Source organism: Monodon monoceros, unplaced genomic scaffold (genome assembly GCF_005190385.1).
Source record: "Monodon monoceros isolate NGI ecotype Baffin Bay Population unplaced genomic scaffold, NGI_Narwhal_1 Super_Scaffold_6, whole genome shotgun sequence".
In the NCBI taxonomy this organism is placed as follows: Eukaryota; Metazoa; Chordata; class Mammalia; order Artiodactyla; family Monodontidae; genus Monodon; species Monodon monoceros.
The window spans coordinates 36,386,830-36,438,809 of NW_021703783.1; the positions used below are offsets into that span (position 1 = coordinate 36,386,830).

Genomic DNA, 51,980 nt, shown 5'->3' on the forward strand with positions numbered 1-51,980 from the left:
TGTGTGTGTGTGTGTGTGTGTGTGTGTGTGTGTGTGTGTGTGTGTGTATTCCACATACCCAGGAGACACTGCATCTGCCCTTGAGTAATCAGTGCTCTGAAACCGTGGCTCCAGCTCAGTCGTGACCACTTTCCCTCAGGCCCAGAGCCCTCTCCTTGGCTCCCTCGCCTGCACCCCTGTTGGGGCTTCCAGTCTGCACTTGCCAGCCCACACCACTCCCCCGCCTCTCCCTGGGGCTCACTGCCCGCACTACCTCCTCCCAACATCTCCAGCCTTCCCCGGACCCTCATCTCAGGGGCTCCCATCTTCCCTGGGCCCTTGCTCAGGACTCAAACTCTGCACCCACTTTGCCCTTTTGGAGACTTAGGCAGGGGCAGCTGCAGTAGCCCGAGGGAGGGTTCCGTGTGGATCCAGAGCCCTGGCCAAGGAGAGGGCAAGGCTGTGAGTAACCAGGCAAGCAGGCCATGCAGAGAAGGCCCTTCCTAGCATCAGAGCAGACCCCAATCCTGCCCCCAAATCCCGCTCGGGAAGTGCTGGGGCCAGAGGAAGCTGAACACTCCAAAGACCCGGCACCAGACCCACTGCCCATTTCCTCCCTCCAGAGAGGACACAGCGAAAGGCCAGGGGAGGCTGCAGAGATGGGGTCTGTAGAGGGAAACAGAAAAGAGAGGTGACATCTGCAGGTCTGACTGAGAGAGAAGGCCGCAGGCCACTCCCTCCCCTCCTGGGATCAGTCCTCGGCTCCAGGATGGAGAGGCGGCCTCAGACTTCCCACCCAGGCCTCAGGAAGTCCTTCCTGCTCCTGCCTCGGAGCCCCCTCAACTAGGAGCTTTACCTCCAGAGAAATGGAGAGGCAGCGGACTCCCCTTAAACCTGCTGCAGGGTGGGCATGGAGCCCACCTCAGCATTCCCCCTCTTCTTCCACAGAGGACCGGATCCTGATTTAATCTCCAGTCTCCCCCAGGCCTCAGCTGACGGTGCCGGCTGGGGTCCTGGGTGCCAGGCGAAGCAGCCACTGCTGTGCCCCTGCCGGGTTCTTCTCCTCCCACAGAGCCCGGCTTGTGTCAGCTCCTCCTGCAGGGCCCCATTTCTCTACCACACGCCCCGCACTCACCACAACTACAATTAGAAATCCAGGCCGCATGCTTAGCACAGCCAGGGCTGTGGGCACAGAGGCCCTCAGGAGAGGCTTCTTCTTATTTATTTATTTATTTTATTTTATTTTTGGCTGCATTGGGTCTTTGTTGCTGAGCACAGGCTTTTCTCTAGTTGTGGCGAGCGGGGGCTACTCTTCCTTGTTGGTGCGCGGGCTTCTCGTTGTGGTGGCTTCTCTTGTTGTGGAGCACAGGCCCTAGGCACACGGGCTTCAGTAGCTGCAACATGAAGGCTCAGTAGTTGTAGCTCGCGGCTCTAGAGCTCAGGCTCAGTAGTTGTGGCGCACGGGCTTAGTTGCTCCGTGGCATGTGGGATCATCCCGGACCAGGGCTTGAACCCGTGTCCCCTGCATTGGCAGGAGAATTCTTCACCACTGCGCCACCAGGGAAGACCCAGGAGAGGCCTCTTGAGTGGAATAGGTAAACTCATCTCCCCCTCTCCTGCCATGGGTCCTTCTACCTTCCTCATGGGTCCCCCAGGTCTGCCTCTCCTTCTGTTACCTTTCCAACCGGTTCTTGGCCCATGTCTGTTCCTCGCACTGCCTCAGTCTGTCTCTAGCCCATCCTCTCCCTCCTCCAGGGAGTGCCCTCAGATTCACACCTCAAACCTCTCTAGGGTGCTATTCATGGGTCCCGAGCGCGGGACTAAGCACAGGTGTCAAGCTTTTGGGGGGATCTGTGTGTACTGATCAAGCCTCCGTGGTGACTTTCTCATTCAATAAATCCAGTCCCTAAACTCAAATCTGAAGGACAAATATGTACTAATCCCTGTGCCGGGCTTTGTCCTTTAGGGAGAGTTGATGCCCTCCCCTCCTGGCCTCAGCCTTTGTATTCGCTCACTCCCCACAGCCCCAGGCTCCGGTGCATGCAGAGGTTAACTCCTGGCTTTATCCCTCTCTGTCTCTTTCTCCCTCTCTCTCCCCTCACCCAACAACAACCCCACAGCGAAAGGGAAAGGAAAAGAGCGAGCGCATTGGAGGACGCACCTGTGATTGGGGGTTCAGGTCAGCAGATGGAAGTCACCAGAGGACAAGGAGAGGCGAGCAGGCCTAGGCCCCGGGCCCCTCCTTGTTGCCCTTCCAAAGGCCGCGGCGGCTGTGATTGCTAACGCGCGTACAGGCTCACACATTCTCCCTCTCCACACTTAGCTGTCTCTGACGCTCATCTAGCTCTGGAGCTCAAAGACCTGTTGCCCCCGCTCAGCATCCTGTCCTCTGCGTGGACCTCCAGGTTGTCAGTGGGCGGGCAGGGGGAGTGGGGTCTCAGTGAGAAGCCAGACTGTGGATGGTTTCACTCTAGCCGTAAAAGGTGAAGATGTCCCCTTCTAGGGGCAGAAGGCAGCCACGGCCCTAGGGAGCAGTGCTGGGGGAGGGGTGGCCAAGGTGACCCCCTGGATCTGAGTCCTCAACTCGGGATTACTTCCTGCAGTCTGGGCAGCTGCGCTGCTCATGATGGGGCCAGCTCTTCCCTGCAATGAGCCACCTGCTCTTCCTCTCTAGAATGGTCCTTTCAGCTCTGTGGTCTATAAGCCTGACCTCAAGAGGAAGACGAAGCTGCAGGGGGACCAGCTGAGGCGGGCTGGGCCCAGGGGATCCACCTCCGTGTCAGGCACGGCCTGGGGCTGCCTTAACCAGGGTCCATAGCCTTGAACTCCACAAGGGCTGGAGGTGAGCAAAGGGACCACGTAAGTTCTGGGGAAAATCTTGCAAATAAGATTTTTAGCCCAACCTTGCAGGGCTCGGTCTCAAGACACAAGGGTGGAGAAGGCTGCCCCCTAGAGCCAGGATCAAAGAATTCTTTATGGACAGCCAGCCATTCTTGCCTTTATTTATTGCACAGATATTTATTGAGTTCCTACCTAAGCCCCTGGCATTAGACTAGGTACTGGGGATACAGAAGTGATCAAGGAAGACAATAGGGTGACTAACCATCAGAGTTTTCCCTAGACTCAGGGGTTTCCTGGAATGTTGGACGTGTGTTGGTAAAGCCAGGACAGTCCTAGGCAAACTGAGAGGAGCTGGTCCCTAAAAGGTAAAGCCCCTGCCCTCATGGAGGTTATATTCCAATGGGATGGCAAGGGTGGAGCTGGCAAGGATAAACAAATACGCAAGACAATTTCACATAGTGCTATCACTTATCGCAAGATGTAAGACAGAGTAGGGGACTGTACTTTAGAGAGGAAGGACAGGATTGCCTTTCTGAGGAAGTAACATGTGACCTGAGGCTTGAATGACGAGCAAGCCTTATGAATCTTATGAGCACTCAGAGGAGAGCTTTCCAGATACAAAGTTACCAAGACCCCGGGGCAGGAACAAGCTTGGCACATTCAAGAAACAGAAAGAAGGCCCGTGTGCCTGGAGTGAAATGGGCAGAGGTGAGACTAGTTGGAGTTGGCAACTGATTTGTTTACCCCAATTGCCATGGAATCTACTGGAGGGATTTAAGCAGGGGACTGCCATGTTCTGGTTGTTATTTTTAAAAGACTATTCCAGCTGCTGGCTGGAGAGTGGATTGGAGGGGAAAGAACGAGCAGAGGAGGACCACGTAGGGAGCTGCTACAAGTGGGGAGGTGGTGATGATGGTGCCTGGACGAAGCAGTGTCTCGGGGAGAAAGGACAGGGCGGACCCAACCGTACTTGCTAATGAATTGCACATAGGGGGTAAAGGAAGGAGAGGACCAAGTGGTGCCTAGGTTTGGGGCTGGAGCTACAGTAAACAAGGATATACCCCAAAGGACATCAGAGGTCCCTCTGTGTGGGGATTAAGAAGCAGGGAGGAGGAAGCCCTCACACGTCCAAGAAACTCAATGAACTGTCATACAGCTCGGTAGGGGTATCCTCGATGTAGCATTGTGGGAGGAGATCTATGTCTGGAATGTGCCTGCTTTGGGGGAATGAGAAAGAAATGTCTTAGGAGATAAGATGTCTGTGGGTGGGAGTTAGGAGTCTGTCTTAATACTGGTGGGGCCCAATTTAAAAGTGACTTCGGAGGGATTGGTAGTTCAGACAGGTTATCCGTATAAGAGACGTTTTCATGACCTGAAATGGAATGAGGGATGGTGTGTTAGGGTAATGAGGTTAGCTGTAATGACCCCGAAATCTCAGTGGCTTAGCACGAAGAAAAGGGTGTATTTTTCATTCATATTACAGTCCGATGCAGGTTTGGGGAATGGAGTGGGTAGTTCTGTTCATTCATTCATTCAAGGGTCCCAGGCTCTTTCCATCATGTGGCGCAGCTGTCTTCAACATGTGGCCTCTAAAATCATCACCGAATGGGAAGAGGGAATGAGGGCTGCATGGGAGATTGTATGGGTCCAGCCTGGAAATGGTACACATTGCTTCTGCTTTGATTCCATTGCTCAGAACTCACTCTCATGGCATCAGTTTAACTGCAAGGAAGCTGGGAAGTGTTCAAAGTTCCTATTTAGTAGGTCATGCGCCAGAAGAAGGATGCTAATGGTGGACACTGGTGGTCTTGTCACAGGCAGGGAGAATGGCTATCTCTCTTGGGGATGGGGGGGGTGGGCAGCGGTGTCTGTCTTGGGTTGGGATGGGAGTGCACTCTCTGAAAGCACCTTGGAAAGGAAGCTGACGTGGGGAGAAGAGCATGCGTGGTGCATACCAGTGTGCTTTGCAGCTTCATAACCCTCCCATGCTTTCCCTTCTCGTGGCCTTTCTCCAGATAAGATCTTAATGATCCCACATCTCACCACAGAAATAGCCTTGTGAACGCTTTCTCTTCTACAATTTTCTTTTCCCATCACATCCAACTTGGATACCAAATAATCTTCTTGAGGCATGGTTTATGTCATGCTAGCCCTGTTTAATAATAACAATAACAACAATTTCAACAACAGTGATAATAATTTGTCAAATTACTGTGTTGAGTGCTCTAACTGCAGTATCTCAATATCTCTCGATTGCTATGACAAGCCAATGATGTATCATCATTCCCACTACACAGATGGAGCGACAGGGGTTCCGAGAAGTTCCTGTGCTGTCAAATATGGTAGCCCCTAGCCACGTGTGGCTATTTAAATTAAAATCAATTAAAAATTCGGTTCTTCAGTCATACTAGGCACATATCAAATACCCAACAGCCACACGTGACTAGTAGCTGCCATTCTGAAGAGGGCAGATATAGAATATTTTCTTCTTGGCAGAAAGTTCTCCTGACTTAGGGGAAAACTGCCCAGGTCGCACAGTAAGTGGTGATCCCATCTGAACATAGAATCCTTCAACAGCTCCGTATTGCTTCCACATGTAAGAAAAAGTGTCAGCCTGCTGGTAACCTACATCCTGGGCCCAAGCTACTGTTACATAATTATCTCTCGTTATTTTCTTGCACAACCTCACTCTCCAGTGTAACGAGTTTGTTAACTCCTCTCCAATACTCCTGACATGTGCACTCATAATAAATATTTTTGCTCTCCTCCTTTCTGTCTGCCCAGCTAATTAATTGCTACCTGACCTTAAGGTTCAAATAGCTTAAATATTTCTTGAATCAGTCCCCTCTTCCCCATTCTCACTGCCTCAGCCTGAACCACCTTTCAGGCTCTCCTCATGTGGCAACCTTTCTGGTGCTACTAACCATACTTGCCGACATTTATTAAGCACCTGCTACATACTTGCCACTCTTCTAAGCACTGCCTCTTCATCGTAACACGTTGAAGTAGACATCACAGCTGTGCCCTGGCCCCATTTTACAGACGGAGTACCTAAAGCACAGGGAGGTGAAGAATTTGTCCGAATGACCTCTCTGCTTTCTAGTCCTTTCGAAGGAAGTTCACCCTCACACTATTACCCTGGCCACATTTCTAAAACACAGAACTGTTACTTCCCTCCCCTGGCTTCCCAGAGACAGGGGAAAGCCTTTTCAGCAGAGCAAGCAAGGCCCTTGATGTTCAGAACATTTCCAACCTCAAAATCCATCACTCCACCCACAGACCACAAACTATTTACAGTTTCCCGAACCTGCCATGTTATTTCTTCCTTCTGGGCTGTCACACAGGCTGCTCCCACTGCGTGGAGGACTGTTATCCCTGCCAGCCAGCTCTGGAACCATCCGTGGCAGTGTACTCTGGACCACAGGGCTCGCTCCCTCCTCTGAACAGCCAGCACTAACTCTCTCCATCAGTGGCTCCCAAAGGAGGGCTGGATGCCAAGCTCACCTCATTAAAATCACTTCTCATTAAAAATATATATATACTCCCAAGATTCGAATTTACTGTCAGGGGTGGAGTCTGGGGGTCTTTTTTTTTTTAAAAAAAATGAAGCTCCCTAGACTATTCTGAAGTGAGGCAAATGTGGTTTACATTGCTCGCTTGGCAATTAATCATGTCCTGCCTAGATTTCTTGTGTATGATCCCCTTTATTGTTATTTGATTCTTACCTTCATTCACTCACATTCATCTATTCGACAAATGTTTACTAAAGGGCTACTATGTGCTGTGAACTCTTCTATGTGTTGGTGTGAATGAAAGAGGCACAGTCGCTATTCACGGAGATTACATTCCAGAGAGATGTGATAGCAGAATAATGGCCCCCCGAGATGTCAATGTCCTGATCCCCGGAATTTGTGAATACGTTACTTTACATGGCAAAAAGGATTTTGCTGATGTGATTAAGTTAAGCATCTTGAGATGGGGAAATTATTCTGGATTATCCAGTTTCTTAATCATAAGGGTCCTTATAAGGGAAAAGAAGGAGGCAGCAGAGTTGGCAGGAGAAAAGGAGATGATGTAATGACAGAAGCAGAGGTCCGAGGGGTGTGTTTGCTTTGAAGATGAAGGAAGACCTTCAGGAGTCAAGGGATGTGGGCAGCTCTAGAAGCTGGAAAAGGCAAAGAAACAGATTTTCCCCCCGAGCCTCCGAAAGGAAGGCAGCCCTGCCATCCCCTAGACTTTAGCCCTCTGAGTTCCTTTTTTGGGCACCTACCTACAGAACTGTAGGATAATAAATGGGTGTTGTTTGAAGCCACTAGATCTGTGGTACTCTGTTACAGCAGTGAAAAGAAATAAATACGAGGTATATTGGCTACTTATTTTGTGCCAGTATGTGACGGGCCTCCCCAACTAGATTATAAGTGTTTGAGGGCTCCGTGTGTTGTGGTTTTTGATTTTCCCTGCCGGCTCCCAGCGTGGCACTGGGCCCACGGAGGGAGTTCAGTATACACCTGCTATAGATTCCAGCCTCTATCTGATGGGAGTGATGTTTGGTAGATTTGGGGTGGGAGGATGAGGCTTGCGGAGATTAAAGGAGAAGGGAGCTGTCCTTGAGGGTGAGGTGTTTGACGTCAGAAGACGGGGCAGATGTTCCGTGAGAAGAATCTGAGAATCGCTTAATCCCTGAGGAGGGAACCTGATGGATAGATAGGGGCGGAAGGAATCATACTCACTGTGTACTTTCATCTATCTTAATTTTTATATCTTGATTTTTAACGAGAAATTTACATCTTAAATTTTAAAGGAGAACGTGATAAATTTTAAAAGTAATCACGGCAGCTGGCTTGTACACCCGTACATTTCCGGGCCCCGCCAGGGACCAAATATCCTGTAGCTCAGAGGACGAACCCCGGAACCTGCCTTTTTAGGCGGCATCCCCAAATGATCAGGGGGCCCGAGGACTCAAGGCCAAGCCCAGGACGCGCCCTCCACTGTGGTTCCGGGCGCGGGCGGCCTCCGGCCGCGGAGGGCGCTGTGCCGGCGGCGCAGGGGGCGGGCCGGGGGCGGAGCGCGGGCGGCCGGCGGCTGCGGCTCGGCCCCCGGCTCCCGGCTCCCGGCTCCTGCTCCGGGCCCTGCACCTGTGACCGTCGGCCAAGCTCGCCTTCTGCGCCCGGCGCCCGCAGCCCCATGGCCCCGTCCCGCCTGCAGCTCGGCCTCCGCGCCGCCTACTCCGGCCTCAGCTCCGTGGCCGGCTTCTCCATCTTCCTCGTCTGGACGGTGGTCTACAGACAGCCGGGGACCGCGGCCATGGGGGGGCTCGCAGGTACCCCGGGGCGCGCGGGGGTCGCTGGGTCCCGGCTCCGGCCGCGCGGACGCGGGCGCGCGGCTGCGGGGAGGAGCCGGCGGCTGCTCCGCAGGCTCCTCGCGGGCGGCGCTTTCCGGGGGAGCGGGTGGGGTGTTTACCCAAAACTGGCGTTGGGCAGAGCAGGCCCCGCGCGGGCCCGGGCTCCTGGACATCCTCGGGGGGCCTCAGGGACTCAATGCCCGCCCGAGGCGCCGACGTCCCGTATGTGCCATTTGCACCAGCCCCGGCGCCCCCGGGTTAGCCCGTCCGCCCTCCACCCTGGGCCCAGTGACAGCGTCCTCCCTGCACGCCCGCTGCTCTCGCCACCTCCTTCGCGCAGCCAGGTGTGAAGACCCGGCGGTCTTCACACACACACACTTGTGCTGGGGGATCCGTGCCCCTTCCCTGGGGACTGGGTGAGGGCAGAGAAGAAGTAAGTGGAAAGGAGGGCTGGGGGTTCCCGGGGAAGCCCATGTGCCTCCTAACAGGGTGGAGTCCACCGCCAACGGAGTCGCCCTCGGAGTCCTCAGCGGAGCCCCGGAGGACCGCGCTAGGGATCTGATGGAAACGACTTTTTTTCCCACCACGGTGGTGTCTCTTTGCCACTCTTCTGCTGTGGCTCCTGGGCCAAGGTCGGCTAAGCCCCGCCGACCGCCCTTTCTGTGCCTCAAGGAGGCCAGAGGAGGCTTGTCAGTGCGCTGGTGGAGGTCCGGTGCTTACCGGTGCTCTGTACTCGCTGTGCACCTTTGGGCATGTTGTTAACCTCTCTGTGTTGTAGAATTGGTGTGAAGACGAAGCATATCATTTCTACTTGCTAACTTTTTTTTTTAATGCTTCCTATGTGTCAGACACTGTTAAGCAAACTGCTTCCATCATCTCATTTAATCCTTACATTAGTCCTAGGAAGTAGGCATTATTATTGGGTCCATTTTACAGGTTTGGCTTAAACTGAGGCTTACTGTAAATAAATAGCTTACCTAGGGTTACACAGCTACATGAAATTACACGTGTGGGGAAAGCACTTTGGGAAAAAATACATGTAAGGTTCATAGTTCTGCACAGGGTGATCTGACTCCATAATTAAACTCCTCTGCCACAGGAGCCCTAAATGGACTAACTAAAAATAACGAGATTTGCTCATGGCCCCAAAGCTTGCTGAGTGCCACACCTGGGTCAAGAAGGGATGGGAGGTGGGGCTTCTGCCCTGTAAGAGGGGTGTAGGTAACCACGGCCTAAGCAATGCCAGGCAGAGCACTTGGGTTCTCCGAGGAAGGGCACGTGGTTGCCTGGCTGGGCTGCTCTCATGCCTGCCTAGATGCCCCACCTGTGGTTCCTCCCGGGGGGGGGGGGGGCCAGCCTGCCCACCTCTGCTCAGTTATCTGCAGACGCCTGGCTCCCTTCCCCGCTGCACCCCACCGCCCACCACGTTCCTCATGATTCTCTGGTCTTTGCAGTGTTTTCCTATTTCCTGTCGGCCTGCTGCTTTCCCCTCAGGAAGAGTCAGGTGTGACTCTTCAGGCGAGGCCCAGGGGTTGCCCCGATGAGACTTGAGATGAGGGGACTGGTTGGGGGTGAGGAGGGAGGGCTGCCCCTGGGATCAGAGCTGGGTGTGTTGGAGTCTGGCCTGGTGGAGTGAGCCCCACCGAGCTGTGTGACCGTGGGCACATCGATGCCTCCTGGGCCTCAGTTTCCTCATCCGTAAGGAATGGAAGGAGATTCCGCTGACAGGGGTGTTGTGTGAGACCCCATTCAGGTCTGGAGTGCTACAGCTGTATGTCCTCTCCCCGAATCATCCATCTTTCAGCTGCCCGTCGGGGGGCAGCTCCAGGGAGTCCCAGGGTTTCCCTCTGACCTGAGCCCTGCCCTCTCTCCCTCCCTGCAGATTTCCCTTGGCCTCTGAGGCAGGCCAGCTGTGGAGCCGCCCACAGCAAGAGGTGCTAGGGCAGCGGCCAGCTAGAGCGGGGTCCTGGCACCTCCCTGACAGCCATCGCAGAACCAAAGCCGCCTGGTGACGGTGGTGGTGGTGGCAGTGTGGCAGGTGGGGGAGGGTTGCCAGGGCGTCACACCCTCTGCACCCTGAATGGGTGCTGAGAGGGTCTGCAGCCAGTCAGCCTCTTCCTCTTTTGGGGATGAAGCATGTGCAGATTTGTGAGTACCCCGCTTCTGACTTGGCATTTTCCAGAAACTGCTGAGTCACCAGAGGGCAGCCCCAGCGTGCTCCTTCCCCTGTGTGCAAGGTGGGGCTGCTGGGGGCTGTTGATTTCCTGGGGACCTGGGAGAAACGTTCATGGGTAGAGACCCAGTCTCTCCCATCCCGGTGTGCGTCTGGGAAGAACTGGCTTGGAGGAGAGGCGGAAGAAATAGTTTTGCTGTGGGAACGCTTGGGAAAAAGACTTGCTCTAGTCTAGTAGACCGAGGAAAGAATAAGAATAGAAAAGTTGCCAGGAGTCTAACCAGCTCTGTGTTCTTCCCCATGAGCTGAGAAAGGACAGGGGTGAAGGGGAGGGGTGGAGGCAGAGAGTAGGGCCTGGGTCCAGTGGCTCACTTGTCTGTTTCCCTGTGAGCTCCGCTGGGCTCCTGGCCCCTCACCTCCAACCCAGCCGCTGGGCGTACTTTCACTGACCATCTTTGTGCCTTCCTTGTCCTGGGCCTGTCAGCTCTGAGCCCCGAGCCACGGAGCAGAGCCCTGCTCCTTGAAGCAGGTGGGGTGGAGCGAGGGGTGAGGTCTGGTGTGGACATGCATCCGGGTGGGCCTGGGAAACCGTCTGTTCTGCCCTGAGTTATGCAGACCAGGCTTCCTGGAGTCCAGAGTGTCCCAGGGAAGTGAGCAGGGCTGAGGTGTGGGAGGGACCGGCGGGGGGGGGGGGGGGGGGGGCTTGTGCTCCTTCACTGACCCCATGGATGGAGTTGGGGGAGATCCCTCTTCTAAGGACAGAGGCGGGAGCCAGGGCCGGTGGGGACGGGCCTGCTTCCAGATGTGGCCTGTGTTTATCTGGAGGCCAGGGCTGTGTGCAGGGCAAGTGATAGGTGGGGCAGGATGTGCCTGCTTATTAACAGAGAGCTGGGGCCTGGCACACCCAAAATGGTCATCTTCCTCTTCTGGTCAGCCCTTTTTGGTACATGGATGTATGTGTGTGGGGGGGTGTTCTGGGGGCACCACTGGAGCGTGGCCAGTGGCCTAAGAGAGGGCATCCCACAGGCCCCTATTTCAACACTTCCTAACCTAGAAATTGCTGAGTCACGGGGGAATTGCTCTGACCTTATTTTTCCCCTAAGCTGGCTTCTAGAATCTTTGAGTGGTAAAGCGTCTGAGAGCCATCTATCTCAGCCCCTCCGTGGCATAGTGAGCAGATAGAGGGCAAGTGGAGCGGTCGCAAAGGTACCCATCTGACGGTTCCTTGGATGTGCTCAGTGACAATACGCTTCCTTCCGTGGGCCCTTTAAGAAACCAAACAGCTCCCCCAGTGAACACTTAGGACCTGTGTGAGAGGATTGGGAAACACTTCTGGAAAAGGTGGCTAGCACACCGTCCATCCAGATCACGGAAGACGTTAAGCTGAAGCTGGGGGATTGTTATTCTGTCCACCTCTGGCCTGCTTCCACTTCCTCCCTAGGCAGGGACGGAGACAATCTTGTCTTGCCTCACCCTGATCCCAGGGCTGCAGGGACCCATGTTCCAGGCCCCCAACCCCTGAGGAAGGCTGAGGGTGGGCAAGGGCAAAGCTGGGAGAGTGTGGGTCAAACAGCGTGGGAAGGGAAGCGGCAGGTGTTGGCAGAGCTGAGTCCTCACTAGCAGGGAGCCCTGGGTCACCGTTTCCAGGCTGGCGGAACCTTTGGGCTCCCCCACTTGCAGATGTGGAAGCGCCGAGGCTCTGAGAGTCACGAGCAGCACATCGGTGCCAGGCCCAGGTCTCCTGGTTGGCAGTCTTGTGGTTTTCTGGCCCTTGCCAGGCTGCCTGGATTGTGACAGCTTCTGAGCCGGTAATCAGAGCAGAGATCTGGGATGACATTCCCCCCTGCCTTTTGATTTTCCCCCAACTTAAAAAAACATTATGAAATATTGCAGGCAAGTAAAAAAGGATAGGCAATTTAGTGAACTCCCTCGTTCTTACCATTCAGCCTAAAAAAATAAAACGTCATAGATTCAGTCAAAGCACTCTCCCACACCGATCTCCCTGTCACCTTCTCTTCTTTCTCTCCCTTGCCAGAGCTGACCACTTTCCCCAGCCTTCCTGTGCTACTCTACGTGCAGCGTGTGCGGCTCACTTTTTGAAGGGCCTCCTGACTCCTAGGACCCAGCGGTCTACACACAGGTGGACAGCTTGCAGCTGGCTCTGCCTTGTCCCTCATTCGTCCCTTGTCGGGACCCTGCGGCCCTGCCCTGGACCCTTGCCAATGGAACTGCTATTTGCTCCACTCTCTGGGCTGCGGCGGCAGGCACGGCCCGGCACAGAGGGCATTCATTGTATTGTCTGAGCGGCAGCTGGCATCGTAGGGGAACTGCCCAGCCGGGCCCAGAGGGCAGGCCCAGGACCGGCTGGGGGCATCTGGCCTGCCCTTTCAGCAAATGACTTAGTAGAATGGAGTCTGGCTAGGGGACTTCCCTGGCGGTCCAGTGGTTAAGACTCTGCACTTCCACTTCAGGGAGCACGGGTTGATCCGTGGTCAGGGAACTTAGACTCCGCATGCCTCGTGGTGTGGCCTAAAAAGGAAATTAATAAAATGGAGTCTGGCCAAGGGCAAGAAGAAGGCCACTTGGGTACTGGGTGGCCCTGGGGGTTTTAACCACTGGGCCTCCCCATCCCATAAAACCAATACATGGAATTTGGGAAGAGCCCCACTGCCAAGAGCTCAGCCACAGGCCTTGCAACGTTACGGTGGTGGCCTCTGAAGGCTGGGAGAGCAGAAGCATCAGGGCGGGACGAATGCTTCTCACAGCTGTGGCCCCCAGGGTGGGTAGTGGGGAGTCCCCGGAAAGCAGGCTGGGCTGCAGCAGTCCTCAAACTTTCTGACTTTAGGACCCCTTTACACTCTTTAAAAAGTGGTGAGACCCCAAGGAAATTTTGTTTATGTGGGTTATATCTATCGATATGGACTGTATTAGAAATTAAAACTGAGAACAGTTTTAAGCATTTTAAAGTAATATTAAAAGTAACATTGTGGGCTTCCCTGGTGGCGCAGTGGTTGAGAGTCCGCCTGCCGATGCAGGGGACACGGGTTCGTGCCCTGGTCCGGGAGGATCCCACGTGCCGCGGAGCGGCTGGACCCGTGAGCCATGGCCGCTGAGCCTGCGCGTCTGGAGCTTGTGCTCCGCAAGGGGAGAGGCCATGACAGTGAGAGGCCCGCGTACCGCAAAAAATATAATAATAACATTGTGTTAACATAAGTAACATTTTTTTGTAAGAAGTATTCAGGTTTTCCAAAACAAAAAAATTAGGGAGAAGAATGACATAGTTTTATATTTTTTGCAGATCTCGTTAATGTGTAGCTTAGTAAAAGGCAGCCAGATTCTCCTAGCTGCTTTTGCGTTCACGTCCTCTTCATATCACAGGCCACGTGGCCTCCAGCAAACTCCACTTTACCAGGAGAGTGAAAAGGCCAACACTACTGTTATTATGCGAAGAGCCTGGCCTGGGGGACCTGCAGGGCTCTGGGGGGTCGGCAGGTGAGGAGAGGGGCGCTGCCTGAGCCGTCTCTCCCGGCAGGTGTGCTAGCGCTGTGGGTCCTGGTGACGCACGTGATGTACATGCAGGATTACTGGAGGACGTGGCTCAAGGGGCTGCGTGGCTTCTTCTTCGTGGGCGTCCTCTTCTCGGCCGTCTCCGTCGCCACTTTCTGCACCTTTCTTGTGCTGGCCGTCACCGGACACCAGAGTAAGGGCCTCCACAAAGGGAGGGCGTGGGAGGGCCGGTGGGTGGAGCACTCAGGAGGCCCGGGATTCCTGTCCTGGGTTCAACACTTACGTCCAAGGGACTGGACAGACCACTTAACCTCCCTGTGCCGGAGTTTTCTCGTTGTAAAAGTGGGGAGAATGGACGCCCCCCATCCCCGCCCCTGGGTTGGAAGGGGTCAATGAAACGCGTGGGAAGTGTGTGCAGCATTCAGCACCCAGGAGTGTGCGGTTAGCCGCCCTTTTTAGCCTCCAGCGGAGGGTATGGGAGCGCCCCCTGGTGGCTGCAGTCTGCAAGTAGCCAAAGGCTGTTCCTGCCCGCTCTGATGCTGAAGCACATTGGAAGGCAGTGGCCTAGGGTCAGTGTCACAGCAGCAGAGCGGATGATACAGCCCAGTGATTAGCCAACCCTGACCATCCCTCATCCCCACTGCTTCCTGCCTGCAAACTCTGAACGCTCTGAAACCTCTATCACACCTGATCTCTCCATTGGCTCAGTTCAGCCTCTGTTGGAGGTTGTGGGGAAGGATGGCCCGGGGCCTGTGGCATGGTGGCTAGGGTCAAGGGCAAGGTCCTCTCAAGTCACGGTTGGGTTCCTCTCCCCTGCAGGCCTCACAGACCCCAACAGCTACTACCTCTCCTGTGTGTGGAGCTTCATTTCCTTCAAATGGGCCTTCCTGCTCAGCCTCTACGCCCACCGCTACCGGGCTGACTTTGCCGACATCAGCATCCTTAGCGATTTCTGACCTGAGCGATGAGGTCTCCGCACCCTGGTGGTCCTCAGGACCTGGACTCAGCCTCTGAGACAGCAGGCGGGCCTGTACACCCCCTGGGAACCCCAGAACCGGGGCAGAAAGTATACAGCAGGAGGACAGTGGTCTCCCTGGGAGCTGTCCTGTCCCCTTGGGGGGAACCCTGGGTGCCGTGGAAAGGGGTCCTGCCACGTTGCTCATCAGCCTGACTGGAGGGCAGCTTTAGACCTTTTCAAGTGGATCTATTTTCTTAGCACTCAGTGGGCAGTCTTTCTAAGTAGGGCCAGGGCAACAGGCAAGGGGTAGGGCAGTGGGGCCTTGACCTGTGCCTGGGGGCAGGGGTCCCTGCTGCCCTAGACACTCTCCCTCAGGTGGGACGGGACCCTGGGGAGGTCAGGTCAGGTAAGGGATCTCTAGTAGAGACTTCTCAGCCCCTTACCCCAGCACCCCCATCTTGTTGTCCCCCAAGAGTCAGGTAGCTGAACTCATTGGTCCCAGGGATGGTGACACTTGCTTCTCTTTTCCCAAGGCCTGGGGACCCGAGGGGAGTTCAGTGTCCCTCTTTCCACCCACCCTGTTCCTCGCAGAGGTGGTTCCCATGAGTATGCTAGAGCCATCCTCCCCTTCACCACACACCCCAGAGCAGGACGCCCCAAATGAGACCAGACTAAGGGTCTTGGGGAAGGTGCTTCTGCCCCCCGAAGGGCTTTGGGGAAGGGGGCAGCACGGGGTGGGCTAGAAAGAACCCTCAAACCTGTACCAGGCAGCCCCAGCCCCACATTTCCACTTGGCCTTCTCATGCCTGCCCCTCATGGCACCCAGACTACCCCTGGCCCCGAGATGCCTCCCCACTCCTGCCCCTGCCCTTCACCTAGAGCTTTTCTCTTTTAAAATCTCCCTTCTGAAGGACAAAATCTGCTTTACTGCCTATACACTGGCCCAAGGGCTCACCTAACTCGGAAGGGAAGGGGCTCCATCCATCTTTTTGTATTAGGTTGTCATTTTGCACGGTCTACCCCCTTCCCACCTGATGTGTCCTGCCCCTCAGCTCTTTGCCTTATCTGTGTCACTGTCACTTTAGCAGAAATACAGCAGCCATTTGTATCAGCTAGCCTCTGGTGCTTTCTTATGGGGTGGACTATGGGAGCGGTGGGTGGGAATGGGGGTCTCCAGTCATCTCATCAAGCCATTTCCTTAGCTCAGAGGGGACCCTCTCCCTCTGGTCCCACTTGGCATGGGGGAACCCACAGTTCAGCTCTCTTCCTCCAGCCCCCTCAGCAAACCACCCAGCCAGGGCGAGGATGCCCCCGGGCACAGTCCCAGCAACGTCTGTGGGATTGAGTGCCTATCGCCCCAGGAGGCCAGGACAGATGGGAAGGGGATGAACGTGCTTCCCCTTGTATTCTCCAGGCTGTGAGGGCTTGGGCCCAGGTCGGAGGTGATGAGGCCGCTCCTTCTGCTGGCTGAAGAAGCCTGGCCGCCTCGGAACCATAAAGACAGGCGCCACTGGATGAGCTCGCCCAGGCCTGCTGTCTCACCCGTTCTTCTCTTCTAGGCTCAGCACATGCTTAAGAAGTCATGGTACATTAGAGCAGGAAGGAACCAAACAGTATCTATTTCGGGAGCCTTTAACTGATAAACAGAGGCCCCAGGAGGTGACGTGACTTACCTGAGCTCCCAGCTGGGACTTGAACCCAGGTACGTCTGATTCAGGACTCTTTAGGGGAGCCTTAGCGAGCCGGGTCTGCAGGCATCCATGTTCCCCACGCCCTTACGGGCCCTCTGTCTATGGACTCAGCCCAGAGCTGCCGCCTCTTCACTACCCAGAGGTGGGGCAGGCGGGGGCAGCCAGGGTGTGTTCAGAATGGATTCTTCCTGCAAGGCAGCGGCCACAGAAGGCCAAGGAGCTGGAGGGGGGCTGCCCCACGGCCCAACCTGTCCCTTCTCTTCCACAATGAATCAGGCACAGGCTGTGCTGTGTAGCTGTAGGCCCGCTGCCCACCCCTCAACCCCCGGAGGCCCTTTCACATGAACCTTTAAAGCAAATAAAACATTTATTGTTCAGATTTTTTTTCCATTTTTTTTTTTCTTTTTTACAAAAACATGCATACATACACAGGGCATGGTGGTCCTCAGGAAGACACACTCGTGCACACACATACAAACCCTCCTCTTACTCGCTGTCTCACACACACACACACACACACACACACACTTTCCTTCTTGGCCCCAGGCCTGGACCCCAGAAGCCTCGAAGTCTTTGCCAGGGCAGCCTCCCCTCCCCCATGTCGTCCATTCACTCTCCCACCCCCTTTCCCCTCAGCCAAGCTAGTCCTATGTAGGGCAGGAGTCAGCTGGGGTGGGGGAGACCCCAGAAAGAGAAGGCTCACGGAGGGGGGTGGTGACTACTGAGGGGTCCCTGGGGGTCATGCTGTGCTTCTGAGGGGAGATGAAGGGTTTGGCACCATTGGATCAGGAAGCAAAGAACTCCAGGAGCACCTGTCTGCTGCACCAGAGCCCTGAGATGGCTGACGCAGGTGGCCTCTGGCAGGGGCAGGGACCAGATGGGAGGCCTGCCGATGACTGCTCTCAGAGGGAGGTCTGTCTCACTGCCCAGTGGTGGGGAGGAAGCTTCCAGAGTCATCTGAGGAAGCAGGAGAGGAGGGACTCCCCCTGCACGCAGGGACATGGGACCCCTTTGCCCCTGCTACCCATCCTCCCTCCCCCAGAGCCTAGGAAGGGCCACTCTGGCAGAGGCCGAGTTCACATTTCTGTGTGGAGCCTGGGGCTGTGTGCAAAGTCGGGGGTCTACAGAACCAGGAATAGTGGTTGTGAGCGGGCCCGGCTGTGCCAGTCCTCCTCTGTGCAGGCCTGAGGATCGGGGGCCCAGCTAGGGGCCCAGACCCCAGAGGGGTAGACTGTGCTTCGGGGAGAGCCCTACTGGGTCCCGGCTGGCTACGCAGCCGGCCTCCTGTCAGGGTCTTCTTTGGTCCCTATGCTAGACCCAGGGGCCTTCCCAGGCTCCTTGGGGTGACTGTCAAGAGGCTGTTCTCTGGCCCCGACTACCTGCCCGAAGGATCTCTGAAGACCCCGGGAACGGGTACTGTTGCCAGAGGTTGGAAGAGAACCAGGTCCGAAGGGCAGGGCGGGGCGGGGCGGGGTGCGGCAGGGGCAGATCCGTCCTGTAGCCTAAAGATTCATGGGTTCTTCCTCCTCCACCAGCTGCTCTGAGGTCCTGGGGGAGGGAAAGGGGGGGTTGCTGCTGAAGAGCCAGGGGAAAGGCCTGAGCCCAGCTTCCCAGGAAGCCCGAGAAGGCCGTCGTGGCTGGGCTGAAGCCTGGGCTCTGCAGGTTGGGAGGGTCCGAGGGGGTGGAGGGGCTGTGAGCCAGGGGTCTGGCATTACCGCTCTTCAGTCAGGATGCCCACGGAGAGGGATGCCAGTGCAGTTACTGCCTCCACTTCTTCTGCATCGGCCCCTGGCACCCTGGGCACCCAGGAGTCTGGACAGGAGGCCAGGCGCTGCATGCAGCCCCAGTATTCACCTGGGTAAGAAGCCGAGTCAGAAAGGGCTGGGGGCACAAGGCCCTCCACCTGCCCACCACGCATCCTAGACTGATCCTGAGGCTGCACATCTCAGGCCCAGGAGTAGCGGACGCGTCCTCGGTGTGGGGTCAGCTCTCACCTGCCTCCACCCTCAGTGCAACACGCTCCCTGACTCGGCCCCCCAAGCCCTGACAGGGTGAGCAGTGCAGATTCAGCGTGGCAGTGAGGGGCCCTCGCAGAGGTCCAAGCCAGTGCCACACGGCTTTGGCTGAAAAGCCACCGCTAACCCATTCCCATGGGTGTGGGGTTCCTGAGTGCCCCATTAGGGCCTCCCTTCCCCTAGATGGGGTCTGTGTCATGGTGACCTCACGGAGCCCTGAGCCCTGGCCTGCTGGAGCCCAGGGTCCCCCTCACACGTAGCCCCTGGCAGCGCTCAGCGCAGCACAGGCATGGGAGGCCAGAGGACACAGTGCCGGGAGAGGTGGCCAACACCGCGGCCACTCTGTCTGGCTGTTGGCAAGCCACTTACCACCCTGGACGCCCACCGCCCCATCTAGACCATGGACACGACCGTCCTGCCTGCCGTGGCGAGAAATAATGTCCACGGAGCCCAGAGCCCGGCCCAGTGGGAGGGCTCCATACCGAGTACCCACAGCAGCTTCACTGTCATGTACAACAGCCCTACTGAGCCCGGATGTGGGAAACCTATTTTGTTCATTTTTGTATCCCTGGCATAGATCACGGGTCTTTACATAAAGAGCTCCACAGGCTGAGCTGAAGCTGAAAATTTAAAGTGCTTTCCAAATGTGGGGTTAACCTAAGACTCAGCCCCCAAAGCACCCTGCAGCTCCTAAGACCCTGCGGCCAGGTTTGAGGGTTAGGGCGGGAACCAGCACTTCCACAAACAAGGCCTGAGTGTTGCTGTGGGCAGGGCCCTGGCCTAGGGCAGCAGCTGGGGATGGGAGGCCAGTCCTGCCTGGTCCCCACTGGGTCCATCTGGAGGGCTCCGAGGGTATCCACTCATGGTGGGGTGGGGGGGGGGGCTGCTTCCCATTATCGTGGGGTACTTGATAGGAAGCCTACTCCAGAGCAGCAGCACCCCTGGCCTGGCTGGTGCTGGAAGACCTGGGGCCCTGGTCACTGGGGGCAGCAGAGCCCCAAGTTTCTCCCAAGTCTGGGGTCAGCGGTGTCCTCTGTCCACACTCACTGTGCACCCGGATCACAGCTTCCAGAGAGCGGATGGCATTGAGGTTGGGTTTCTGTTTCCAGCCTTCTTCTGAGAGGGGATCCACCTACAGAAGAAAAGAGTACATCAGTCACCCATCTCTCAGGGACCCCCAGGCGCAGCTCTCTCCCACCCCCGGGCCCCCGCTTTCCAAGCGCAAATAGGCACGTGCTCCCGGCTCTACCTAGGGCAGGGGACGCCGGCCCCACGCCTGACCTGGGGAAGAGGCATCCACGCCGCTCCCCTCATCCCAGGCCTGGCCACCCCCACCCCGCCCATCTGCATGCCCTCAGGGAGGCGCCCTGTCTACCTGCTCCCTGGGGCACTCCTGGGAGAGCCGGACGCCCTGCCCCACCGACGCACGGATCAGGGGCAGGCACCTCACCTTGTTGCCCAGAAGAGCGGCCACACAGGCCTCAGAGGCGTCACAGATGGCTGTGAGATCGTGGCCACCCTCCAAGGCCAGCACCACCGCGCCTCCCGCCAGGCCCATCAACTGCTGCGTCATGTACCCAAAACCTGGACGGTCGCGCGAGGGGCGTGAGGGCGCGTGGACGGGAGGGGCCTCCCTACCTCTGGGATTTCCCTGCTTGACTCCTCCCTTAGAAAGAGTGACTCACGCGTAAACCTCTACTTTCCCAAGTGCCTTCACACGGAATCCCCCGTAAATCCTGTCAGTGTCTCACTGAAGGCTCAGAGAGGTTAAGGGCAGCTATGGCAGGGCTAGGACCGGAACCCAGGGCATGGACTCCAGCCCATGTCGCTTTCCCTAAGACACACCATATTCCTCTCTGTCCTCCAGGCCCCATGGCCCAGTGGGCTTGAGTGGGCTCCTCCCCACTGCCCCCCAGGAGAAGCTGCCAGCCCAGCCTGGGAAGGACACAGCTGGGGTGGGAGGAGTCCTGTGACTGAGCTTCCAGGTCTGTGGGACTTAAGCCCCCTGGGTGTGATTTAGGCCTCCCACGGCGAACTGACCTGGTCTGTGCTGGGGCCCTGGGCCAGCCACTGCCACCTCCCCCTAGCCTTGGGCTGTGCCGCCCCTCCCGGCCTAGCCTTCACTCCCTATACCTGCCCCCTGGGTTGGGCCCTCCTTACATTTGGCGGAAACATGGTAGCCACCCAGTGGGGGTGGGTGACCCTCGGCAGCATCAAACCCAGCTGACACCAGGACCAGGTCCGGAGAGAACTCCCGGGCGATGGGCATCACGACTATCCTGTGTGGGCAGAAGGGGGGGGGCTCACCACGCTGTGCAGGGCTGCCAGGGGCAGAGAGGCCAAGGGCCCCGCCAGCCCTCTCCCACCAACTCTACTGGGGGCACCCTGCTCTTAGGACTCTTAGACACCCACTCTCCCAGCAGGATGAGCAGATGCCTCTGACTTCCTTGACCTTGGCTGGCCACCCATGTCCCTGGTACAGCCTAAGGACTCAGCCACCCAGGGCACTTCACTGGCGAGAGGCAGGAAGGCACCCGAGGGAATGAAAGAGGAGTGGGCGTGTGGGTGTGTTCGTGTGTGTGTTTCGGGGGGTGCGGTGGGCAGGGCCTCGGGAAGGGGCAGGTCACTAAGCCTCAGGGAAACACTGGAAACACTCAGCGCTAAGCTGCCACCCACTTAGGACTGAGTTGGCCACACCTCACCACTCAACCTGAGAGCTGACCAGGGCGACGGACTCCCTCTGAGGTCCTGGGCCACCAGATCCATTCTCGTCCTCTGCCCCCGCTGGCCCCTCACAGCTGCCTCCCTCCATCCCTCACCCAACTCGGGGGTCTATTTTGGTGTCCTTCAAGGCCCCGGGCTCTGGGCACACAGATGCCAGGAACTCCCCAGCCCAGGGCTCCTACAGAATTAGCTCTCATCGAGAACACTCTAGAAAAGTATATGGAGACCTACTTCCAGGGTTCTCTTTTTCCAAATGGAGTATAGGAATCCTCAGAGTGAAAGATATAAGGGATCCTGAGCAAAGTCCCTCTTCTAGAATGGCCTTTCTTAAGCAACTCCCCCAATACGGACATCACCTGCTTGCTCTCCCTCTTTCTCCACAAGTTAAGTTTCTCAGTTCCTGTGCAGAGCTGCTCACTCCACCCTGCCAATCTCCCCACACTCAGGTCAACACTGGCTCTTGGTAACGTGTGACATTATAAACTTTATAATATAAAGCACCCTTTGACCTTTCATTCTGTGTTTCCTGTCTTCCCACAGGGACTGGAGGCCCCTAGAGGCCAGTGTAACAGTGCCTTTCCCTTTGTTTGTCTCAGTCCATAGGCCCACTCTGGGGCTGGCTTGTAATGTCTAGTAATTGGATGAGGACAGGCTGGCCACCTGATCGCCTCCAACCTGGTGCTGTTGGAAAAGGGGAGGAGAGGGTGGCCTTGCTGGGCCAGGCCTCCTCTGGGTCCCCAGAGCACTTACCTGAAGGCGGCCAGGTACTCAGGATCCCCCACTGGGGGGTCCAGACCTCCAGCCCAGGCCACATTGACATTGAAGCCCTCACCGCTGCCAGCTCCCACCTGGAAAACAGGAGGCAAGAGAGACGTGAGGAGAGCAGAGTCCCAAGAGAGGGATCCCAGGATGTCAGTGCTGCAAGACCAGCTCATCCAGCCTCTTCACTTCCAGATGGAGAAACTGAGGCTCAGAGCGGCTAAACAGTCTGCCCAGATCACACAGCTAGTTGCGACAGGGGCAGAGTAAGGGCCACAAGGGAGAGTCAGTGGGGCTGGAAGGTGTGGTTACCTCATCCACAGCCCCACTGCCCGGGAAGAAGTTGCCATCGTCGTGGCGATGAAGGGAGATGTAGAGCACGCTGGGGTCCTGGTAGAAGGTCTGCTGTGTGCCGTTGCCATGGTGAACGTCCTGTGCAGGGAGATGGGCAGTGGATTACGGCAGGTCTGAAAGCAGAGACATGGAGACTGGGGCAGGTTGGAAAGGTTTCAAGGTCGGTGACCATTCTGAGGGTCAGGAGTCTAGACTGGGGGTGAGAACATGGGGGCTCCTAGAGCTAAACTGTTGCGTGACCCACGGGCACTCTCTGAGCCTCAGTCTCCCCCTGTATGTATAGATGTGTACATAGCACGCTAGGTGGGGGTAGCAATAACACGAAACCCTGAAGGAGAGGAAAGAGTACGTGCCAGGGAAGGATTAGTGCCAGGAGAGGGAAGAGTCCAGGGTCACACATGTCAGGAACTCTCGCTATTGTGTCTTGCCCAAGGTCACGGAGTGATGCAAGTGATGGAAACCATGCTCCGCAGCAGAGGGGCCGGACCATAAGGCCCAGCGCCGCCCCTCCAGGGAGAGCCATGGTAACTCACAGGACCACGCGTGGGCGCTAGTGTGGAAAGTTCCTCCACTCTCCTCCATTCTGTGTAGGAATGTCCCATAAGCAGATGTCAATGCAGAGTAGTTAGTTAGATGTCAAGGCAAAGCAGAGCACGAGGCCGTGCTCCAGAGCTAACAGGCCTCGGTTCAAATCACAGTCTCAGGACTGACGAGGTGTAGAGCTGTGTGCAAGTTACCTAACCTCTCTGTGCTCACTTTCCTCATCTGTAAACCAGGTCAGAGTCAGGGTTAAACGTAAGAGGCGTGAAACCATGAATGTCTGGATGCGATGAGTGGTATGTCGATGTTATGTGTTATTACTGGTACTGTCACTACCTGCAGGAGAAAGGCAGAAATGATCAGATCTGCAGAAAGAAGCCAACAGAGGCCAGAATACGGCATTCAAATGGCCCCTCCCCTGTGGGAGCTGAGGCCTTTCCATATACCATCTCCTCTGGGCCTCCCAACAGCCCCGTGATGGGGGCATTATCCTCACCGCATCTCCCCCGTTTTACACAGTGGGGGAACCGAGGCTCGGGGAGGCTAATGTGGAACTAGGCAGGACGTGAAGCCATGTCTCCTAACGCCAGGCTCAGGGCTCTTTCCACAGGCCTCTCGGACCTGACGGGGCCAGGACCCGGGACCCACCCAGTCCACGATGAGGATCTTGCTGGCCTTGCCCTGTTGTTGCAGCTGTCGGCAGGCGATGGCCACTGAGTTGAAGAAGCAGAAGCCCCTGGAAGGAAAAGAGAGGTTGTGTCAGCCCATTCCCTCCCCGTGCCGCACCCCCTCCACCTGCCTCTGGCCCGGCCCAGCCCCAGAAGGCTCAGAGGAAGGAGGGGGAACATCCCAACAGGAGGGCCTGCCCCCTACCTCAGCCCACCCAGGCCTCCCCCAGGCCTTACATGGCTGTGGAATGGTCTGCATGGTGTCCTGGGGGCCGAACCACAGCAAAACCGTTCTGGAAACAAAGTATGCTCGTCAACCGAACAGCCAGACCTCTGACCCGCACCTCCATGAACCTGCCCCCGCCCACCCCATCCCCAGGCTCCTCCCCCGAGAAGGGACCACAGGGCAAGAGCTGCCAGTGTGACTGACCATGACCAGGCTGGGTATCAAGGGCCCTGTGCTGACCCCCGGGCCGTGAACACAGAACCTCCCACCCCGGTGGCTCCTGGCTGTTACCACTTTGGAATCACAACAGCTGTTATTTGTTGGGCCAAATCTATGTGCCTGGCACTGTGCTGAGCACTGGGTAAATGCTGGATTTCATCCTCACAGCTCTCTGAGATAAACGTTATGTAATCTTCATAAGATAAACATTGTTATTATATCTGGTTTACAGACAGCAGAAACCTGGAGCTTCCGCGGGTTTGACAACATGTGCAAAGTTGCCTGGTTGCAGATGGTGGAGCCAGGACTTGGGCTGTGAGCTCCTGAACAGCAGGCGGGGGGGGGGGGGGGGCTCGGCACAAGCCCCCGTAAGGTGCCCAGCCCGGAGCAAATGAGCAAATGAGCAAATGAGCGCCAACCCGGTCTGTAAAACCTCAGCATCACCAACAGGCGCTCTGCCAATGCACGGGGCTCCCGAGAAGCCCTGCAACTTGCCCATGGTCCACAGCGGGTCTGTGTTAACCGATCCTGGATGATCGTGACCCTGTCTCTCTTAGAGACCACAGGGCCAGGGGCACAGTGTCTTGCTTCCCCACCAGGTAACAGGAGCCTAGGGTTCAGATCTCATCTTGGTCCCCAGAGCTCTCAATTTCCCTTTCGAAACCCTGTGGTGATATCCAAGAGGAATGTGATGCTGGGTGTCGGGTCTGGCCTTCCCCGCTACCCCATCCTCTGCCTCCTTCCTCCGTGGCTTGCCCACCCTCCACTCGAACCTCCTACCTTTAGCTCTCGGGAAGCCACTTTGAAGGCAAGGTCAGTGACGCTGCCGGCAGCCCAGCGGGCCGCATTGGAGGAGTGCAGCTCGTTCCAGATGGTGTCGGTATCCACCTGCGGGGGCCAGAGTCAGGGCCCGCATCATCCAAGGCCTCCCACGGCAGCCAGGGCCCGGGGGGCAGTGCCCACCCCACGGCCAGGACCCCAGGGGCAGGGAGCTGGGCAGACGGCGCTGCCGCCCCACTGCCCCGCCGCCCAGAAAAGCAAGGCCTCCCGTGTCCCCCAGTCCCGGCACGACTTCTCCTTCCCAGCTTCAGTCCATATCACCAGCCCGCAACTGGCCAGCACTCTGCCGGCAGCATCGCGCCTGCCCCCCGGTCAGAGGAGGGGGCATGGCGTTACCTGGGCGGGACTTGGGGTTTGGGCCTGGAGGGGGTTTTAAGCCCCAGCTGACTCTGCTCAGGCCCTCGGGACCGTCGGAGCTCGAGGGGCCGTCTGCACCACTGTCTTCCACTCGGGGCCCCTAGCCCAGGCTGGGAGGCCCCCCAAACCCAGTCCCTGGGCCTCAAGGCTAGGGAGGGGCCGGGGGGCGTGATGGGGAGATGGGGAGGGCGAGGCGGACCGAGAGAGGCGAGGAAGGCAGAGAGAGTCGCAAGAGGCTGGAGAAAGAGAGAGAGACAGAGACAGAGAGGGAGCGGAGGGAGGAGAAAACAGAAGCAACAACAGTTGGAAAAATCAGAAAGTGGCAAGAAATGGGAAGTTGTGAACAGGGCGCTGACCGGCTCCCACGCAGCCCCCCAGGGACAGCTCCCATTTCCCTCCAGGACCGGGCCTCCGTCCCCGGCCTCCACACGCCCGGTTTGGTTTGCACAGGGACCTTTTGAGGGGAGGAGAGCACTGCCAGCACGCAGAAGTCCCCCGGCGGGGTGAGAGGGAGCAGGGAAAGCTAGGGCGTGGGAGGGACAGGCCTGGGTCGCCAAGGACACCAGAGGCATCCCTGCAGCCCCAGGCCGGGCAGCCCACTCCAGGGACGCAAAGCAGCCTGGAGGCCAGCGTGCTCACGACGGGAGACGAGCCCCGGGCCCGGGCCCGGGCCCGGCCCTGCTCTTTGGGCCTCCTCAACATCCACCAAATGCTTTGCAAGTGTGAGGGATGGGACTCCACCCTCAGGAGGACATGCCCACCACAGGGAGCTTCCAGCCGGCACAGGGGCGCTACGGGAGAGCCCCTGGCCCACGGGGCCCGGCAGAACCACAAGAACAAGCAGGCAGGGGCTGGGCCTGGGAGAACGCAAGGGAGGAGGTCTGAGAGCCCATGGCCACGCGCACTCGAGACCTCGGCACACTTACCCCAACGCCACCGCAGGGCAGCATCACGAACATCCGCTGTGCCAGAAGCCCTGTGGGGAGAGGTCCAGGTGTGTGAGCCGAATCTGCTCTGCCTCCGGCTGGGAGCGGGGAAGCTCTGAGAAGAGGGCCAGGCGGGGTGGGCAGGGAGGGGTGGAGGTGGGCAGCCGAGGGACTAAGGGCGGCATGGGGGTGTCCCGGACGCTGGAGGGACAGGCTGGGCGGAGCTAGGACTAGAGCACAGGGGATGCTCAGGCTGGGTGAGCCAGGGTAGGTCTGGGGGCCCCACGCGCCATCGGTTCCCTACCTGCCAGCTTCCCATTGTCCAGTTTGAGGCGGCTGAGCGGGTTGGTGCCATAGAGGAGCACATGCCGCTCCGAGTGCACTGACTGCAGCTCCTCCAGGGAGGCCTTCCGGCCCCGTAGAGACTGAGGAAGGACCCACAGAGCTCCTGAGCCCCTGCTCGGCCCCTTCCCTGCCACTCCCACCACCCCGCCGCCCCTCATCTCACTCTGGCTCCAGGGCCTCCCAGCCCCTTCCCTTCTGTGACCCTCAGCTCCTCCGACCCCACAGCCCCTACGCTGCCTCCTTACCTCACACTGGCTCCGGAGCCCCCGCTCCAGCAGCCGGGACCAGATGCTCTGGATGCGGCCTGCGTGCTCCGGGTGCCGGCTGTTGTCTCCGCAGGAGCACTGGTGCTTCAGCATTACTGAGTCATAGACCAGCCCTGCGGGGAGCAGGGGTCAGGGCCAGGGCCCCGGGGAGTCCCCACCCCCAGCCCCACCATGGAGCCAGGCCGGGCACGCCCTCCACACCCCCGCACAGCCCCACATGCCCCATCCTGCCCCTCGGAGCCCGTACGCACACCCCCAGCTGCTTACCCAGGCGGCCTTGGGTACCTCACCCACACACCACGCAGCCCCGGCCAGCACAACCGCCACCCAGCCGCTGCCTTCCCGACTCACTGACCCCCCTCACATGGCCCAGGGAAATGACCATGACCTCAAGAGCTCAGAGCCTAACACAAGGAGGCCTGATGCCAGGGGCTCGCACTGGATGTCAGGACCCAAATAGGCGCCCCCAAACTGGGAGCTGGGAAGTCCACAGTGGGCCACGTGACAGGACAGATGCAGTTTTGGGGAAGTGACTGTTTCAGCCTGACCAGCAGGACGCCCAGAGGAAGGCCCTGCACACTGCCAGTGGGAGGGTCACTTTCAGAACATCTCAGGACATTAGGATCTTCAGAATGCTCACAGCATTTGACTCAGGGATGCCACTCCTTGACAGTGACCCTCGGGAAACAATCCCAGGGATGAGGGGAGATTTATAGAAATTTACAAGGAAATTCAAATGAGCAAAAATGAGTAACCACCTAACTGCTCAACCCATAGGAAACCTTTAAACAAAAATACTGTGATGACATACTACAAGATCTCATTTTTAAAGTTTAATTATATCACAAGGTGTTCATAACGTGCAAACTGAATGAAGCAGGGTACAAAATGTAGCCACAAAATGTACTGTATGTGGGATTTATAGATGTGGCTAAAACAAAGACTGGCTTGAAATATGGCAGCATTTACAAGGGGTTGCCTCTGGGTGGCGGGGATACTGGCTGGTGATTTTTGTTCCATTCTTAGGCTTTTCTGTATTCTTCAAAATTTCTAAAATGCTCTTGAGTTATTTTCACAAGCAGAGCAACAATAATAAATATCACTTTTGAAGGCCCGGGCTAGTCGTCCGGAGACCTGAGTTCTTAGCTTGACCTGACTGCCAGCTTGCTATCCCCTTCGATTTCCTGAGCCTGGGTCTCCTCAGTTGTAAAATGAGAACAGCCAGTTGCTCCACAGGACACTGGGGGGATCTCATAAGACTAAGAAAGTGTTCTGTGGCCTCGAAAAATGTCCTGAGTGAACCATGACACAGACATGGTCCTCTGCCCCGAGGCTCCGTGTGCACGCAGCCACTTCCTCCTGCCCTCCAATCCGGGCCTTACCTGTGGTGAAGGGCAGGGTCCGGGCAGGGGTCTCTGAGCTGGGCAGGACACGGGCCTGGCTGGTGGGCTCTGGGGTTGGCAGGGAGGCAGGCGCGGCTGGGGAAGACTGAGCCCTGGACAGAGGCCGGTGACCGCCCTGGGCCAGGGGAGGCAGCACGGAGTCCCCAGTGGCTCCCCGGGGGAGCCGCCCAGCCAGTCGCTGCTGCTCCCAGAGGTACACCTGAGGGACACAGAGGTCTCAGTCTCCAGGTTCTCAGTACCCTGCTCCATCCACCTCTGCCCACAGCCTTGGAAACCTCCAGGCAGGCCCCTTTTCTGCAGAAGCCTCTGGCCCTGCCTCCCAGCTGGGCTCTGGCCTTTGAGTCGCTGAGCTCCCTGCCCCCACCAACCCCCCGAAAGGTCTGCACCCCAGACTGACCACCCTATTCCACCAGAGCTCCCTGGGCCCTCGAGACTCCAAGGTGAGAAGTGAGAACCTGGGTGAGGGGCCTCAGGCTGGCTCTGACCAGGATCTCCTTGTCTCCAAGGACTGCCAACCACCCAAGGACACAGGGACCTGAGTGAGCCTACACATGTGTGGCCTGCTACCACGTGTTACGGGCTGAGTTGTGTCCCCTCCCACCTCATATTTAGGATGGAAATCCTAACCCCCGGTCCCTCAGAATGCGACCTGATTTGGAGACAGGGTCTTTACAGAGGTACTCAAGTTAAAAATGAAATCATTAGGGTCAGCTCCAACACGACTCTGGTCCTTATGAAAAGGGGAAATTGGGACACAGACGTGGACAAGAAGAAAGACGATGTACAGACCCAGGGAGAAGGTGGCCGTCTACAAGCCAAGGAGAGAGGCCTGGGACGGCTCCTTCCCTCACAGCCCTCAGAGGGAACAACCCTGCCAACACCTTGATTTCAGACCTCTAGCCTCCAGAACTGTGGGAAAATAAGCCCTGTTGTTTAAGCCACCCAGTTTGCAGCACTTGTTACAACAGCTCCAGCAAACCAATACCCCACGGCTTGACTTGCACAGTTGAAGGGCTGAGCCCATCTCTGCCACACCTCCTGCCCTAGCACCTTCCTGGAAACAGTACAAGCGCTCACAGGGGAGAAGTCCTAGGGCAGGAATGTGTGGGGCTCTGTGAAAGGCCAGTCTCGCTGCTGGACGAGGGACACAGCTTCACCCTGAGATGGGAAGGCTGCCGGAGGGTGCGGCACGTGTATGTGTGCATGTGTCTGTCTGTCTGTCTGTAACTTGCTGTGGATTTGGCAGAGGAACTGTGTGTCCCAGAGCTGTCCCCTGCGCTGATATCCCATCTCCCTCCCTTCCATCTTTACCAGGCCCCAGAGTCTCCTGACTATGCCTTCCACCGAGGGGCACCTGGGCACTACCATACCTGCTGGTGCTGCTGGAGAGGAACAGGGCCTCGGGCCTCATGCTGCCCATGGCTGGACTCCCTGTGTTCCAAGCCGTCATCCCCCAGTGGCCCCACTCCCCCGCCATCTGTCTCGAGGTCCTCAGCCGAGGGTATCTGCTGCAGTCGGGGCTTCTCACTCGGCTTGGCTGGCCTCTGGGGAAGGGAGATGCTAGCTGAGAGACATGCTGGGCCCCCAGGAGCCACACGTCCTCCCTCTGACCCTCCAGATCTCTGCCCCTCCTAAGTCTCCCTTCTTTCAGCCCCCAGGGGCCCAGTTTAGCAACCCCTCACCACCTCCCCTACCCAGTTCCACTCACCTTGATCAGCTGCACATGAGGTTTGAGCCGCTCCAGGCGGGGCTGCAGGGGGCCCAGCAGTGGGGGGGCAGTGGCGCTTGGGGGCAGGGGCTCTGAGCGGGTCCGGCTCAGCGGCCGGTGGAGGCCTGACCCGGAGGGCCGCTCGGTGGTCAGTAAGGACTGGGCAAAGTGGAAGGGCAGGGGCCCAAGCCCGGGCACTGGAAAGAACGGGGTGGGGGGCATAAGGAGGGAACCACAGGGAGGAGCAGAAGGAAGCAAGGGTGGGGCGGGGAAGGGGGAGGGGGCGAGCCAGGAGGAAGGGACCCTGCCCACGCTTGGCCTTCAGCAGGGTGCAGGGATCCAGCCCCTCTCCTGTAGAAGCTGGGACTCACCAGTCAGCAGGGGGGCGTGAGAGACCGAAGGATCCAGGAGGAGAATGGGCTGCAGGCGAGAAGGCAGGGGGCCTCCAGCCTCGGGCTCCAGGCCATGGGGCAGGAAGAGGGGAGCATGGGGACTCGCCAGGACTGGTCCCCGAGGGCCCAGAGTCGCATGGGTCCTGCGGTCACCATCAGCCTGGAGGAGAGGTGGGGAGCATCACAGGGGAGAAGATCCCAGCAGGGAGACGGTGAAGGCCATCAGGTGGGGTGTAGAAGAAGGGAGAGAGAGATCTCGGGCGCTTGGGGTGGGGGAGGGCGCCTCAGCCACTCACCCTGGCAGGGGCGGGCAGCCCCAGCGTGATTGTGGGCAGCAAGGCGAACGGAGCCAGAGAGGTCTCCTGCAGCCGCAGCCGCTGGCCCAAGAGCGCCTGCCATGGGAGCAGGGCAGGGGTCACCGGTCCCAGACCTCCACCCCTGGGCACGCCTTCCCCAGAACCCCCAGGAGGCTCCGGTGGGGGCTGCCCAGACCCTGCGGCCCCAGCCTGGTCGGGCCGCCTGCTGAGAGGAGCCTCAGAACTGCCCCCGAGAGCCCAGCCTGGCAACGCCTTACCTCGGAGCCCAGGACCGGGTTGGGGCCGTGCTCGCTGTCATTGGGGGAGCTGCACCCTGACGCCGGCGTGCTGCTACTACTGGGGGAGGAGTCTGAGGGTTGGGGAGAGGGGGACGCGCAGTCAGGGGCCAGGAGGCGGGGCCAGGAGGCGGGGCCAGGAACAAACCCCTTCCCCAGTGGGCGGGCTCTGCTTCCTGCTTTCTTCCCAGCAGGGCGGGCAGAAGGGAGGCCGCCAGCAGTCTCCAGTGCGTTTGGACACTAATTTGTTTAGCGTGCCCCTTCTTCTGGTCAGGCGGCAGCTTAGCCAACAGAGCAAGGAGGCGGGGGGTTCTGCCCCAACTTGCGCCCTGGCGAGTGTGTAGGACACCCCCCGACAGATACCCATGGCAGCCCTGAGGCGGGCATCCCTTGTCTGGGTGGGGCCTGACCCAAAGGGACCGGGCCTGCCACCCGCCCACCGCGCCGGGCCTCACCGCCGAGGGTCTCTGCCGGCCGCCGCCGGAGGCTGGGCGGGGCGCTCTCCTTCCGCAGCAGCGGGTTCTTCCTCCGCTCCAGGGACTTTTTGGGCTTGTAGCGCAGCTTCAGGTTGGGCTCAGAGACTGTGGGAACACCGGCGTTACTAGGCCCACACCCCCCCACACCCCCCACCCCGGTCTCTGGCCTACGCCCTCCCTCCCAGTCCTCTCTGAGAGAGGCCAGAGAAGGCAGTGCCAGAGAGAAAGCCACCGGGTGCAGACTGTCCCCTGCCCAGCCAGGCCCCCCTCCCTGACCCTCATCCAAGGTCCTTCCTTTCCCCTGGAGGTCCCTGCCGGCCTGTCCCACGCACCTGTCTTACGCAGAGGGAAGTGTTCTGGGGGGTCGCTGGGCAGGCTGGGTACAGGAGGCAGGAAGCTGCTGAGCATGGAACGGGCAGCTCCTTCCGTCTCCAAGGGCTCAAGAGTTCTGTGGAGTGAGTGCCAAGGCTGCTTCAGAGGGGCAGGCATACCCAGAGGCCTGACAGCCATCTCATTCCACCCTTTGGGACCTGCTAAGGAAGGCAGCAGCCCGCAGGGTCAGGAAGTGCCTCGCCGGCAGGAATACCGGCCATCTCCAGGTGGCAGCATTGGGCCACCCATCCTACCTGCAGCCCACTGGTGATGCCGCCCTCGGACCTAGGCATAGGAGCCAGGGTCCGGGGCTTGGATAAGGGTCAGACACAATGGCAGGATCCTGTTCTAGGAATCAGGATGTTTTTGTGATTACAGGAAGATATAAAGAGAAAAGAAAGCTAGCGTGGTGTGTGTGTGAGAGTGTGTGCGACAGGCGGGGGAGGAGCGATAATTAAAGGACAAGAGAGCAGGTATCAGTTGGGAGAGGGGTTCGGGGGAGGCCTTATGATTAGAAGTGAGGGGTGGGGATCAGGTGATGGGCAGCTGGGAGGAAGAGGGGGCGAGTGTACGTGTGCTCACAGGTTGACATCCAGGGAGGAGGGGCGCGGCAGGGACACGAGGGGGCAGGTGGGAGAGGAAGTTACCTGTAGGGAACGCTGGGGCTATTGGGATGGACCGTCCTCTCTAAGGCTGCCTGCTGTTTCTTCAGAATCACCTCTGCCAGCTTCTGCTTGACCACACTGCTGGCTACGGCACCTGCAGGGGCAGAAATCATCAGTGGGCTGGGGGTGGGTGGACTGGTGGCCTCCCTGGAACATTCTCTGCCCGTTGCCCTGACCACGCCCCCAGGACGAGGCATCCCAGGGACCCCTCAGGCAAGAGCCAAGCCTGAGGCCCCACCTCTTCCGTGAAGCCTACGGGCCCGCCTTCACCCCCACCCACATTCGCCGGCAGCGCCCAGCAAGCAGAGGGGGACCCAGGCCGGCACTCCCACCTCCCGTGCCCACGAAGGAGGCCGTGGACACCGGCTGGGGAGGCCTCCATGCTTACTGCGCTTGCTCTTGTCCTTATTGAGAAGCTGCCGCAGCTCCTGCTCCTGCTGCCCCACCTGCAACTCGGGCAACGGTGTGTCCATTGAGAGCTGTGGGGAGGGCCGGCCGCCCAGGGAGGGGCGAGGAATTGGAGACGGAGACGAGGGTCTGGGGAGGCTGAAGGGAGGGAGGGGTGCCGGGTCTGAGCTCGAGGCTGCTGCGTGCGTGGGGAGCTCTATCTTTACCCTCATGGTCTCCGCCGAGCGCTGGGTCTGCAGGCCAGCCAGGAAGAGGTGGTGGTGCAGGCGCTGGGGGTGCTGCAGGGCCAGCAGCGTGGGCTCCGGCGGGGGCTCCACCGGGGGCCGCTGGCCCACCCGCAGGTCCATGGGCTGGGGCTGAGGGCCTGGCGTGTCTGCGCAGGGCCTGGGGCAGCCTGAGCACACAGAGAGGGCAGGGTCAGCCGGAAAGCTCTGCAGGTGCACGGTTACCTCATCAGCCTCCTTCAGATTCACCTGACGATGGTAAAACACCCTCCAGGGACCTCTTCCGCACAGCATCCTCCCCACAGTCCTGCACGGTAGTTATTTTCAAGCCTGTTTCACCCATGAGAAAGGAGGTCATATAAACTACACAGTCTATCGCTGGTGCTGTGTGGATTGAGCTTTCTGACTCCAAGCATAGAGTTTTCCACGAAATACGCTGCCTCTCCAGGCCAGGATTGGGGGCTGTAGGGATTTAGAGAGGGGCTGAGGGCCCTTTAGTGATACATTCTGGGCCCTGGCCTCTCCTTCCCTTCTTCCCACCCTGGAAGGAGGATTGGGCCCAGCTGCCCTCTGATGAGCTGCGCTCGGACACAGCGATCGGACAGGCAGTCCCCTTTGTTCAGCCTCCAACCCCAAAGGGCGTCCCAGGCCCTCTCCGTTGCCATCCTCCCTACTCTATCCTAGGCCACAGGATAAAGGAGAGGTGCCTCAAAGCCACAGCCAGCCCTGGCCTGCACCCTGGGCCTGCACAGCCCACATGCCCGTGGAGCCTGCGCCCAGGTACCCTCAGGCCAGCTCTGGGCCTCAGCAGCCTCAGCTGCCTCTTCTCGAGTGTCCCCTGCACCCATGCCAGGAGCACCCTGCCAAGGCTGTGGATGCAGGGGCTATTTATAACTAGCTGTCCGACCAGGTCCTATGCCCGCACCGCCTGCTGGGCCAGGCCGGGCTCAGCAGCCAGAGACATTCTGAGGCGCTCAGAGGTGGACAGTTATCCTGGAGAAGGGGAAGCAGGGGGGGCTGGGAGCAGGTGCCCTCAGACAGGGCACGCAAGCGGGGAAGCCTTTCCGGAGAGGCCTCCTTCAGCTCATCCAACGCTGGGCCTCCCCGATGGGGGCAGCCACAGGCCGTCCTCTGGGCCTGAGCCGGGAGGACTGGAAGGACTGAGGAGGACTGTGGCAAAGACCAGCTGGGGAGTCAGGAAATGCGGCATCTGGGCCCAACTCAACCGTTATCTTAACATCCATAGCACACGTGCACAATCGCTGCAAACCCTTCTACCTCATCACCCCTGTAGGCCCTGGGAGGTAGTTATTACTATTCCCACGTGAGGAAACTGAGGCGCAGGTGAAGGGACCTGGCCAAGGCCACCCAGCTCGGGGCACAGTGAGCTCGGGTTCCGTCCTGCTGAGGCCACTGCTCCGTCTCCGTCTTCCCATTGACTTCCAGGAAGTCACCTCCCCTGCCCCACCCCCAGAGGGGTCTCTCACTGGGCAAAGGCAGAGGGGCTTGCAGTAGGTGGTCACTAAGCGGTGTCTGTTCTCACATTCTCTGACCGTGAGGTGGACACAAGAGAGGAGCAGAGGAGGGAGATGCCCTCACGACTCTCTGGATGTCAAGAGACCGGAGCAGGTCTCTGGGCACCCGATATGGCCAAGAGCAGGCAATGCACTGCTTCGATGTTCCCACCTCTTGTTCATGTGTCCACCCAGGGACCCCAAATTCTCATTCTGGTTCCGTCTGGGCCTCTGATGCCATTGCACTCCCGCCCCAGGAAAGGTCTCAGTCTTTCCACGTCAGGTGTCCTGGCTTTCCGGGGTGACTCCCCTGGTGATGCAAGAGGGCCCTCAGGGCACCCAGGCCAGGCCACCCAGACTTCAGCCATACAGACTGGGAGCGGCCCCCTCCCTCTCCCCCAGCAATGCCTCAGCCTCCAGAGCAGAAGGCTGCTGGGAACATGGGAGGGGCTCTGCCTGCAACCCTGGCAACGCCTCTCAGGGTGACTCAGCATTTGGGGGTCTCCACGGTCTGATGCTAAGCCGGCTTCTGTCAGCTTTGCCTCCCACATCTGAACACGGACCCTCCGCCTCAGCCGTCTGCTCCCGTCCAGTCACAGCCCACATACCTCTGAGCTTTAGCTCACAACGTCGCCCTGCTGGTGCCGTCCTCCTCCCTTGAGTCTACTTTTCCAGATCTTACCCTGACTTCCAAGCCCAGCTGGAGTCTTCCCTCTTTCCTGGACCCAGCCCAGTGCCCTGCTGGGTCAAGCCCTCTTCTGGATTTCCATCACACTGGCTGCTCTGTGCCCTGAAAGCACCGCCCAGGCAGGTACCAAATCTGAATTAAGCTCCAAGGGCAGGGACTTGGTTTTGCCTACTGCTCACTATCCCATCACCTAGAATAGTACCTAGCAAGCGACAGGCACTCAGTAAATACTGTTTGATTCGATGAATAAATCTCTATATCCTCGGTGCCCTGGAACAGAGGTGGGGTTCATTAATGTTTCTTTTTCCAATTTCTAAGTTTTTAGAAAATTACACAACTAGGAGAACTACGTAACAGTAGGTGGTGAACTTACTGTTTCTTGAATGGATGGACAAACTCCTTAATCAGCTACCCCCTCCTTTGGAACTGGTCACGTATCGCATTCGACTATTATTTCCCTTTTTACTTGTGTATCTTGTCTCCCCACCTGCCTGTAAGCTTTTGATGGCTAGGACTGAATCAAAGAGGATAGCGGCCTTCCTTTCTCCCTGCCGTAGTTTGGGTGTCAGGTGTGCACCTTGCACCCAACAGGCCCTCGTCCAGTCCAGCCCCTGCCCCCGCCCCATGGGCACGTCCTAAACCCTCCTCGCCCAGCACGGCCTAACAGCAGCGGGGGCAAGGAATGGTGAGAGACCCACGGAGAGGGGTCCTCTCCCTCCCGCCCGAGCAGCACGAGGCATCTTCCCACCCCACAGGGCTGGTGTGAGGACTGCAGAGCCTACAAATGAGAACGTGACGCCTTGCCCAGAGCCCCCGAGGCAGGGGTCCGAGCATAAGTATTAGCTTCCTACTTGCCTTCCTGTTTCACTGCACCAGCATGGACAAGGAGAGCATCCTACCTTTCTTTTTCCTGTTGTGCTTCCCAGCTCTGGGGCCAACGTGGATCCAGAGTTGCCTCTCTTATCCCCCCTCTTACCCCTTCCCCACAAAACCCCAACTTCGCCCCCCCCCCCAGAACCCCAACCTCCCAACTCTCTGGCCAATCAGCCAGCCACCGTTCTGAACCACCCTTGAGCTCCTCGCCCCGCTTCTGTCCTTTCCAGCGCATCTTCCACTCCCCACCACACTCTCCCTCAGGCCCACTCTTACCTGTGCCAGGGGGACTGGGGCAGTGGGCACCCGGGCTCACCTGGGTCCCATCTGTAGAGAGAAGAGAGATGGAGTGAGGTGGCTGCCAGGAGGGGCAGGGGAGGAGGAAGAGAGAGGGCCAAGCCAGGCAGGCCACCTGCTGGTCCAGGAGGCCCCACTCCAGCCCGAGGGCACCTCCACCAGAAGCTAAGGGAAAAGACAAGACCCCACCCCATTCCTTTCCTCGGACTCCCGTGCCGCCTGAGAGCGATCCCCAGCTCCATCTTCCTCATCTGATCTTTCAAGCGGCTCAGGTATCTTTCTCCGCCGGAGCTCAGTCCACAGCAAGAAACTCAGGAGGCCCTGGTTTACGCAACGGTGCCCTCAGCCCTCCCTGATGTGCTCAGATACAATCTTCCTTGGGCAGCCAAACCAGGCTCCCCTAGCCCGAAGGGGGAGAAGAGGGCTGGGAGGTGAGGTGGGAGAGCACGGCTGCTAAGACTGCACTAAGGATGCCAGGAGGGAGATGGGGAGAAAGGGAGAGCAGGCCTGGAAGGGGAGCTGCGGCCCCCTCTGAGGCTTCCACAGTGCGGGAGGGACCGGGTCGTGGCCTGGAGGTCAAGTCAGATCTGGTGGGAGCTGTGAAGTGGCGGGTCTGGAATGCATAGCTCGAGGGCCCCACGGTAGGAACCCCTTTCCTCCTCCTGCCCCATCCTGGGTCCTGCAGCCTCTGTGCCCCCCGAAAAGAGAACCACTCAGCCTTTTTCATGGATGACCTCAAAAAGAAGTCTTTCCTTCTGGAAATGGTCACCTCTCCCAGGCTCCTAGTCTCAGCCCAGGGCCCTCCATTCCGTTCAGAACCCATGGAACCCCACGGTAGGGCCGGTGCTGTCGGCAGCCGAGAGGCCCGGGGATCCCAGGGACTGGCTGGGGTGGGGAAAGACAGAGCTGACTCCTGAGGCCACCTTTCCCTCCTGCTGTCCCAGCTCAGGGCCAAGGGGATGGAACCTGGAGCCTGGAGGCCTCCTGGAGGGGGATGTGGTAGAAGCCCTCCTCGGACAGAAGGGGTATCTTCTGAAGGACAACTGACGGGCGTTGCACTACTGCCTAAGGGGCAGCCCCAGTCCTCTTCCAGAAGCTGGAAAAGGAGAATTCCCTGCAGGCGGGAGCCTCTGGGGGAGGCGGCAACTCTGGGCACAGAGAGACTCCCACCAACTGCCCTCAGACACTAGTGGCCTACGTTTTGGATGACGACATTTGGTAGGGAAATGCGGCTCCACCTGTTCAAATGCTGCCCGTTCTTTGAAGTCCAGCACGAGGCCATCTCCTCATGAAGCTCACCCTGACCACACCCCCCCCTTACCATCCACAGCACCCACTCTGTGCCCACCACCTCGACACTCCATTAATCAAGGTCTCTGCGGTGTCACGGCTAAGCCATGCCCATCTGCTCCTAACACCTTGCTGGGCACCTGGCATGCTCTGTTAGGAACTGGTGACTTGAACACAATGACGCTCCCCTGGCCCCCTGCCTAGCACATGGCATGCGTATTTCTCAGGGTTTGTAAGCCTCAAGGAACAGGAGTAGGGGAGGCAGCCTCCCCTCCCCAGGATGTGGTAGCCCCCTACCCTGGACTCTCTTAGGACCTCCCCCTTTCTTCTGCGGGACCTGGTCCTCCAAGAGAGGTTTCTGAACTGGACTTCTGGGTGCAGTCCCGGAGACCGTGTCTGGCCTGGAGTCCTTGGCCTCCAGTCCCTACCTCCTGGGAATTCTCCCCTAGCTCCCTCGGTCCCTGCCTGAGGGCTGGCCAGCAACACTCACGCGTGGGAGCACAGCCAGCTTCTCTGTGCCCAGCTCCCCTGGTAACCATGGATTCCGGACACCGTGCACCCTGTGGATAGGACAAAAGCTAATGGCCCTGAACTCTGTCGTGTTTGTTACGGGGCCCAAAAGGGATGTTCTGTGATGATGATCTATGATGATATAAACTCTGTTCAGAAAAGCTGTGTGTGTGTGTGTGTGTGTGTGTGTGTGTGTGTGTGTGTGTGTGTACTGCTGACAGGGGCAGCTTCTAAAAGCAATGCCTCGAAAAAGTCCTGCTTCTCCTCCAACCCCCTAGGTTTGTACTGAGAGCCTTTGGATTCAGAAGAGCCCAGAGCAACAGAGATAAGATCTGGGGGACAGCTCTCCTGTGTACCAGAGAGAGGAGAGTATCTAAAGGCACCCAGTCAGTGGCTGAACTGAAAGCAGAAAGCGGCATCCCAGGCTTGGGGATGAATCTGGGGACCCCTCTTCTCATCAGCCCCTCTCAGAGCGCTGTTACCATTAATTTGGGGTCAGACTGAAATAAAATCAGGAGTGAATGGACCCGAGGGACAGAAAACACTGCGTAGGGCTAGACCCTTCTCCACACAGCTCCGGACCTGGGTGGAGAGCTCTCATTTCTGGAATCCTGGCCACTCCCCTATTTCTACCTTCTTTGGAAGCAACTCTGGTCAGGCTGAAGAGGCAGTTTACCTCGTGCTGCGGTTCCTATCAAGTCACCTTCCCCAACCAGACACCTGATCTTACCCAGAAATCCCACCCTAATGGGTCCACCCCGGCCCTCAGCAACCTCCAGCACAGACACAAATGCCACTCTTCTGTCCCCTAAGCACAAGCTGGCCTCCCACTCCTCCCCTGTTGCCCCAGGCCCTCACCTGCCCAGCAGATGCGACTGGAAACCCGAGCCTGGCCTGACCGCCTGCTCTCCCGGTGCTGCCAGCCCTGCATCAGGGGAGGGCTTCCCCAGGAGCAACGCCACCCACGAGCCCCCTCCTGACGCCTCTGATGTCTTTGTCGAGGCTGTGTCCCTCTCCCTGGTCTCCTGAGGAGCTGAAAAAGGAGAAGCAGGCAGACCCAGGCCCTGCAGGCAGAGGAAAACAGGCAGGAGCAAGAGGCCAAGCCCTGGGTCCAGGGCGGACTCCCTCCACCACCCCGCTGCCCTCCTCAGCTCGGGTCTGCTTCCCCTGACATGGGCAGACGAAGTTTGACTTCGCGGGGGGCTGGCAAAGAAGACAAAGCTGGGGGTGAAATGGCTTCAGGAAGGTCCAAGAATAAACAAACAGAAGAGAGAACATCATGGTTGCCTGACTCTCCGACAAGAGTGAGGACTGTGCAGCGTACGTTAGGACCTGATGGGGCTTTAGAGATTGTGCAGGCCAACACTCTCACTTCCCAGAGAGGGAAAGAAAGAGGGCAAGGGGCTATGTCATGGTCACCCAGCAGGTCAGTGGTACAGCCAGGCCAGACCAGACCAGTGCAGGGGGAAACCCAAGAAGTGGATCCCAAAAGCAGGTACTAAGTACCTCTGTGTGAGGTCACTGGTCCAGGTCTTTTTTTTTTTTTTTTTTCCGCGGTACACGGGCCTCTCACTGCTGTGGCCTCTCCCGTTGCAGAGCACAGGCTCCGGACGCGCAGGCTCAGCGGCCATGGCTCACGGGCCCAGCCGCTCCGCGGCACGTGGGATCTTCCCGGACCGGGGCACGAAGCCCTGTCCCCTGCATCGGCAAGCGGACTCTCAACCACTGCGCCACCAGGGAAGCCCTGGTCCAGGTCTTGAAGGGATGGAAAAGTGAATAAAACCTGGCTCTCACTTTAAGGAGTTTAAGGTACAGCCCAGGTGTTGTTTTTTTTAATTGAAAAGTGTACTACTTGCAGACACTAAAGTAATTCAAAGAGCCCCTGAAAGTATGAAACCAGAAGTTTCTCTCATCCAACTCCCTAGAACTTCCCTAGACTCAACCCCTTTTAACAGTTTCTTGTGTTCCCCTTCCAGAAATTCTCTGCTGGTTATTAATTCTATTGCTCATTATCTTGGCACCAGGCTGCTTATTACTCAGATTTATCCAGAGCCCAGTGGGCTGCACGCTGGCTGGAAACTCCCACCCCATGAAGTGATAGAAGCGAGGGTCCACAGAACAGAGGACATTGGCTTTGAGGTCAGATGGACCTGGGTTCAAACTCTGACTCCCTCAGTGACCGGCAGGGAGAGCCAGGGACACGTTGCAGCCTGGGCAAGCCTTGGCTATGCCTCTGAAATAAGAGGATAAAGAACAGGGACTGGGAAGAGGTCGTGTGAGATGAGCAGTGCTGTGTGTGAAGCAGGGAGCACATGGCGGGTGCTCCCGCAATGGTCGTGATTCATACTGCTTGCTCCCGAACTAGTCTGCAGCCTCCCTCTGGCACAAGCATTTCAGTGTCTGGTACCACCTGTGTCCTCCCCTCGTCTGCCACAGTCCACTGTCTCCCAGATGTATTCCCGGTCCCATCTCTTACCCGACTCTCCCAACCACAGGCTCTTCTCTTTCTCCGCCATCTGAACTTTTGTAAACTAATACTTTACTATGTGCCGGGAGTTGTTCTAGGTGCCCTACGTTTGCTAATTCGCCTAACCCTCATGACAAACCTATGAGGTGGTTACTGTTTTTATCCCCATTATATAGACTAGTCAACTGAGGCCCAGCAGTATTAAATAACTTGTCTGAAGGCACATAACATGGGAGTGGCTGAGCTGGGACTCGAGCCAGGCAACTGGGCTCCAGAATCCATGTGCTCAAGCAATACTCTCCACTGTGCTCCCCAGCACTTCCACTGCCACAGGCCAGCGGGTGGACAGCAAAGGCAGGACCCGGCAGGGCACAGGGAACGATCAAAACATCCCATAGCCCCCCCCCAGAGACCCGAACCGGCGGCCAACTCCAGCCCTGCTGCGGGTTAGAGGGCAGAAGCTGCCTGTTCCACCTTTGGGCCCCCGTGAAGACAATCCCCCCAAATCACTTAGAGATAGCAACTGTTGACTGTGCAGATTCTAAGAAATGATTTCGTACTGTATGTGGGGACAGGAGCCGGCGACCTTGGAAGAGCACCGGCTTCATCTTCCAGGCGGTCGGGTGCCCTGCCCTGTCCCTTCTTTAGTTGCTCCCAAGTCCCTCTGAGGCCTTCTCAAAGCACGCTCCGCTGGGAGGGCGGGCGGGGCGGGCAGAGGCTCGGCTCCCAGGTGAGCGGCCTGGGATGTGGACCTGCCCAGACAAAGGCCTCCAGTCAGGCCGAGGCAGGGGGCCGCCGCTCTGCAGGCTCAGCAGCTGTGCGCCAGGCAGGAGGCTGGACGTGAGGGCCGCAAGCCCGTCCCTCCGCCTCCGCAGCCAGCATGCCCCTTTCCCCGCGCCTGGGGCCCTGGGGCAGCTATTTTTAGCTCTTGACACCTGGGTATTTTGCAGCCGCAGGATGTCCGGTTTGGAGTCTCTTTCTGGGAATCCCACATGGGGCAGTTGTAAACAGCCCCACGCACCGGTGGCCTGAGCTGGGAGCTGGCACCCCCCTTTCTGCTGTTTGAGATGAATCAAACAGGAAGCAGACGTAACCATGGCAGCGGCAGCTTGCGCTCCCTGGGGGTGGGAAAGCGTCCTCCCTGGCTCCTTGTCCCTGCCCCAAGTCCATTCCATTTTGTGGCCTCTCCTCACAGATGGCAGGGGGAGCTGGGCCGTTCTGAGTTGTGAGCGGGCCGGCAGTTCCTGGGACTGGCGCTCCCTGGAGAGCCTCACTGCCCTCTGGCAAAGAAAAACAGAAGTCCCTCCAAGCCCGGCCCGCCCCCGCTCCCGGGGCCTCTCAGACCACCACCCAGTCTTCCCTGGCTGCCCTCTGTGAAGGTGGGAAAGGGAGGGCAGAGCCACTTGCTCAGGGGCTCAGGGTGTGCAACATCCCTGAGCAGACAGGTTCCTCCAGTCCCAGGCCCAGCCCCCTGGTCCAGCCTGCCCTAGGGTTTCCCAGGTCCCGAAAGGCCTCAAAAACTCCAGTTCCCACTTACCCTCACTCCCCTGTTCCAGGAGCACCAATCCCTGAAACAGGAAGTTCAGCATGATGTCTAACCACCATCTTTCCTATCATAAGCAAAGCAGCCTGAGCAGTCAAGATGGGGCCCCCATCTGTAACACGGGGAGAAGAGTCGAGTTTCTATCAGCTTCTGCCTTTGTCTCTCCCCCTCCCCCACCCCCTGGTGCCCCACTTAGACCAGCTGCTCCCTCTTAGCCGCCCGCCAGCCCCAGCCAGTCTTTCTCAAGGGCCAGCGCTTGCCCCAACAGGAAGCACAGTCACCGCCCCGGGGCTGTCTCGGAGCCGCTCCTTTCTCCCCTCTGAGGTCTCCTGTTCATGCCCGCGCCCTCACTGATCCCTCAGCTTCTGGAGACCCTGCTTCCCTGTGCACCCCACCTCTGCCTCCCACCGGTTCTGCCTCTCCCAGATGTGCCTTCCTGGCTCCCCTCACCTCTGCCACCCACGAGGCCACTCAGCCCACTCCCGAGACTGCCAGGGAAAAGCTTAAGCTATGATATTAATGTCCATCATTATTATTTTATTATTAGCAGTAACTAGTAATATTAGTATGAGCAACAACCACGTGCTGAATGCTTACTGGGTGCTGGTTACTGTGTTAAGTGTCTGACTTGTACTATCTCCTTTGGTCCTCACACCCACCCTATGAGGTCGATACTGCTACCAGCCTCACGTCACAAAGGAAGGAAACTGAGGCTCAGAGAGGTTAAGAAACTTGCCGAGGTCACACAGGTGGTAAGTGGGGCTTCTGGGACTCCAGAACCTAAGCTATAATCACTACACTGGTGTTTACAACTAGTCCCACCCACCGAGGTGAGGTAAGGCCACCAAGGGATCACACAGGACATAGTGCGGTCCCAACATCTGAAGGCCTGGGCGTGACTCACATGTTCTCACAGTGCCGGTACTCCATCCAGAAAACAACAACAAAAATAAAAACTGAATCATCTCTGCCCGTGTCCCTCACATGCTTTTTCATGTCCAGGAGGCACTCCCCGACCCCATCCTCACTTCCTTTTTCATCTTACGTTTTCCCTGCTTTTTAAATGTGCATATTACCATTTTATCATTTCCTGTAAGCTGCCCCCAGCAGGGTATAACTAAACAAGCAAACCCCCAGGTGCCATGGAGCATCAATGCTGTGTGAAAGCCCTCTGGAAACTGTCAAGCCCTGTCTAAAATGCAGGTTGCATAACCAGAGCAAGACCCCCACAGAGCGGCTACTTGGGAGTGAACCGAATCCCCCAGGGAGGGGATGGGTGCACACTCTCTCTCTCTCTCTCTCTCTCTCTTTTTCTCTCTCCCTCTCTTGCCCAGGCCTCACACACCCGGGCAGGCCACGGGCAAGGATAGAAGCGCCCACAAGTGCAAAAGGGAGCACCCATCTTCAGGGCAGGCTCCTGGGAACTAGGAACATAACCAAACAGCCATCAGCACCCTTGGACCTGGGGCAGGGAGAGACAGAGGCCACAGCGAGACCCCGGCCTGCTCCATGGCCTGGGGCATCACGGATATGAGTCCGTGAATAGCAACAAGCTATGAATGCTGGCACTCACAGGGATGCCACATTAATATTCATGACAGTGAATACCAGATCCCCATCCCAGTTATGCCCCAGAATCCCACTCATTTTCCCTGTTATTTTTGGAAGATGGCAGAACTCTGTCGGGTAGATTCTCCAGGTGACACGATTCCCTTTTGTGGCCAGGGCTGCCCTTGAGACTCACTCAGCTGGGGTTTTTCCAGACCACAGATCCAGCCAGGGTGCTTAACACAGCTTTCAGGGAATTCAAAAGCCAGATGCATAGTCCTGGGTACAGATTTGGACAAACCAGCTGTGAAGGACAATTTCTAGCCAACTGCGAATTCGATGAGATGAAAATTTACTGCACTGGAAGGTGGAGATCACTGACTGAAAAAAATGGCATACGTGGTATGGTCTTGTTTTGGTAAGAAGCACGATATACAAAGGCATGTCAGGAGATGGGAAGGTGTGCACTGAGGTACTGTGGCAGTGATCTCCCACTGCTGGGATTGGGATGGTTCTTATTCTTTCATTTTTGCTCCTCTGTGTTATCTGATTGTCTACGATGCACAGGAGCTGCCTCTGTAATAATAAAATAGAACTGATATGTATAGGTACACCCACACAATATCAAGATGGCACTGCCAACGGGCGGCAAAGTCAGGATGCGACCTCTGGTTCCCGTGAGAACTAGGACATAGGGCTTTCACTGATTCCACGTGTTATATTCTTGGAGCCCATATCCTCTGGAGTTCCACATTATCTACAGCTCAGCAGAGCTGCTTCTCCCAAATCACACAGAGGGCCTGGCACAGGCCTGGGCACAAAGTCAGGACTAACTGAATGGATGCCTGTAGGCTGAATAATGATCATTTCCTGAAAGAAACGCCTGCTGCCTCTTCCAGGGCCACTGTGCTGGGAATACAGACTGCTGACATCACTGACCTTCTCATCCCTCCTCTGCCTCACGCTCCTCCTTAAAAGCTGCCAGGGAGGGGGCTAAAATAAAGGTCACCCCAACAGATGCTGGCAAGGTACTTACTCCACAGCAGGGCCATCAGGGCCAGTCCCATCCCAGACCCTCCCTGGTGCCAGCTGGCAGCAAGGCCCTCAGGTTCCCCCACATCCTGCCTCACTGGGAGGGGTGGGGGAGTGAAAGAGAGAAGGGGTCCACCCTGTGACTTCTGGCTATAGACTTCTGCCGTTCCAGGCCCTTATGGGTGGAGGAATCTGGAACAGTGAATTTGGCCTGGTTTTTCCTGTGAACTGGGGCCGAGTCCAGTTTCCGTTCTTCATGTCTTTAACATTCCCTATCCCTGACCTTCAAAAATATGAACAATAACATCAATAACAGTGATAATATTCTGTGTGTACTGACTTCATACCAGACACGGTGCTAACCTTACTTACTTTAATCTTGAGAACAACTCCAGGAGCTTGAAACTATGATTATTTTCATATTACAGAGATGGAGAAACTGAGAGCCGTGTGCCCAAGGTTACACTTAGTGGTTTGCAGGAGAAACGGGGACACTGCCACATTCCTCCCTCTGTGTCGTCACTCGGAAGGCCCTTCTGCCAAGCTTTGCAATGGGCACGGGAGAGTCGAGGGCGACCATTCACACCTGTAGGGTGCGTTAGAATCCACGGAGAGTTAACACGCGCATGTGAGCAAATCCCCGCATGAAAGACTAGGAAACCAAGTCTCAGAGCCCTTGGCAGCCTTGCACGAGGTCCCATAGCCATTCAGCTGGGATTCAAACCCAGGTCTTCAGTATGAGAACGGCAAGCTTCTTCCCCTCTATCACACAATCTCCTTGGCCCAACTCTCAAGATGGCTCTGAAGGCCTGGAAGGGAGATGCACAGCCTCCAGCACCCTGGAGATGAAGCCTGCGCCCAGCCCCTCGCCCGGTGGGGGTGGGGTGCTGTGCCAGCACCTCATCTGCGACTCCACCGTGACTCACTCCTGGGACCCAGGGGAAACACAGCCCTGAGCTGCGGGCAAACACGGCCTGCCGCCTGCCCCGCCTCCAGCTCCCCGCCTCCACATTTGCTAACCGAAACCCGGCTGTTGCTATTTTTAACCCTCCAGCTCCCCCTGGCCTGGGGCTCCCCCCTTCACCCCACCCCCACCCCCTGCCCCAACCGGGTGCTACCAGCCCGTCATTCTGAGAGCAGTTCCACGACCTGAACGCCCAGGAGGGCGCAGCGGATGCCCGTGCAGGTTTGTGGGGCGAGCAAAACAAGACAGTTACGGCCCGTCGCCGAATTCCCCCACCCCGACGCTTTCCGAACCTGTGGCTCCCCGCCTGCCCCGCTTCTCCCTGTCATCCTGGCAGCGGGGGAGGGAGGAATGGGACTTCCAGGGCTGGGGCGGCGGGGTGCTGCAGGAGCCAGAGCTGGCCTCCTCGGGGTGCAAGAGAGCTGAGCTGGACTCCCGAAGAGAGATGGGGTCCCCCTCATTCCCTCCGGCTCGCCCTGAAAGCCCAGGGTCTCTGCCCACCAGGGTTTCCAATCCCTGCAGGCAACATGGGGAAAAAAGGAAGTGGCTGGTGAAGGGGTGGGAATGGTGAGTTTAGCCCAGGGCCCTCCTCATGGGATGTCCCCTCCCCATCCTGGGCAGAAGGCCTGGGAGACACAGGAGTCCAGGGGGTGACTGCACCCAGCAGCCTAAAGGAGGCCAGGGTTGAAAGACTCCAGGCAGCGGGTTGGAGGGTAGGAGGCCAGACGGGGCCTCTTCTCTCACGTGAGGGCTCCTCTGATATTCAGCTCTCTGAGCAAAGGGCCCGACCACCCTGCAGCCGCCAGCTCTGGGGCCCCAGGGAAAAGCTACCACGAGAAGGTGAGAGGGTCTCAAGGCTGCTCGCTGATGTGAAAGTGAACCTCCTGAGACGGGGGTGAATAGGTGGGGCTGCCGGGGGACCGGGGGGGCACTGCCTTCTAGCTGTCATCCGCTGCCCCCACCCAACACCTCCCAAGCCCCCCTGCTCAGAGGCTCACCCAGTTTGAGGAGCAGATTCCAAGGGCCCAGGAGAAGCTCTGGAGCGCCCAGCCAAAGATCTCCTCTGCTCCCTCTCTCCTGCCCCGGCCCCCTGCTCGGCCAGCCTCGGCCCTCCCTTTGCCCTGTCCTTGCTGGCCCCTGCCCCAACCCTTCTTTCTGGTGTGTCCTCTCTTCCAGGGCCCAGCTCCTCTCTAAGCCTTGACACCCCACCCCACCCCCAGTGATTCCTGAGCCAGGTAAATAAATCCCAGTGGCCACAGAGGCAGCCAGGCTAGACCAAGAGAGGAGGGACTTGGCGCTGGAGTTGTAGGGTGGGGAGATGGGGAGGAAGGGAACGAGGTGGGAGGAAGGTGAGGCGGGAGGGTCAGGAATGGGCTGGCACTTGAGAGAGGCTGCCGCCTTCCCAACACCCGACATGTCGACAGGGCCCTGGACTCGGCCGCACGACGGGGAAGAGGCTGCTCCCCCAAGCGCCGAAGCAGGCTGGGTCCAGCCCTGTCCAGCTCTCCCTCCTCCTCTCCCCTTCTGCCAGCCTCTGGGGATGGCTTGAGCAGCCGAGACCCTGCTGTTCCATGCCAGGCAAAAGGCTGGAGTTTGGGCTCCAGTCCTCTGCCAGCACTCAGCCCAGGTCTCTCACCTGGACCCAGGCGGTTGCCAAGAATGGCTCAGAAGCTCTGAGGGCTCACTTCTAGTCTGGGGAGGTGAGAGCAGGCATCGATGTCACTTCTCAAGCAGGCCTCCCCTGGCCGCCCTGTCTAAGGAAGTGCCACCTTGTTATTCTCTATTGCTGCACCTGGTTCATTTCCTTCTTAGGGTTTATCGCAATGGGTAACTAGATGTATATACTCATTTCTTTACTTGCCTACTTGTCTTACTGTCTCCTCCACTAGAGTGGAAGTTCCCTGAGGGCAGATGCCCTGCCTCTGTGTTCACTGTGTATCTGTGCCTGGGACCTGGCACACAGCAAGGCTCGGTAAGCATCCAATGAGTACCTAACTAGCTGAACGCCTGGCTCGGTAAAGGGGGCCTTCTGGTTGCCAACCTCACTTTTAGGATTGACGAGCAACAGTTCCAGGATTTCCCCAGGGAGGAGGAAGCAGGATATAACAGGAAGCGCAAGGTCAGGAAGCCCGGGACCCCAGGGAAAAGGTCAAGGCCCAGAAAGCATCCGCACGAGTCCCATCTGGTCCACGGCATCTCGCTGAGTATGGACATGTACACAAATGCACACGCAGGGGACGCACGGGTGGGTCCTGGACTGGTCTTGACAGGCTTGAATTTTGTCCTGGTTCTTCCTCTTAATATCCCTGTGTCCTTGGACAAACCACATACCTTCTGTGGGTCTCAGTTTCCTCAAAAGAAAATATGAAGAGATTGGTGGTCCTCAAACACGGCTTTGCACCGGCTCATTGAAGCGCATGTCAAACTCCAGATTCCTAGGCCCAACCCCTGCAGACTCTGAGTCTATCTGAAATGGGGCCTGAAGGTCTTTATTTTTAATACATTCCCAGGTGACTCTAAAGCAAATGCTCCGGGAACCGGCATTTGAGGAGGGATGAAAATGCTTTCCAGCAAATACCTGGACTTCTATTAAAAAAGCCACTCCTGGGCTCCCCTGGTGGCGCAGTGGTTGAGAGTCCGCCAGCCGATGCAGGGGACACGGGTTCGTGCCCCGGTCCGGGAAGATCCCACATGCCGCGGAGCGGCTGGGCTGGTGAGCCATGGCCGCTGAGCCTGCGCGTCCGGAGACTGTGCTCCGCAACGGGAGAGGTCACGACAGTGAGAGGCCCGCGTACCGCAAAAAAAAAAAAAAAAAAAAAAAAGCCACTCCTGCACAGGCATACATCCCCCCAAAACGTGTCCACATACCCCACGCAGAGCCATGAATTGCAAAGGTGCACAACTCTACAGACGACACACATCTGCACTACACGTGTGCGTGTTCCCCAGACACCCAACAGAGAGCCACCACGTGGATCACCACCTCTACATACACAGCCCAGGGGCACACATGCAGGCCCACCACCACATACCCGGTGTGCACACACACCCATCACATGTTGACCCACACTAAACAGACACTATCCTGAATTTATTTTGCCTCTGGGAACTGGTCCAGGACCAAAGGAGCTATACTCCGCTGATGAAAACATCCCTCCCGCCTCTGCCACCCCCCACCCCTTGCCCCAGGCAGCATGCTGTCCAGCTCCCCCTTCGAAGGGGGAGAGCTGCTGGAGGACAGTAGGGAGATGGGATGAGGGGAGGCACAGAGCCCTCCCCAAAGTCCAGCAGGCCCTCTCTTTCCCGTCCCCCCCAGGGAGGTGCAAAAGGGCCTCCACCCAGCCCAGCCCCCCACTCCGACCCCCAGTGCTCACTCAACCCACTTGCCTAGATTCCCAAGCCCTGGGCCGAGGCGGCCAAAATGGCAAAGGAGGTGGCCAGATTGAGGGACTCCTCCTAATACTCAGACCTCTAAGGAAAGGGCTGTCTGGGGGCACTTTCCTGCAGCTCGAAAGCCTGGGTCCCCCAGGGAAGGTTGCCACAGAAACAGGGGGAAATATCACAGGGAAACACAATACCCGGTAGGGTCACCTGCTGACCAGGCTTCCTGCTGTGTTGCCCACCCCCCAGTCTCATTGCCTTCTTGGCCTCCTCCTCTGGCCTCCTACTCTGGCCTTAGCCTAGGCCTCCTCACCAATGCTCTCCTTCCTGCCTCCCCTGGGTGAGGGAAAGCAGCCTTATGCAGAAACTCTGCCCCTTTTGGTTCCAAACAACAACATCAGGGATGGCCCAGAGCTGAGTCCCCCGCTTCTAATCCTACCAGCATCCCCACCACAGGAAATCAAAGCTTCCTGCCCCAGAGGAAGTGCCCCATCTAGTGAACAAATCCAACACATAAACGCACAGTCCCAGAGCCTTGGGGAGGACAGAGGCCAGCTCCCACGCCTTACCCCGGCCCTGTTTCCAGCAATACCCCACACCCCACTACAGGTCCCAGTCTCAACGCCGACTGAGGACAGGTCAGGGCCGAGGCGTGAAGGGGGCATGGGCAGGACCTGAGCCAGGCCAGGGGAGGAGAAGGCCAGGAGAAATGTGCATGGGCAGAGTTAGAAGGTCTGGTCCCAGCCCTGCTCAGCCTGCCATTCCCTGGCTGGGTGACCCTGGGCCTTGCATTAGCTCATCTTCTCTCAGACCCCTGCCAACTTCAAAATTACTAGCTCTTAAAATGAAAGGTCAGGAGAAGGAAGACAAAGAGATGCCAGGGATTACGCAGGCTTTGGCCTTGGGCAAGGACGCCTGCAGCTACAGGAGGGTCCCCACTCGTGTGCCCGTCACACATGCGTTTCTCACTTCCAAGGGCTTCATATCCGAATTGAGGAGAGGATGGACAAAGAGAAAGTTCCAACTCTCATTCCCAGACCAGGATGAAAGCTGGGGTCCATTATTCCTGAAGGAAATGGTGGGCATAATAGCCCCCACCGATCCGTCTCCTCCTCTATGGTCATTTTACTGATGGGGAAACTGAGCTCCAGCATAAAAGCGGAGCGACCAGTTTAGATTCTTGGAATAGTCAGTGCAAGACCTGAATGCAACCTTCTCAGCCTCAGGATCACAGCTTAAGACTTGGTGGCCAGAGAGACACCCACCCCTGGGCTCAAGCTAAGGAACACAGAGACCTTGGGAGAACACCTCCCGGGGCCACTCCAGATGTTATACCAAGAAGCAGCTCTGAGCCTGCCTCTGAGCCTGGCCAAGCCAGGGATGAGAACCATCAGGGCACTAAAGGCAGGGGAGGAGTCCCAGCAGGTCCAGGACCTGGTTCCAGTCCAGGTTCACTGGGAAGGACACAGCAAGACTGCTTTGTGCCTTAGTTTCCCCAGAAGTGACTCCACAGAGGAGGAAACTTACTTATTAATTCAGGTGGGTAGAGGGAACAGAGAGCAGAGTAGGGAGGTTGAGATGCTGAGCAAGAAGGAGCTAAGAGATGTGTAGCAGAGGCTGGAGAAGGAGCTTCCAAGAGGGCTGGTATGAGGACAGGAGTGTGTGGCAGCCTAAACCACTTGGAGGACCTGGCCTGTGGGTGCTATGGGGGAGAAATGGGCCACCTTGGTGGCCCATTAGGAGGTAGGAGAGTGAGACACACTCTCTTTTCTTTCAGCCCAGTGGCTGGGCAGGGGTCTTCGGAAGGTTCCCATGGATCCGGGTGCAAGTCCAGGGAACAGGCTGGTAAGTCCAGAGGCTGGGTGCCCAGCAGCGCCACTGAAACTGGCAGGCAGAGCTGGGCCTCAAACAGATGTTGCGTGAGGGTGTGGGGAGGGATGGGCAGCAGCAAGACAGCCAGTGCCAGATGCAGGGGGAGGCCTCTGGGGTATGCAGGACAGCCAGCAGGGACGGGGAAGGACCTGGACTTGGTGGGAGGAGCACCAGTGGCTGGCAAGGTCAGATCCGAATGGGTAACCTGGGCAGCGGGAGGGAAGGAAATGGGGGTAGGGGGAGTTGGGCGGCCTGCAAGCCCCAGAGGTCGGTCTCTCTCTCTCTCTCTCTCAGCCCACAGGCCTAGAAACTCTGGGCGCCAGGGCCCAGCCCAGCTGCCAGATTTGCTGCCTGCTCTTACTCCCCAGGACCAACAGACCGCAGGCTTGGGGGGCACACATCCTGTCCCCCACCACTCACTACACAGCCTGCGGTCACCATCTTCCCGCGCCCCTCCAGCACCTCCGCAGCTCACTCGGGCACAGGTGTCTCTTCACCCTGACGGGTGAGCAAAGGTGGGGGGCGGGGGCGGTGCTGAGAGAAACCTCGCTGTCAGAGACCCTCCCTCCCAGGGATCACACTCTTCCCAGCGGAGGGGTCGGAGTACGGTCCGGCCGGGATTCGCGGGATGGGGGCGCTGATGTCCGGGGCTAAGAGCCCGGCCCCAACTCAATGGGTCCTGCCCTTTGCCCTGCGCTTCCCAACCTTCCGCTCCGGAGCACCGCCCCCTCCCGGGGCCGCGGCAGCCGTCCCTCACTCCCGGGTCCCCCGGTCCGTTCTCCCCGCAAACGGGGGTGATGAGACGCCGGGCCCGCGCACCGGCGGCCCGGGGCCTCCAACTCCCTCCCTCGGGCCTGTCGCTGCCCCGCGGCTGGCGGATGTGGGCGCCCCGCTGGAGGCCCGAACCCTCCGGCCCCGGAACCAGCCCGGGCCGGGAGCCTGCCAGAGCCCCGCGGAGACGGGCGGGGCGGGCACGGGCGGGGGGGGCGCACGCCGGGCCGGGCCCGCGGGGCCGCCCGGAGCCCGAGCCGG

At 58.1% G+C, this 51,980-nt stretch overlaps 2 protein-coding genes and 1 long non-coding RNA gene across 18 annotated transcripts; 2 read left to right on the forward strand and 1 right to left on the reverse strand.

The window, feature by feature from the left end:
* Positions 1–7,901: 7,901 nt before the first annotated feature.
* SLC48A1 (solute carrier family 48 member 1) lies at positions 7,902–23,593 on the forward strand. Of its 3 annotated transcripts, XR_003791200.1 has the most exons (5): positions 7,902–8,140; positions 13,867–14,034; positions 14,661–16,501; positions 22,776–22,866; positions 23,493–23,593. XR_003791200.1 is itself a non-coding variant. In XM_029206222.1 (3 exons), the coding sequence occupies exons 1-3, from the start codon at positions 8,005–8,007 to the stop codon at positions 14,795–14,797; spliced, it is 441 nt and encodes a 146-aa protein (XP_029062055.1). In that variant the 5' UTR covers positions 7,902–8,004; the 3' UTR covers positions 14,798–16,589. The 3 variants fall into 3 exon arrangements, 1 of the variants encoding a protein (XP_029062055.1); XR_003791199.1 differs by having other exon boundaries at positions 22,776–23,524; XM_029206222.1 differs by lacking the exons at positions 22,776–22,866; positions 23,493–23,593 and having other exon boundaries at positions 14,661–16,589.
* On the reverse strand, positions 16,839–48,364 carry HDAC7 (histone deacetylase 7). 14 transcript variants are annotated; one of them, XM_029206211.1, is made up of 26 exons: positions 46,694–47,336; positions 36,321–36,371; positions 32,952–33,139; positions 32,726–32,783; positions 32,320–32,431; positions 31,633–31,748; positions 31,280–31,405; positions 30,807–30,898; positions 30,529–30,624; positions 30,212–30,392; positions 29,841–30,037; positions 29,503–29,676; positions 28,112–28,331; positions 26,709–26,842; positions 26,423–26,543; positions 26,119–26,168; positions 24,776–24,883; positions 23,788–23,843; positions 23,531–23,618; positions 22,301–22,420; positions 21,980–22,077; positions 20,666–20,784; positions 19,956–20,089; positions 19,553–19,637; positions 18,206–18,344; positions 16,839–18,038 (listed from the first exon to the last, which is right to left on the reverse strand). In XM_029206211.1, the coding sequence occupies exons 1-26, from the start codon at positions 47,109–47,111 to the stop codon at positions 17,993–17,995; spliced, it is 3,327 nt and encodes a 1,108-aa protein (XP_029062044.1). In that variant the 5' UTR covers positions 47,112–47,336; the 3' UTR covers positions 16,839–17,992. The 14 variants fall into 14 exon arrangements, 13 of the variants coding, with proteins under 13 accessions (XP_029062044.1, XP_029062043.1, XP_029062050.1 ...); XM_029206210.1 differs by having other exon boundaries at positions 32,726–32,816; XM_029206217.1 differs by lacking the exon at positions 46,694–47,336 and adding exons at positions 36,543–38,191; positions 39,000–42,307 and having other exon boundaries at positions 32,726–33,139; positions 36,361–36,371.
* LOC114885862 lies at positions 47,596–48,773 on the forward strand. The gene is made up of 2 exons (XR_003791201.1): positions 47,596–47,667; positions 48,206–48,773. It is a non-coding gene; the product is annotated as an uncharacterized LOC114885862 (long non-coding RNA).
* The last annotated feature ends 3,207 nt before the right edge of the window (positions 48,774–51,980 follow it).

Coding starts and splice junctions, on each gene's coding strand:
- HDAC7 (XM_029206208.1), bottom strand. CDS start 47,111: ATGTCGGGTGTTGGGAAGGCGGCAGCCTCTCTCAAGTGCCAGCCCATT. Junction 23,619..23,787: donor GCAGACCATTCCACAGCCAT/GTAAGGCCTGGG, acceptor TTTTCCTTCCAG/GGGCTTCTGCTTCTTCAACT. Junction 19,638..19,955: donor CCGCTCTTCTGGGCAACAAG/GTGAGGTGCCTG, acceptor TTTCTTCTGTAG/GTGGATCCCCTCTCAGAAGA.
- SLC48A1 (XM_029206222.1), top strand. CDS start 8,005: ATGGCCCCGTCCCGCCTGCAGCTCGGCCTCCGCGCCGCCTACTCCGGC. Junction 8,141..13,866: donor GGCCATGGGGGGGCTCGCAG/GTACCCCGGGGC, acceptor CTCTCCCGGCAG/GTGTGCTAGCGCTGTGGGTC. Junction 14,035..14,660: donor GGCCGTCACCGGACACCAGA/GTAAGGGCCTCC, acceptor TCTCCCCTGCAG/GCCTCACAGACCCCAACAGC.